Below are 72,089 nucleotides of genomic sequence, written 5' to 3' on the forward strand. Positions count from 1 at the left end.
CTATTCCACTCCGTAATTGAAAACGGAAACCACGTGTGTACGTGTACCTCACCCCTCATGGTAATGTACATGTGCGTCAGTGAAAAAGACCAATAAAAAGGTGTTAGCATGTGAATGTAATGTGCTGTTCCAGTCTCTTCTGTACCTAAGGTCCATCACCGTTCCCTTTGGATCCCTACGTAATTCGGTGCTCTCCGATACACACGATCGAACAGCGGAGGAGTGGCACTCATGCGTCAACTTTAGGTTACAATATCTCCGGATGTAATTAACATTTTACAATGCAACAAACGGCACTGATTACGTATTTGTTTATATGTTCAGATGTGCTAACAAAACTAACGGGGTTCCATTTAAAAAAACGTAGGTTTGTGTTAAAAAACATACTTCCGTGCATTTTTTATGGTTTGTCTTAACCAATTACACTAGCCCCTCTCCTCACGTTCGGTCTGTGGAATCGATTCGTCAGTATTTGATGTGGTTTACGAAATACATCCAGCGGTAATGTTAGGTGATTCACCCTGTATACCTTTGTACTAGATGTCAATGGCGATTTATATTCGTGTCTGTACTGGATGCCACGTTGTTAAGGTAAAAAAATACATTATTTGGTTTGCAACAAAATCTTTCCTTTGCTAACCACATGCCTATTAGTAGTTAGTGGCTGCAGTAGTTAGAATCTTTTATTTAGCTGGCAGTAATGGTGCTCGCTGTATTGCAGTAGTTCGCGTAATGAAGATTTTTCTGAGGTAAGTGCTTAATGAATTGTATAGGTTATTGTTAAGATTTCTTTTTAGTCAGGGCCATTCTTTTGAATTAATTATTTGAAGCCAGGTTGTAATTTTTGTGGGTAGTCAGATAACGTTGCGCTAGAATATTGTGGGTCAGTGTTGACATGATACGAAAAAGTAAAGAGAAAGTGGGCTCAGTACGTTCAGTTTTAGAATCAAATAACGTAGAAGTTTCATCTTCTCAGTCATTCTGCAATTTAAGTACAGACACACCCATTTAAAAATTTTCAGAATTTTCTCTACACAACAAACGTGTATGGGGCAGAGAATGCACATGCAAGTGTCGAACACTTCTCGGATCCCGATAAAGTTAACTTGCTCTGTTGTGTGTCCAACAGTGCACTGTATCATTCTCCTTCGCCGAGAAAACTCTAATTGGCATCACCTATCTCTACATGCTGCTACTGAGGCTCATGCCACAGCCTGAAACTTCCAGTAGGGATTCAACTTTCAACAAAATGGCTCCCCTTCACATTTATAAATTGTGCACTACTTTACCTGATTGAGACGTTCCCACCTGGCGCTACTCGAATTGTCACCACGCTCGACGAAATCGACTCCTCACGATTTTTTTATTGTGTGGTCTCAACAACGACGGCGCGTGTGTTCCATCTCCCGCAGAACCTCGATGGCTTGCAACCCCCCCATCGCAGATGCTGTTCTTAGCGTGACTCGTAACAGGCCACGTCGGGCTTGGCCAGAATTGGACTACTGGTTAGATGTGTGCCGTGTGATGAATGGACACGTGCAATGGTAAAAATCAGTGTAAAGGCAGGGTTCCACGAAAGCAATATCGCAACGCATGAAGAATATATGCCTCGAATTTACCATGAAAGGAGTAGATGCATGTAAGACATAAACAATCAGAATTACATACTTTCTTTCGTAACGCGAGCAACAAAATGAGGCATTGGCATTTCTTGGATGGAAACTGAAATGAGGCACTCACTGTCCTATAGTGCTACTGCATTGTTGGTACTTCGTCCACCCTCCGTTCTTCCTATTCACATCAAAAATTCTCTTCTGCATTGACTTTGATAGGATTTGTAGTTGTTGCAGTGAAACGGTCGCCCACTCTTATCGTATCGCCCTTTTCACCTCAGATACGGCCTCAAATTGCCTTTCAGGTATTCCTCAAAGGTTTTTCACGGGGTTCAAACCTGGACTACATGCACGTCAGTGCAAGACATCATTATCTTTACCTTCAAATCACTTTTTGGCTGTAGCAGTAACATACACAGGTGCATTATCTTGTTGAAAGATTAGGCTTTGGTCCCTTAGGTCCTCATACATTCTAATCACTTCAGCGTCTATGATCTCAGTGTACACGTTAGTCCAGCCAAGCATATGTGTGACTTATCTCTAGCGCAGAAGGCAGCTCAAATCACAACATTTCCACCGTCAAAATTTCTGCTCATTCGTGCTTGCTGCTCTGTTCGCAGGTCATGGTAATAATATTAAATCCATCCTCCCCATCTTTACTTAACAGATTCTGAAGTCCATGACTTACGTTTTTCAGCAATCTCCAGTCTAGTCTGTTTATGTTTGGGTGTTAGAGTAGGTTTCTGCAGTCATGTGACAAAATTTCTTGTACACATTTAGCAGTTACTAGCGACTGAAAATCAACAACAGGTGAGATTAATAACAGTCTGTGACCCATGCTTTGTGCAAAAGTAATCCTTTCTATGCTTCAGAACATTTTCTGCGTTGCCCATATTTTCCGTTCTGTCCATGTCGTGTGCCCAGCCTTCCGAAATTATCATTCAACAGTTCAACTTCTTGGCAGTTTGCCGATTAGAGAGTCCATTTCCTCGTATGTACCGATTTTTGATTTTTCGTCTAATGATAACTGTGTTCCCCGTGGCATTGTCACAATCGTGATTTACGTACGCAGCACGCACTGTCACTATCTCTGTCTATTCCCTATAATGCAGTAAAGCAGGGCCGGCCGCGGCGCGCCAAACGTCACGTGTGGGCCACGGGCGAACAAGGCCCGGTCTGTCTCGGGTTTTCTCGGTCCTTCCCGGAAGTACTCGGTATAACGCGACGTTTCATTTTGTACTTCGGCTCGGCATTTTCCTGCCGGAACAAACTCTATTCAGTGCGGCAGAACCGTGGTGTCGGCGCTGATTACTCTTCGCTATTTGTTCGTGGTACGAAGGACATACAGGTCCAGTGGCTGTTTGAGCAAAAAGAAGCAGTCTAGTGAGCTATCGTCACAAACATTTAAAAAGGAATGAGAATGAACAAGGAGGCGGACGACAGTTCTCTCTATATATATACTGCAGTCACATAAAAGATGGGTACTCAGTATTTGCTATGAAACGACTTACAATAACGTACAAAAAGAATTTAAAGATGTAGCTGACAATGAAACAGCAAAAATTTACAGCGATCGGCAGACAGGATTCATTGTTCCGTACATCAAAAAACATTTTGTGCTAGATTTGCAGGGGTGTAGCACGTATAGAAATTGGTCGTACAAAAAGTAAAATTTCTGATGTTGCAAGCATTGTTCCACTGTCAATGCAACAGTTTTCTATGGAACTGAACGACGAGAATACAGGATGTTCGGTATTTCTCGTTTCACACTTCGACGATTTGAGGAGGGGATTGAGCATGGCTGTAACAGATCGAGCAGCCACGTCTCGATCCCTGAGTCAGCAGATGGGGACGTTTGCAAGATAACAACCATCTGCACTAACAGTTCGACGAAGTTTGCAGCAGCATGGACTATCAGCTCGGAGACCATGGCTGCGGTTACCCTTGACGGTGCATCACAGACAGGAGCGCCTGCTATGGTGTACTCGACGACGAACCTGGGTGCACGAATGGCAAAACGTAATTTTTTCGGATGAATCGAGGTTCTGTTTACACCATCATGATGGTCGCATCCGTGTTTGGCGACATCGCGGTGAACGCACATAAGAAGCGTGTATTCGTCATCGCCGTACTGGCGTATCACCCGGCGAGATGGTGTGGAGTGCCATTGGTTACACGTCTCGGTCACATCTTGTTCGCATTGACGGCACTTTGAACAGTGGACGTTCCATTTCAGATGTGTTACGACCCGTGGCTCTACCCTTCATTCGATCCCTGCGAAACCCTACATTTCAGCCGGATAATGCACGACCGCATATTCAGGTCCTGTACGGGCCTTTCTGGATACAGAAAATGTTGGACTGCTGCCCTGGCCAGCACATTCTCCAGATCTTTCACCAACTGAAAACGTCTGGTGAATGGAGGCCGAGCAACTGGCTCGTCACAATACGCCAGTCACTACTGTTGATGAACTGTGGTATCGTGTTGAAGCTGCATGGGCAGCTGTGCCTGTACACGCCATCCAAGCTCTGTTTGACTCAATGCCCAGGCGTATCAAGGCCGTTATTACGGCCAGAGGTGGTGGTTCTGGGTACTGATTTCTCAGGATCTACGCACCGAAATTGTGTGAAAATGTAATCACATGTCAGTTCTAGTATAATATATTTGTCCAATAAAGCCGGCCAGAGTGGCCGAGCGGTTGTAGGCGCTACAGTCTGGAACCGCGCGACCGCTACGGTCGCAGGTCGAATCCTGCCTCGGACATGGATGTGTGTGATGTCATTAGGTTAGTTAGGTTTAAGTAGTTCTCAGTTCTAGGGGACTGATGGCCTCAGAAGTTAAGTCCCATAGTACTCAGAGCCATTTGTCCAATATATACCCGTTTATCTTCTGCATTTCTTCTTGGTGTAGCAATTTTAATGGCCAGTAGTGTACTTCGAATAGAACCCATGTCCAGGAACGAACCATTTCCGTTCTACGACAGTTTCTTTTCAGATCATTAACAAATCCGCTTCTGCTTGAGGAATTGTATTAGGCGTGACGTAGTACAGTTATTAAGAATTCGAAAGGAAAAATAACGAAACATTAGTTTATCACTTAAGCACATTTGTTTTGATTAACATTATACATTTCTTGTTTACATTATTTCAGAACAAAAAAGAACGCAGCGTAATTTACGCACATAACAGTATTCATGGATTACAACAGCGACTCGATGTGGCAACCACCAATGTTGTTATAAAATTTATAGCCCTACCTACGGAGCTTATTCCGATCACACTCTCCATCCCACCTGGTGCCTCCTCAATTTCTAGTGCAGCGGCCAGAATTCGTGCCAGGAGGTCTTCTTCTATCTCCACAGGGCACTCATAAATTAAGCTTTACACACGACACCACATCAGATGACCGTCATACGTATTCTTTGTCTACCCTATTGCATACCATGACAAGGAACGCTGAAACTTTTCCGTTTCCCTAAACAGACGTGAATCTGAATTGAAACCGTCGTAGAACGGAAACGGTACGTTTCCCGAATTATTATGTACTCACACCGTCTACAAGTCCTAGAAGTTTATAGCTGGAATTTCTGAACACCCTGCAAATCCGTTGGTTAACTCAGGCGGCCTGAAACTGTGCCTGGAACGATTTTTCGATTTAAAACTCGATATTGTTGAATTTATAAAGGACAAAGGAGTATAGGAACGAAAATTAGAGCATCCGGAATTCATTACACACCTCGTATTTTAAGTAGCCTTGACTGCGCGCTGCCCACAGTAAGACAATGCAAGGTGGGAAACAACTTCTTTCTGGTTTTATGGGGATGCATTAAAAAAGTCGCGTTGTGGAAGGGAAACTTTCTGATAAACAAAGTCCAGTTCTATAATGTCAGTGGCGTTAAAGAAACCGCGAGATCTGAAGAATTCATTGTGGTCTTGTAAGAATTACAAGGATAGTTTCCTAAACGTTTTGAGGACACTGCGAATCTTACATCTGTTTTGGAGCTATTTTCGAGGTCGTTCGCCATTTCATTTGTAAGCATTTCTGTGCACGTGTAAAGGTAACCGACTGACCTGCAAGGTAAATCCGTTTTAAAGACAAATCCCTTTAACTTTAAAACTCTTCATGAAGTCTACATTGGTTTCCTCAGGTAATTTCCACGACGTTGCAAAAGTGCAACAATATTTCGACCAATATCTTAAGTGTGTGAAAGAAGTTTTTCGATTGTGGAACGATCTGTGAATCTGGGAAATTGTCTGCATGTATCTGTTTACTAACAACCTATACCTAGTAATAATTATATGTGTTCAGCACACCAAAAATAATTCACTAATACTGAAAATTGGTTTAATTTTTGATCTATGTTCTCGACAAATGTAATATATAAGACAAAGTCGTACTGAATGTGACTGCATTGCATTTAAATGCCTTACTTTCGCAGTATTCCCCTCCTCACACTTATTGTGGATTGTCGAAAGGGGGGGGGGGGGGAGAGACTTTCCCGTCAGGCTGTGCGCTATGGCACGCGTGCTATGTCACGGCTCACAGGCCGAATTCTTGGGCACCGCTGCAGTAAAGGCACATATGCACACACTAACACCGCACAGAATTTACTGCCTTTATACCGAGTTCCATCCTCTACCACCTGCATGGTTGATGCTTTGTTATATACTGTACTATTGACATCAAATTTGACTACATTTGTCGGCAGACTGGATTTCACAGTATTGGAGATACATTGCGCACAGCTATTCCAACAGATGATTTTCCTGCAAATATCCATGCCCTCATACTGATTTTCACTACTGTAGAACAATGATTAACACTGCAAAATAAATAAAAAAAAAATTGAGCGTTTATCTTTCAATACTGTAACATTCTTATGTCGTTCTCGGCCATTAATCGGTAACGATATTTTGAAATGTTTCATTTACTTTATAATTGTCTTGTATTTTTATGGCAGTTTTACAGTATTTTACCCCTGGCAGACTACATGTTTTAACGAAGTATTTAAAAGAAAAGTATTCTCAAAAAATATTTATTTCATTTGCAAATGTGGTTTTCATTCACATTTGGCAAGTGTGCGACATCCGTCGACAGTTGCCTTGCGGACTGTATGAACAACTTAGATTCTGCGAAATCATTAGTTATTTTATGATGCGACGTAGCACGTAAATTTTGCAGATGTGTTGGAGGAGTTGTTCTTGTAACCCATATATGAACTTTTTGTGCATTCGATTTTAGATTTGGTGTAACAGAACCGTTGTGTATTGTGGAGTGTATTTTGATAATTATTTTATTTTTATCTACAGACTTGAGGATGTACGAAACTATTTTTTTTTTAAATCAAGTAAAGCAGTCTGGACGGACAGCAGAAGCTATTCTATTGAGAGTGACTGCAGAATTTCACTGAAGACAGTATGTCACTTTTTGCAAGTACTCCACTTTAAGTACGAAATGGGAATCAGTTCACTCTTCCATTCGAAAGAGCGCGACATTAGAATTAGCACTCGGATTTGATATTCGTTCAGTTTATTTACCGCATCAGAGACTTCCGTTACTGGCATTTCTCAGGCGACAATCGAGGTCTAATTTGTTTCAGAATAATAGGTGACATAACTGAAAAACGAAGTGAACTCTTTCCGCGTTTCACTCAATCATTGCAAACCTAGACCGCTCGAGGTGGAATATACTGACTGCCGTCCTAGGGGTAAACTTTCTGCACTCTGCAGATTGTATTTTGCGTTCACAGCTTCAGATTGTATTATATATCGACAGGCTCAGACAGGAATATAAAACGAAGCGCAGAGATACGTGAAGACGACGAAATGCGTCGGTGCTAAAACAGAGTTTGCGAACTGAACGCGGAGCCGTCTACGGAGGGGAGCTTGAGCCAATCCAGGTAACGCCATCAGCGGAGTGCGATCCCGTGTCCGTGGTAACGCTATTACCAGCCCCGCGTCGCTCTTGCCACGTGCGCTGACGTCACGCTACTGTCCCAAACGGCCACCGGTCATTGTGACTAATTACAGCTGCTGTTCGCTTCAATACGCCCACCATCCAATGATTCCATCACAAAATATCCAGTTAAGGAGACGTATGGAATAATACTGAAGGCCGTAGTGCACGCAGAAGTCTGGAACAGATCAATACCCAAAAGCTGTCGTCAGATAGTTTATGATAATGTTGATGAAGATGATGCAACGATGCGGTGAAGAGAAATTCAGCTGAACGAAACACATTGTCCGTAACGAATAGGCTCGAATTTATCAGTTAAGGGATCTTGGAGTGACGTAACTGTGTGAATCAAACTGTGGTGGGACAAAACGTAAACGCTTACACACATGGCACGCATGTACGAGACCGCCTGATATGCGTACAGAAGTCCCTGTGGGCAGAAGTTTTCGGCGACTGCGGGTGGTGTTCATCAGCCACACAGTATTCCAGCCATAGCGTAGTAAAATGATGTAGGAGTTACAGTTAGAAGACACTGTTAAGTGGCCGAATCATTGTTAGGTTACAGGTGGGCTACAACCCGCGATAGGTGAATCGAGAGTTGAGTGTATTTCGTAGCACCATTTCACTGCTGTGGATTCTAGGAGGCAGCCGTTATCCAACGTCAGTACGAATAAGGCGGACGTCTCAGAAGCGAAAGTATCGGTATTAGTTTTTAGTGCCCAAAGACGTCCGGCCGGCACATCAGGTCTTCAGTTTAGGTGGCACGCAATAGCTACTGGATTTCACATCACCTGTCAGACCGTGGTCCATAGATTCAAAAGGTTTCTCAATACGATCGTCGACCAGGCGGATGCATTTCCACTCATCAAAAGCAACCGCGTAGCTCGTCGAATGTGGTATCTTGCCCATCGCCGGTGGACCCTCAAATATTAGTGTAGTACGCTTTTCACGGGTTACCTGTGTAGAGTGATAACTCCCCATCCATTGATCTTGTGTGCCTTGGAAATGCTACACCCTGCTAATACGTGGAAACTGTCGGATAAGGCGTTCCCATTATCCTGTCTAGGACGGATTCATACACTGAAGCGCCAAAGAAACTGGTATACACAAGCGTATTCAAATACAGAGATACACTATGTGATGAAAAGTATCCGGACACCCCCAAAATCATACGTGTTTCATATTAGATGCATTGTGCTGCCACCTACTGCCAGGTACCCAATCTCAGCAACCTCAGTAGTCATTAGACATGATGAGAGAACAGAATGGGACGCTCCGCGGAACTCACGGATTTCGAACGTGGTCAGGTGATTAGGTGTCATTTGTGTCATACGTCTGTACGCGTCATTTCCACACTCGTAAACATCCATAGGTCCACTGTTTCCGATGAGATAGTGAAGTTGAAACGTGAAGGGACACGTACAGCACAAAAACGTACAGGCCAACTTCGTCTGTTGACTGACAGAGACCGCCGACAGTTGAAGAGGATCGTAATGTGTAATAGGCAGACATCTATCTCGACCATCACACAGGAATTCCAAACTGCGTCGGGATCCACTGCAAGTACTATGACAGCTAGGCGGGAGGTGAGAAAACTTGGATTTCGTGGTCGAGCGGCTGCTCATAAGACACGCTCGTAAATGCCAAACGACACCTCGCTTGGTGTAACGAGCGTAAACATTGGACGATTCAACAATGGAAAAACGTTGTGTTGAGTGACAAATTACGGTACACAATGTGGCGATTCAAAGGCAGGGTGTGGGTATGCCGAATACCCGGTGAACGTCATCTGCCAGCGTGTGTAGTGCCAACAGTAAAATTCTGAGGCGGTGGTGTTATGGTATGGTCGTGTTTTTCATGGAGGGGGCTTGCACTCCTTGTTGTTTCGCGTGGTACTATCACAGCACAGGCCTGCATTGATGTTTTAAGCACCTTCTTGCTTCCCACTATTGAAGAGTAATTCGGGGACGGCGATTGCATCTTTCAGCACGATCGAGCACCTGTTCATAATGCACGGCCTGTGGCGGAGTGGTTACACGACAATAACATCCTTGTAACGGACTGGCCTTCTCAGAGTCATGACCTGAATCCAATAAAACACCTTTCGGATGTTTTGGAACACCGACGTCTTGCGAGGCCTCACCGATCGACATCGATACCTCTCCTCAGTGCAGCACTCCGTGAAGAATAGACTGTCATTTCCCAAGAAACCTTCCAGCACCTGACTGAACTTACGTCTTCGAGAGTGAAAGCTGTCATCAAGGCTAAGGGTGTGCCAACAGCAATTGAATTCCAGCATTACCGATGGAGGGCGCCACGAACTTGTAAGTCATTTTCAGCCAGGTGCCCGGATATTTTTGATCACATAGTGTATGTAAATAATCAGTATACCACGCTGCGGTCGACAACCTCTTTGTAAGCTAACAAGTGTGTGGCGCGGTTGTTAGATCGGTTACTGCTGCTACAATGACACGTTATCAAGATTTAAGTGAGTTTGAACGTGGTGTTATTCAGGGTGTTACAAAAAGGTACGGCCAAACTTTCAGGAAACATTCCTCACACACAAAGAAAGAAAATACACTCCTGGAAATGGAATAAAGAACACATTGACACCGGTGTGTCAGACCCACCATACTTGCTCCGGACACTGCGAGAGGGCTGTACAAGCAATGATCACACGCACGGCACAGCGGACACACCAGGAACCGCGGTGTTGGCCGTCGAATGGCGCTAGCTGCGCAGCATTTGTGCACCGCCGCCGTCAGTGTCAGCCAGTTTGCCGTGGCATACGGAGCTCCATCGCAGTCTTTAACACTGGTAGCATGCCGCGACAGCGTGGACGTGAACCGTATGTGCAGTTGACGGACTTTGAGCGAGGGCGTATAGTGGGCATGCGGGAGGCCGGGTGGACGTACCGCCGAATTGCTCAACACGTGGGGCGTGAGGTCCCCACAGTACATCGATGTTGTCGCCAGTGGTCGGCGGAAGGTGCACGTGCCCGTCGACCTGGGACCGGACCGCAGCGACGCACGGATGCACGCCAAGACCGTAGGATCCTACGCAGTGCCGTAGGGGACCGCACCGCCACTTCCCAGCAAATTAGGGACATTGTTGCTCCTGGGGTATCGGCGAGGACCATTCGCAACCGTCTCCATGAAGCTGGGCTACGGTCCCGCACACCGTTAGGCCGTCTTCCGCTCACGCCCCAACATCGTGCAGCCCGCCTCCAGTGGTGTCGCGACAGGCGTGAATGGAGGGACGAATGGAGACGTGTCGTCTTCAGCGATGAGAGTCGCTTCTGCCTTGGTGCCCATGATGGTCGTATGCGTGTTTGGCGCCGTGCAGGTGAGCGCCACAATCAGGACTGCATACGACCGAGGCACACAGGGCCAACACCCGGCATCATGGTGTGGGGAGCGATCTCCTACACTGGCCGTACACCACTGGTGATCGTCGAGGGGACACTGAATAGTGCACGGTACATCCAAACCGTCATCGAACCCATCGTTCTACCATTCCTAGACCGGCAAGGGAACTTGCTGTTCCAACAGGACAATGCACGTCCGCATGTATCCCGTGCCACCCAACGTGCTCTAGAAGGTGTAAGTCGACTACCCTGGCCAGCAAGATCTCCGGATCTGTCCCCCATTGAGCATGTTTGGGACTGGATGAAGCGTCGTCTCACGCGGTCTGCACGTACAGCACGAACGCTGGTCCAACTGAGGCGCCAGGTGGAAATGGCATGGCAAGCCGTTCCACAGGACTACATCCAGCATCTCTACGATCGTCTCCATGGGAGAATAGCAGCCTGCATTGCTGCGAAAGGAGGATATACACTGTACTAGTGCCGACATTGTGCATGCTCTGTTGCCTGTGTCTATGTGCCTGTGGTTCTGTCAGTGTGATCATGTGATGTATCTGACCCCAGGAATGTGTCAATAAAGTTTCCCCTTCCTGGGACAATGAATTCACGGTGTTCTTATTTCAATTTCCAGGAGTGTATGTTATGTGGACATGTGTCCGGAAACGCTTATTTTCCATGTTAGAGCTGATTTTATTACTTCTCTTCAAATCACATTAATCATGGAATGGAAACACACAGCAACAGAACGTACCAGCGTGACATCAAACACTTTGTTACAGGAAATGTTCAAATTGTCCTCCGTTAGCGAGGATGCATGCATCCACCCTCCGTTACATGGAATCCCTGATGCGCTGATGCAGCCCTGGAGAATGGCGTATTGTATCACAGCCGTCCACAATACGAGCACGAAGAGTCTCAACATTTGGTACCGGGGTTGCGTAGACAAGAGCTTTCAAATGGCTCCATAAATGAAAGTCAAGAGGGTTGAGGTCAGGAGAGCGTGGAAGCCATGGAATTGGTCCGCCTCTACCTATCCATCGGTCACCGAATCTGTTGTTGAGAAGCGTACGAAAACTTCGTCTGAAATGTGCAGGAGCTCCATCGTGCATGAACCACATGTTGTGTCGTACTTGTAAAGGCACATGTTCTAGCAGCACAGGTAGAGTATCCCGCATGAAATCATGATAACGTGCTCCATTGAGCGTACGTACTGACGAAACTAAAATAAGCTCTAACATGGAAATTAAGCGTTTCCGGACACATGTCCACATAACATCTTTTCTTTATCTGTATGTGAGGAATGTTTCGTGAAAGTTTGGCCGTACCTTTTTGTAACACCCTGTATATGGCGCAAGAGCGATGAGACACAGCATCTCCGAGGTAGGGATTTGACTATACAACCATTTCACGTGTGTACTGTGAATATCAGGAATCCTGTACAACATCAAATCTCCGACGTCGCTGCGGCCGGGAAAAGATCCTGCAAGTACGGGACCAACGACGACTGAAGAAAATAGTTCAACGTGACAGAAGTGCAGCCATTCCGAAAATTGGTGCAGATTTCAATCCTGGACAATCAACAAGTGACAGCATCCGAACTCTTCAATGAAACATCATCGATATGGGCTTTCGGAGCCGAGGGCCGTCTTTTCTACTCCTGACGACTACACGACACAAAGCTTTACGCCTCGCCTGGGCCCATCAACACCGACATTGGACTGTTGATGACTGGAAGCATGTTGCCTGCTCGGACGAGTGTCGTTTCAAATTGTATCAAGCGGATCGACGTGTACGTGGATGAAGTCAACCTCATGAACCCACTGATCCTATATGTTAGCAGAGGACTGTTTAAGGTGATGGAGGCTCTGTAATTGTGTGACGCACGTGCAGCTGGAGTGATATGGGACCTCTTATACGTCTAGATACGACTCTGAAAGGTGACACGCCTGCATCCATTCATGTCCATTGTGCATTTCGACGGCCTTCGGAAATTCCAGCAGGACAATGCGACACCCTACACGTCCAGGATTGCCACAGAGTGGCTCCAGCGACACTCTTCTGCGTTTTAACACTTCCGCAGGCCACCAGACTTCCCAGATATGAACATTATTGAGCATATCTGGGATGCCTTGCAACGTGCTGTTCAGAAGAGATCATATTTCCAATTTCATTGGGTCGATGGGTGTCTCTGGATACGCTGTCGTCAAGTCGAAAAAAGGAAAGAAATACATCATCCGAAAAGGCCTTGATGGCCCAACGGTTCCGACCGGCCGCCGTGTCATCCTCAGCCCTTAGGCGTCACCGGATGCGGATACGGAGGAACAAGTGGTCAGCAGACCGCTCTCCCGCCCGTTTACAGTTTTCGTGACCGATGTCGCTACTTCTCAGTCAAGTAGCTCCTCAATTGACCTCACAAAGGCTGAGAGCACACCGCTGGCCAACGGCACTCAGCAGCCCGGACAGCGACTCGTCCAGGTACGAGCCAAGCCCGACAGCGTGTAATTTTGATGATCTGACGGAAACTGGTGTTAGCACTGGGGCATGGCCGTTGGCTGTCCAGGAGAAAAGCTGTTTGAAACATGCGCTGCGCGCCACGGATGCACGCCAGTGAAAGCGGCTATGCGCGACATTCACATGGGCTTCCATGGTACCTGTGATTGTAACTGCAGGTATCATGGCAGTGGAGGCCTACGTGTATATTATTGCGGGCCGTCTGCGTCCATTAACGACTGTTGTCTTCACCGATGCGATCTCGTCTTCCAGCAGGATAACAGTCAAAAGGCCAGAATCAAGCTACAATGGTTTGAGCAGCATTGTCAGGAACTAATGTTGATTTGTTCGCCAATATATTCTCCTGATATGAATTTGATGAAACACATTTGGGACGCTTTCGGGCGCCAGCTGCGCGCAAAATCCACCGATGTGTAATTTACTAGAATTTTGTGACCCGTGCGTAGACATCTCGTGTCATTTTCACCATGTGATCAAAAATATCCGGGCACGTGGCTGTAAATGACTTGCAAATTCGTGGCGCCCTCCATCGGTAATGCAGGAATTCAATATGGTGTAGGCCAACCCTTAGCCTTGATGACATCTTCCACTCTCGCAGGGATACGTTCAATCAGTTGCTGGAAGGTTTCTTGGGGAATGGCAGCCCCTTTCTTCACGAAGAGCTGCACTGAGGAGATGTATCGATGTCGGTCGGTGAGGTCTGGCACGAAATCGGCGTTCCAAAACATCCCAAAGGTGTTCTTTAGGATTCAGGTCAGGACTCTGTGCAGGCCAGTCCTTTACCGGGATGTTTTTGTCGAATAACCACTCCGCCATAGACCGTGCATTATGAAAAGGTGCTCGATCGTGTTGAAAGATGCAATCGCCGTCCCCGAATTACCCTTCAACAGTGGAAAACAAGAAGGTACTTAAAACATCAATGTAGGCCTGTGCTGTGATAGTACGACGCAAAACAACAATGGATGCAAGTCCCGTCCATGAAAAACACGCCCACACCACAACATCACCGCTTCCGAATGAAACTGTTTGCACTACACATGCTGGCATTGACGTTCACCGGGCATTCACCATACCGACACCCTGCCATCGGATTGCCACATGGTCTTTTACCGGCGTGATGCGTGGCGTATGAGCAGCCGCTCGACCATGAAATCCAAGTTTTCTCACCTCGCGCCTAGCTGTCATAGTACTTGTAGTGGATCCTGACGTAGTTTGGAATTCCTGTGCGATGGTATGGATAGACGTATGCCTATTACACATTACGACCCTCTTCAACTGTCGGCGGTCTCTGTCAGTCAACAGACGAGGTCGGCTTTAACACTTTTGTGCTGTACGTGTCCCTTTCAACTTCACTATCTCATCGGAAACAGTAGACCTAGGGATGTTTAGGAGTGTGGAGATCTCTAGTACAGACGTATGACACAAGTGACACCCAATCACCTGACCGCGTTCGAAGTCCGTGAGTTACGCGGAACGCCCCATTCTGCTGTGTCACGATGTCTAATGACTACTGAGGTCGCTGATAGGGAGTACCTGGCAGTAGGCGGCAGCATAATGCATCTAATATGTAAAACGTATGTTTTTCGGGGTGTCCGGTTACTTTTGATCACATAGTGTACTTCCATAAACGTACGAAGGATTTGCTGAATCCATACCACGCAGAATTACGTTGGAAGGTGTTCCAACGCGTTATCAAGCAGATGGACAGAATATTTCGGCTCATCAGTGTATTTTAGCGATAGATTAATACACTATAAAATGGCAGCACCAAAAATAATTAATGTAGACTAATGAAACTTCGGGAATACATTTGTGTAGCTGACATATTTACGGAATAAACATTGCAAGATGACAGGTTACTGTGAGATAAGCCACTGCAAATGAGAAATGCAGGTACATTAATAATGGATACAACCGTCACAATTTTAAATGCAAGCATGCAAACATGCAAGCATTGTGTTGTACAGGTGCCAGATATCTGTTTGTGGATGGAGTTCCATGCCTGCTGCACTTGGTCGATCAATGCAGGGACTGCTAATGCTGTTTGTGGACATTGAAGTTTATCGTCCGATGATGTCCCATCCATGCTCCACTGGAGATAGATCTTCTGGTCGAGTAGTGAGGAGTTAATAATGGCGTCTTTGTAGCCTTAATGGCATTCCTGACTAACATCAGCTCACTGCTTTCGGTCTCAAAGGTAACTGATGCTCGCGACCGTTAGAGCGTGTATTTAAAGCAAATCTGATGTGCATGGTTATAGTGGTGCTTCTAGCGCCTCTCTTATGCGACTGGCGCGAAATTGGAATAACCATCATCTTTCATATGTTGAAACACGCCTACCAACTTTCGTTTATGTCACACAACTTCTTCCTGATGTTGCGATTTTTTTCCCGTCAGTGTATGTAGTGAATTTGCTGTAAAAATACTTGTAGCCTAATATGTTTGCTGAAGAGCTTTAAATAAATGTCATAGTTCTGCATATACTGCAGCTAAAGTTGCTTTAAATCATCTTCAGTGACGTTGGGCTATTAGTGAACCTCAATCGCGTGCTGTCAGACATATCTTCCCGTAAGATAGCTATCCTTGGCATCGAAGAACTGTTTGCCCAAACTTTGACACTAGAAGCTGTGAATTCGGTTCACAACATTCGGGAGAAAACTTAGAACTATCAAACCAGTCGTTACGTATTCAAGCTGAGTTGGTAAACTAAAAGTGTTTATCGAGATAGTTACTTATTTACCAGCTGCTGTTAACTGGGATTTAGACCTCAGTCCTCCATGTTACGAGATTGTAGTAATGATGAAATTGTTTCACAGTCCGCGACTATTGCATCTTTAACGTCTGTACAAAAACACTGAGAGACTACTTTGGCTAAAATTTCAAAACTTTAAATGTTTCTGTAATAACGGATGCAACGTTTTCATGAAGTTCGTGCGCACGCAGGCGCACACGCACACGCACACGCACACGCACACGCACACGCACACGCACACGCACACGCACACGCACACGCACACGCACACGCACACGCACACGCACACGCACACGCACACGCACACGCACACGCACACGCACACGCACACGCACACGCACACACGCATAGAGAGAGAGTGGGCGGGGGGAGGGATACATATATATATATATAGAATAAAAAACTTGTCTGATGTGTACTCATAAAACATTAGGTAGCACCTAATTAAAAAATGGAACGTAGAACGTTAATGTCCTGACTGATGACGAGACAGGAGTGTTTCATTAGAAGAAGTCGACAATCTACGGAATCAATGTTTTCACTCTTGTTAACTGAATCTTCCGTCGCTCCTTGGTAGATGTACTAGTCTAATAACAATCTTGTGGAATTGAATGACTTGAGTCTGGCCTCTCAGTCATGCTTAGCATAAAACTATTCCATTTCCAAGGGTTTCGGTATAAATAATTACATGCCTTAGCTATGGGTTCCCCTCTTAGTCCACTTCTGGCTGAAATATTTATGGACCATTTTGAATAACATTTTCTGAAAACAGAAATTTTTTAGTGTAAATATTAAATACTGATTTAGATATGTAAATGATGTACTGTGTATGTGGACTGGCACCACAAGACAGCTCAACACATTTTTGTAAAACCTAAACAGTCAACATAAAAATATTCAGTTCGCAATGGGGACTGGCAACAAATTCATAAACTTCCTAGATCTCGCCACTGACATCAATACGCGGACACATTGTTTCATAATTTACAGAAAAATGTAACTACAGACACAGTAATATCATCCTACTCACAGCACCCCATAGCTGACAAACATGCAGCTTTCCAGTCATTGGTACACCGTCTCATATCTGTCTCCATGCCCAAAGATGAAAAGAGAGTTAGATACAATAAAATTTATTGCTTCAACCAATGGCTACAACCCAGTACTGACTGACCACATCTTGCATAACAAACAAAAACTGAAAATATTACCCCCTCCTCTCTGCCCCATCTGTTGCCCCTTCCACTTCCTGCAAGAAGTGGTGTACATTACCGTGGTGTACCGAGAAATATCACAGATTGTAGCAAAAACGCTGAAATAGTGCAATTATAGGATATTCTACTATGTTAATAACACCCCAGTGCAGTCCAATTACAATAGCAAAGTTAAGACTCAGTTATTAGCCAATAATGGTATATACAAAATTACCTGTTCAGATTGTGGCAAGTTTTATATTGGTCAGCCAGGCAGAGACATAGCTGCTGAACATTAACGCAGCTGGAGGTTGCAGAATTCTGACTCCACATTTGCTGAGCATGTACTGAGTGAGGGCCACAACTACCAGCCAGACTCTCATGTCCTTCACTTAGCAAGCAAAGGCCAAAAAGTCAATGTGCTGGAAGCCCTGGAAATTAACAAACATCTAGCCCACAGTCCAGATCTAATCATAAACGACTAGACACAGCTTAATACTTCCCCTCTTCTAATGTTCACATAATCCTCTCAGTTTTTCATTATCTCCCACAATGTTTGTTCCTTCATATTTCCTCACTTTCCTGTATTAATTGAGTTCTTTCATTTTATTGAAATTGGCTGTGTAATCCATATAGTCTGTAGATACAGTTGTTAAACCTTTCTTGTAATTGATACTTGTATTACTTTCCATGTTTAATACTTCATGAAGTTGTCTAGTCAAGAACGGTTTTTATTTATTTGTTTCATTTATTTAAGCAACCTGTTATATAGGCACAGTTTTTGAGTATGGTGTTAATGTTTTTTCCTGTTTGCTCCCTTTATGTTTGTATATTTTTCACTTTTTGCTTTTTAAATGCAGTACTATCACACTCTCAAAGATACCATTTACTGTGTGTTCCCTCACATTTCTGCAATTTCCCGCATTTATTCATTTCTGTTTATCTTGTAGATACTGCTTAAGTTCTTCACCTATTCTGTATTTACAACTGATAATTCTTTGTTTTTTAGCAGTTTGCGTGTCACTCTCCACGTTTTATATCTCTTGAAGTAAACCTTGTCAAATACTAATTTTAATTTATTTTATTGCTTTTGTTTATTAATGTGACCTGTCATATGGCATACCTTTCCTCTTTTGTGTTAAAGTTTTTTTCCTGTTCACTCTTTTATTATTATTATTATTATTATTATTATTATTATTATTTATTGTTAAACTTTGTACTTTTTACGTTGCATTACTCACCACACTGTCAAAGATATCATTTACTGTGCGCTTGTGCTCCAATCTAGATGTCTAATTTCTTTCCCGATGTAACTTCTCTGGCGACAATAGTCAGTAAATGTCTGATGATGGCCTTGTAAGCCGAAAAACGGTTAATACAATAAATTATATAGAACAAAAGCAAACTAGCGCATTCATTCTTGCTGCTGCGGATCAAATCCTGACGCATTGTGGCAATTAGGGAACTTCCGTAAATTTTGTTTCGCTGTCAAAAGAGTGCAATAGTTATTAAAATTTTGGAACGTAATTCAGCTATCAGTGCCAACAACTACTGCGATATTCTACACCAGTTACCTATCGTATTTCAAAACAAGCGGTGTGGCGTGTTCAGATGTAATGTTACTTTCCTTAACGACGCCGGTCATCCTCACACATCGGTTGGAAATGAACGACACATTACTTACGATGAATCTTCCTATTTTCATACATATCTGTAAGTGACATGTTCTATTGCTTTCAAGAGATTTCGTGGCAATGATGGTGTCAGATCCTTTGATTTGGAGATTAAAGGCAGTATCACGGCGATACAAATATAATGTCATCACAGATGAGATTTGTGCCAATATGTAATTTGAGTCTTTTACTTCCTTTGACAATATAGTGTTTCGCTCCACTAGATTTTGGGCTATTTTCATTAAACAGCGGTATTTACTTCCTTTAGATTTACAAGTCTTCTGGAATTTAATTTTCTGTGCTATGCATTGTCGAACGATTCTCCCTTTGTTTTCTAATTCTTTTTATCCGTCTCTTCGTTCCCCTCTTCCTTTCCTTCTCCTCCTCCTTTTTCTATGAGTCTAATCTTGAAGTATCATTAAATCCTCAAAACAAAGAATATTTGTCTGTGAGCGTCGCATCCCTCTCGGTAGTATCGAAAACTAAAGAGATGTGCACAAAAATTTAATCTGAAACTGTTGACACAGCGTTAGAAATGAATAGTTTGTGTATATTTAACGCCGTAGGGAAGTAAACGTGGGATGTAACACGCATGTGGAAATGCAGCGACACTCAAGCTAACACAGCAGTACTGTGATAAGCGAATGGCAGTCCTAGTTCGAGGAGAGACGGATGAATAACGCTCCTCTAGTAGGAATCTCTCCCCAGGCAGCATTGTTTATGGTCTCGCAGCCTTTGCCGCCCGCAGGGCTTTTTCACGGGACGCGCCAGTGCATTAGGAGATGAGCTTCCAAGACTTGCGAGCAGGGCTGGATATCATGGTCGAGCGTTGCGAACAGCACGTCGGTTCGTTATTTCTAGCACGGGTTCGTCTTTGAGTACACCATCGCAGGCGCTCCTGTCTGTGATGCAGCGTCAAGGGTAACCGCAGCCATGGTCTCCGAGCTGACAGTCCATTCAGCTGCAAACGTCGTCGAACAGTTCGTGCAGATGGTTGTTGTCTTGCAAACGTCCCCATCTGTTGACTCAGGGATCTACACGTGGCTGCACGATCCGTTACAGCCATGCGGATATGATGCCTCTCATCTCGGCTGCTGGTGATACGAGGCCGTTTTGGATCCAACACGGCGTTCCGTATTACCCTCCTGAACCCACCGATTCCATATTCTGCTAACAGTCATTGTATCTAGACCAACACGAGCAGCAATGTCGCGATACGATAAACCACAATCGCGATAGGCTACAATCCGACCTTTATCAAAGTGGGAAACGTGGTGGTACGCATTTCTCCTCCTTACACGAGGCATCACAACAACGTCCACCAGGCAACGCCGGTCAACTGCTGTTTGTGTATGAGAAATCGGTTGGAAACTTTCCTCATGTCAGCACGTCGTAGGTGTCGCCACTGGCGCCGACCTTGTGTGAATGCTCTGAAAAGCTAATAATTTGCATATCACAGCATCTTCTTCCTATCGGTTAAATCTCGCGTCTGTAGCACGTCATCTTTGTGGTGTAGCAATTTTAATGGCCAGTAGTGCACTTTACTGTAGCGAATCTGATCCAGTTTTCACTAGTAGGCAGACTGATTCAAGAGAAAGGTTTATGTGCATAATTTACTGCCGCTAGAGCAGAGAACTCTTCCGACCATGGATACTTAGTGCTACCAGTGCAGAGTCATGGACAGGGTGCTTTTTGAGTACCAAATATCGCTCCCTGTATACCCCCAAATCACCCACAAATTTAATCGTGTAGTCTTCTGTTTGTTTTCCTCCCAGGTTTGTAGTTTTAATCGTCAGCAGTTTATTAGTACGAGGGGCGTCCAGTAATGCAACACATTTTTTTCTGAAAACAGGTTGGTTTTATTCCGAATCCCAGTACACCATACTATTCCCACTCTTATGTCTACATAGCCCTATTTTTCAGCATAATCTCGCTCCTACATCTATCTACATATACATTTATACTGCGCAAGCCACCAAACGGTGTGTGGCGGAGGGCACTTTACGTGCCACTGTTATTACATCCCTTTCCTGTTCCAGTCGCGTATGGTTCGCGGGAAGAACGACTGCCGGAAAGCATCCGTGCGCGCTCGAATCTCTCTAATTTTACATTCGTGATCTCCTCGGGAGGTATAGGTAGGGGGAAGCAATATATTCGATACCTCATCCAGAAATGCACCCTCTCGAAACCTGGACAGCAAGCTACACCGCGATGCAGTGCGCCTCTCTTGCAGAGTCTGCCACTTGAGTTTGCTAAACAACTCCGTAACGTTATCACGCTTACCAAATAACTCTGTGACGAAATGCGCCGCTCTTCTTTGGATCTTCTCTATCTCCTTTGTCAACCCGACCTGGTACTGATCCCACACTGATGAGCAGTACTCAAGTATAGGTCGAACGACTGTTTTGTAAGCCACCTCCTTTGTTGATGGACTACACTTTCTAAGTACTCCCCCATTCAATCTCAACCTGGCACCTGCCTTACCAACAATTAATTTTATATGATCATTCCACTTCAAATCGTTCCGTACGCATACTCCCAGATATTTTACAGAAGTAACTGCTACCAGTGTTTGTTCCGCTATCATATAATCATACAATAAAGGATCCTTCTTTCTATGTATTCGCAAAACATTACATTTGTCTATGTTAAGGGTCAGTTGCCACTCCCTGCACCAAGTGCCTATCCGCTGCAGATGTTCCTGCATTTCGCTGCAATTTTCTAATGCTGCAACTTCTCTGTATACTGCAGCATCATCCGCGAAAAGCCGCATGCAACATCTGACACTATCTACTAGGTCATTTATATATATTGTGAAAAGCAATGGTCCCATAACACTCCCCTGTGGCACGCCGAGGTTACTTTAATGTCTGTAGACGTCTCTCCATTGAGAACAACATGCTGTGCTCTGTTTGCTAAAAACGCTTCAATCCAGCCACACAGCTGGTCTGATATTCCGTAGGCTCTTACTTTGTTTATCAGGCGACAGTGCGGAACTGTATCGAACGCCTTCCGGAAGTCAAGGAAAATGGCATCTACCTGGGAGCCTGTATCAAATATTTTCTGGGTCTCATGAACAAATAAAGCGAGTTGGGTCTCACACGATAGCCGTTTCCGGAATCCATGTTTATTCCTATAGAGTAGATTCTGGGTTTCCAGAAATGACATGATACGCGACCAAAAAACATGTTCTAAAATTCTACAACAGATCGATGTCAGAGACATAGGCCTATAGTTTTGCGCATCTGCTCGACGACCCTTCTTGAAAACTGGAACTACCTGTGCTCTTTTCCTATCATTTGGAGCCTTCCATTCCTCTAGAGACATGCGGTACACAGCTGTTAGAAGGGCGGTTCAATGCGGCGGCTTACGCCAGATTACTGGAAGGGCTTTTATGTCCGCATGGTACCACTCTATTGGTAGGAGCGAGGTGGCGCAGTGGTTAGCACACTGGACTCGCATTCGGGAGGACGACGGTTCAATCCCGCGTCCGGCCATCCTGATTTAGGTTTTCCGTGATTTCCCTAAATCGCCCCAGGCAAATGCCGGGATGGTTCCTTTGAAAGGCCACGGCCGACTTCCTTCCCTAATCCAATGAGACCGATGACCTCGCTGTTTCGTCTCTTCTCCCAAACAACCCAACAACAACCCAGTCTATTGGTAGACGTCGGAGCCAACGTCTTGGCTTGATCGATAACCTCCCAACAGCGACTTCCTGCTTCCCGCGGAGTGCATCCTTCAATCGACCAAAGATATGGGAGTCAGAAGATGCGAAATCTGGGCTGTAGGGCGGATGAGGAAGAGCAGTACAATTAAGTTTTGTGAGCTCCCCTAGGGTGCGCAGGCTTGTGTGAGGCGTTGCGTTGTCATGTAGAAAGAATAGTTTGTTTGCATTTTTGTGTTGAACTCTAATGAGAGTGTCCGCACGCTCCAGCGTTGTAGGAGTCACAGTTGTGTGCCGCCGACCGGCACGCGGGAGATCAGAATCGTCTACACGACCTTGTTGCGACAATGACAGACGCCTCACCCGAGGATTCACCGTGCTTTTGTTCACTGACAGGTCTCCATATACATTCTTCAAGCGCCTATGAATATGTGAGATGATCTGGTTTTCCGCCAAATCAAACTCAGCTCTTTGTTTGGCATGCACCTCTGTTACAGACGCCATTTTGAAGGCTACGTATAGCGCTGCCAAGTATCCAAACTTCACGAAACTACAGGTGCTAAAGCGGAAATATTCCACAATCTCCCACAACAAATTTCACATTTTTTCAACGAAAATTATTGAACGTATCTCGTAAAACTATACGATTCTACACTACGGGCCATTAAAATTGCTACACCACGAAGATGACGTGCTACAGACGTGACATTTAATCGACAGGAAGTAGATGGTTCAAATGGCTCTGAGCACTATGGGACTTAACATCTATGGTCATCAGTCCCCTAGAACTTAGAACTACTTAAACCTAACTAACCTAAGGACATCACACACAACACCCAGCCATCACGAGGCAGAGAAAATCCCTGACCCCGCCGGGAATCGAACCCGGGAACCCGGGCGTGGGAAGCGAGAACGCTACCGCACGACCACGAGATGCGGGCAGGAAGTAGATGCTGTGATATGCAAATGATTAGCTTTTCAGAGCATTCACACAAGGTTGGCGCCGGTGGCGACGCGAACAACGTGCTACCATGAGGAATGTTTCCAACCGATTTCTCATACATAAACAGCAGTTGACCGGCGTTGCCTGGTGAAACGTTGTTGTGATGCCTCGTGTAAGGAGAAGAAATGCGTACGATCACGTTTCCGACTTCGATAAAGGTCGGATTGTAGCCTATCGCGATTGTGGTTTATCGTATCGCGACATTGCTGCTCGCGTTGGTCGAGATCCAATGACTGTTAGCGGAGTATGGAATCGGTGGGTTCAGGAGGGTAATACGGAACGCCGTGCTGGATCCCAACGGCCTCGTATCACTAGCATTCGAGATGATAGGCATCTTATCCGCATGGCTGTAACGGATCGTGCAGCAACGTCTCGATCCCTGAGTCAACAGATGGGGACGTTTGCAAGACAACAACCATTTGCACGAACAGTTAGACGACGTTTGCAGCAGCATCGACCATCAGCTCGGAGACCATGGCTGCGGTTACCCTTGACGCTGCATCACAGACAGGAGCGCCTGCGATGGTGTACTCAAAGACGAACCTGGGTGCACGAATGGCTAAACGTTCTACTGCTGCCCTGGCCAGCACATTCTCCAGATCTCTCACCAATTGAAAACGTCTGGTCAATGGTGGCCGAGCAACTGGCTCGTTACAATACGCCAGTCACTGCTCTTGATGAACCGTGGTATCGTGTTGAAGCTGCATAGGCAGCTGTACCTGTACACGTCTTCCAAGCTCTGTTTGACTCAATGCCCAGGCGTATCAAGGCCGTTATTGCGGCCAGAGGTGGTTGTTCTGGGTACTGATTTCTCAGGATCTATGCACCCAAATTGCGTGAAATTGTAATCACATGTCAGTTCTAGTATAATGCATTTGTCCAATGAATACCCGTTTATCATCTGCATTTCTTCTTGGTGAAGCAATTTTAGTGGCCAGTAGTATAGTTCCTGAGAAGCTACCACCTCTGGCAGCAACAGTGGCTCTAACCCAGTTGGACATCGAGTTGAAATTTGACATGTTGAATAATCGGGTCTTCTGCTGGTTGTTCGTGTCGCTCTCACTCGAGATTTCGACAGCGTGACTTGCTGTCTTCCTCAGCTTCTCCATGAGACTGGTCCTTAGGTGGATCGGATGCAATATTTACGCCTGGATGGTGCGTTTACCGCTGAGAGGCACGTAGTACCAGTAATCGCCAGGATCAAGCATTGGTACCATCTAAGCACATGAGGACGACACGCCGTCGAAATATCGTGCGAACTACTTACAGAAGACCCGATTTTTCAACATGTCAGCGTATCGCCGGGAAAGCATGAAGAATTACATCGAAGTCCCTTAACATAGACAATTGTAATGTATTGCGAATACATAGAAAGAAGGATCCTTTATTGTATGATTATATGATAGTGGAACAAACACTGGTAGCAGTTACTTCTGTAAAATATCTGGGTGTATGCGTGCGGAACGATTTGAAGTGGAATGATCATATAAAATTAATTGTTGGTAAGGCGGGTGCCAGGTTGAGATTCATTGGGAGAGTGCTTAGAAAATGTAGTCCATCAACAAAGGAGGTGGCTTACAAAACAGTCGTTCGACCTATACTTGAGTACTGCTCATCAGTGTGGGATCCGTACCAGATCGGGTTGACGGAGGAGATAGAGAAGATCCAAAGAAGAGCGGCGCGTTTCGTCACAGGGTTATTTGGTAACCGTGATAGCGTTACGGAGATGTTTAATAAACTCAAGTGGCAGACTCTGCAAGAGACGCGCTCTGCATCGCGGTGTAGCTTGCTGTCCAGGTTTCGAGAGGGTGCGTTTCTGGATGAGGTATCGAATATATTGCTTCCCCCTACTTATACCTCCCGAGGAGATCACGAATGTAAAATTAGAGAGATTAGAGCGCGCACGGAGGCTTTCAGACAGTCGGTCTTCCCCCGAACCATACGCGACTGGAAGAGGAAAGGGAGGTAATGACAGTGGCACGTAAAGTGCCCTCCGCCACACACCGTTGGGTGGCTTGCGGAGTGTAAATGTAGATGTAGATGTAGAGTTTGGATGACAGATACGAATACGTCTTTCCACGATGCTTCAATTCAGTGCCAGAGTTCATCACCTGTCGTGGCTGGCGGCCTATTTGGAGCGGCCTCTTTCGCAGTCTCACGGCAACCATTGACCAGATATCAAGGATGGGCGAGAGATATCGATAACGTGCTGGCCAGAGCAACAGTCGACAACGCTCTGTATCGAGGTATTGAGTGTCCACTGATAGAGTTCCAGATTTCAAAATTAAATGCCTCGAAAGTTAAGATCGACAGACGAATCAAACAGGAGATATGTACATTATGAAAGCTGTAATATTTTTATACAGAAGTTATAGAGAAGTTTCGAAATATTTCGAAAAGCTGCTAGCAGAAGCCGCTGCATGCTGTGCAGCTTGTACAGTATCGGCGTGCATAATTAAACTCGTTCTCTGCAAGCAGTCTGGGGTAATCACATCACAATTTTTCGAGATGTCCAACATTCGCAGTATGGAGGTGGCGCAAACAAACAATGAAATTTGTGATCACTTAGTGTAATATCTCAACGTAAATGGATTCAGATCGCACACAGATCGCCATTTCAAGCTCATCCAGCTGGATTGGACTGTTCTGGTAGACCGTGTCTTTCAATGTTCCCAACAAAAAGTAATCACAAGGAGTCACATCAGGCGAATATGGAGCCCAGTCCATCACTACACTAGAAAATTTGCAATAATCCAACGCAGTGCATTTGTTCCCTAAGTATTCATCAAAGAAGTGAAATACCCATTATGTGTGATGCTATCTGACTGCACCTTGCATGGACCACTCGCTCACTGGTCGATCCCCCAACGCTAGCAGTGTGGGGACAGATTGTTCCAAAATTGCAACGTAACGTTCATCAGTGATGGCGTCTGGCATGAAAATAGCTCCAGTAATGTCTCTGCTGCATACCGCAGCCCAAACAGTAAGTTTGGTATGCAAAATCTGCCCTCTATCGCACATCTTGCACGGATATGGTCTGGTGGCTTTGGATTTTGAAAGGAAACGTGTGTAGCTGTCTCAGCATTTTCTGCCAGCTTCAGCGCTTCAGACCAGTCTCTACTGAAGCTCTTCGGACAAATTTGCTTGGATTTTGCTGAATATTTCTAGACACTATGGCGACATTTTCAGGAGTAGCTACATTCTGCCTAGGGGCCAACATTTCCCGCTAGATCATCAGCCACGCTGCCCGTTCGTTGGAATTTGGCGAAGAGCTTGCGAATGGTTTTGGAATCGGGTACTTTTCGAACATTTAATCGTGTTTGAAAACTGCGTCGTGTTGCGGTAGGACAGTGTTCTAACATGTGATATTCCAGCACCATACAAACACTTTCTTCAATGGAAAACATGATTTCAGCCTCCTAACCCGCTTTCACATTTCAGCGATGGTGGAACTGATCTCTCTGAGCTGCCGTCCATTATTTATAGGCACTATGCTTTGCGACCATAGTGCCATCTGTTAGTAGTTTTTCTATTTCGAAACTTCTGTATAATTGTCGTATAAAATTCTTACGGCTTTCACAATAAACATTCCGTTTTATTGGCGTGGCGCCTGTTCTTTCAGACACCACACATATAAATAGATGCTCCTTGACGGCAGTTAAAGATCGTCCAGTGCAGATGCACTCTTCGTCTGACATCTTGTGAGAATCACCGTAAGGCTGCTAGCAGTGACGATAATGGACAGGGAACGCTACGTATGTAGTGTGCGAGAAGTTGGGAACAGTGCTCGGACAGCTGAAACTGTTAAGACGACCGCTCGCGTGAAACGGGAAGTTCGGAATCGAGTCCCGGTCGTGCACAATGTTCTACTTGTCGCCACTGAATTTATTTCATTTCCCGATTGCGGCTAATGTCGGAATTTATATTTCCTCAAATATACCGTTTGTTCCACCCGCCTGTCGATCGTAGTTTTCGATATATTCAGTTCTGAAATCAGGGACTCCTTCACTGGGCACTATACAGGGTGGTCTGTTGACCGTGACGGGGCCAAATATATAACGAAATAAGCGTCAAACGAAAAAACTACAAAGTCCGAAACTTGTCTAGCTTAAAGGGGTAAACCAGATGGCGCTATGGTTGACCAGCTAGATGGTGCTGCCATAGGTCAAACGGATATCAACTGAGTTTTTTTTTAATAGGAACCCTCTTTTTTATTACATATTCGTGTAGTACGTAAAGAAATATGAATTTTTTAGTTGGACCACTATTTTCGCTTTGTGATAGATGGCGCTGTAATAGTCACAAACATATGGCTCACAATTTTAGACGAACAGTTGGTAACAGTTAGGTTTTTTAAATGAAAATACAGAACGTAGGTAAGTTTGAACATTTTATTTCGGTTGTTCCAATGTGATACATGTCCCTTTGTGAACTTATCATTCCTGAGAACGCATGCTGTTACAGCGTGATTACCTGTAAATACCACATTAATGCAATAAATGCTCAAAATGATGTCCGTCAACCTTAATGCATTTGGCAATACGTGTCACAACATTCCTCTCAACAGCGAGTAGTTCGCCTTCAATAATGTTCGCACATGCATTGACAAAGCGCTGACGCATGTCGTCAGGCATTTTCGGTGGATCACACTAGCAAATATCCTTCAACTTTCCCCACAGAAAGAAATCCGGGGACGCTAGATCCGGTGAACGTGCGGGCCATGATATGGTGCTTCGACGACCAATCCACCTGTCATGAAATATGCTATTCAATACCGCTTCAACCGCACGCGAGCTATGTGCTGGACATCCATCATGTTGGAAGTACATCGCCATTCTGTCATGCAGTGAAATATGTTGTAGTAATATCTGTAGAACATTACGTAGGAAATCAGCATACATTGCACCATTTAGATTGCCGTCGATAAAATGGGGGACAATTATCCTTCCTCCCATAATGCCGCACCATACATTAACACGCCAAGGTCGCTGATGTTCCACTTGTAGCCATCGTGGATTTTCCGTTGCCCAATAGTGCATTTATGCCGGTTTACGTTACCGCTGTTGGTGAATGACGCTTCGTTGTGGTCTTCAGTCCTGAGACTCGTTTGATGCAGCTCTCCATGCTACTCTATCCTGTGCAAGCTTCTTCATCTCCCAGTACCTACTGCAACCTACATCCTTCTGAATCTGCTTAGTGTATTCATCTCTTGGTCTCCCTCTACGATTTTTACCCTCCACGCTGCCCTCCAATACTAAATTGGTGATCCCTTGATGCCTCAACACATGTCCTACCAACCGATACCTTCTTCTAGTCAAGTTGTGCCACAAACTTCTCTTCTCCCCAATCCTATTCAATACTTCCTCATTCGTTATGTGATCTACCCATCTAATCTTCAGCATTCTTCTGTAGCACCACATTTCGAAAGCTTCTATTCCCTTCTTGTCCAAACTGTTTATCGTCCATGTTTCACTTCCATACATGGCTACACTCCATACAAATACTTTCAGAAATGACTTCCTGACACTTAAATCTATACTCGATGTTAACAAATTTCTCTTCTTCAGAAACGCTTTCCTTGCCATTGCCAGTCTACATTTTATATCCTCTCGACTTCGACCATCATCAGTTATTTTGCTCCCCAAATAGCAAAATTCCTTTACTACTTTAAGTGTTTCATTTCCTAATCTAATTCCCTCAGCATCACCCGATTTAATTCGACTACATTCCATTATCCTCGTTTTGCTTTTGTTGATGTTCATCTTATAGCCTCCTTGCAAGACACTATCCATTCCATTCAACTGCTCTTCCAAGTCCTTTGCTGTCTCTGACAGAATTACAATGTCATCGGCGAACCTCAAAGTTTTTATTACTTCTCCATGGATTTTAATACCTACCCCGAATTTTTCTTTTATTTCCTTCACTGCTTGCTCAATATACAAATTGAATAATATCGGGGAGAGACTACAACCCTGTCTCACTCCCTTCCCAATCACTGCTTCCCTTTCGTGTCCCTCGACTCTTATAACTGCCATCTGGTTTCTGTACAAATTGTAAATAGCCATTCGCTCCCTGTACTTTACCCCTGCCACCTTCAGAATTTGAAAGAGCGTATTCCAGTCAACATTGTCAAAAGCTTTCTCTAAGTCTACAAATGCTAGAAACGTAGGTTTGCCTTTCCTTAATCTATTTTCTAAGATAAGTCGTAGGGTCAGTATTGCCTCACGTGTCCCAACATTTCTACGGAATCCAAACAGATCTTCCCCGAGGTCGGCTTCTACTAGCTTTTCCATTCGTCTGTAAAGAATCCGTGTTAGTATTTTGCATCCGTGACTTATTAAACTGATAGTTCGGTAATTTTCACATTTGTCAACACCTGCTTTCTTTGGGATTGGAATTATTATATTCTTCTTGAAGTCTGAGGGTATTTCGCCTGTTTCATACATCTTGCTCACCAGATGGTAGAGGTTTGTCAGGACTGGCTCTCTCAAGGCCGTCAGTAGTTCTAATGGAATGTTGTCTACTCCCTGGGACTTGTTTCGACTCAGGTATTTCAGTGCTCTGTCAAACTCTTCACGCAGTATCGTATCTCCTATTTCATTTTCATCTACATCCTCTTCCATTTCCATACTATTGTCCTCAAGTACATCGCCCTTGTATAGACCCTCTATATACTCCTTCCACCTTTCTGCTTTCCCTTCTTTGCTTAGAACTGTGTTTCCATCTGAGCTCTTGATATTCATACAAGTGGTTCTCTTCTCTCCAAATGTCTCTTTAATTTTCCTGTAGGCAGTATCTATCTTACCCCTAATGAGATAAGCCTCTACAGCCTTACATTTGTCCTGTAGCCATCCCTGCTTAGCCATTTTGCACTTCCTGTCGACCTCATTTTTGAGACGTTTGTATTCCCTTTTGCCTGCTTCATTTACTGCATTTTTATATTTTCTCCTTTCATCAATTAAATTCAATATATCTTCTGTCACCCAAGGATTTCTACTAGCCCTTGTCTTTTTACCTACTTGATCCTCGGCTGCCTTCACTACTTCATCCCTCAAAGCTACCCATTCTTCTTCTACTGTATTTCTTTCCCCCATTCCTGTCAATTGTTCCCTTAAGCTCTCCCTGAAACTCTGTACAACCTCTGCTTTAGTCAGTTTATCCAGGTCCCATCTCCTTAAATTCCCGCCTTTTTGCAGTTTCTTCAGTTTTAACCTACAGGCCATAACCAATAGATTGTGGTCAGAGTCCACATCTGCCCCTGGAAATGTCTTACAATTTAAAACCTGGTTCCTAAATCTCTGTCTTACCATTATATAATCTATCTGAAACCTGTCAGTATCTCCAGGCTTCTTCCATGTATACAACCTTCTTTCATGATTCTTGAACCAAGTGTTAGCTATGATTAAGTTGTGCTCTGTGCAAAATTCTACCACGCGGCTTCCTCTTTCGTTCCTTACCCCCAATCCATATTCACCTACTACGTTTCCTTCTCTCCCTTTTCCTACTACCGAATTCCAGTCACCCATGACTATTAAATTTTCGTCTCCCTTCACTACCCGAATAATTTCTTTTATTTCATCATACATTTCTTCAATTTCTTCGTCATCTGCAGAGCTAGTTGGCATATAAACTTATACTACTGTAGTAGGCGTGGGCTTCGTATCTATCTTTGCCACAATAATGCGTTCACTATGCTGTTCGTAGTAGCTTACCCGCATTCCTATTTTCCTATTCATTATTAAACCTACTCCTGCATTACCCCTATTTGATTTTGTGTTTATAACTCTGTAGTCACCTGACCAGAAGTCTTGTTCCTCCTTCCACCGAACTTCACTAATTCCCACTATATCTAACTTTAACCTATCCATTTCCCTTTTTAAATTTTCTAACCTACCTGCCCGATTAAGGGATCTGACATTCCACGCTCCGATCCGTAGAACGCGTTTTCTTTCTCCTGATAACGACATCCTCCTGTGTAGTCCCCGCCCGGAGATCCGAATGGGGGACTATTTTACCTCCGGAATATTTTACCCAGGAGGACGCCATCATCATTTAACCATACAGTAAAGCTGCATGCCCACACGTTTGTCTGGCCTCTCAACAGATACCCCTCCGTTGTTGTTGCACCTACGGTACGGCTATCTGTATCGCTGAGGCACGCAAGCCTCCCCACCAACGGCAAGGTCCATGGTTCATGGAAGAGGTCATCGTTAAATAGAACGCGTGAAAAAAATCTGTCATCGTACCGTCATTTCTCTTGTGCCCCTTGGCAGAACTGTACACGACGTTCAAAGTCGTCGGCATGCAATTCCTGGTGCATAGAAATGTGGTAGGGGTGCAATCGATGTTGATGTAGCATTCTCAACACCGACGTTTTTGAGATTCCCGATTCTCGCGCAATTTGTCTGCTACTGATGTGCGGATTAGGCGCGACAGCAGCTAAAACACCTACTTGTGCATCATCATTTGTTGCAGGTGGTGATTGACGTTTCACATATGGCTGAACACTTCCTGTTTCCTTAAAGAACGTAACTATCCGGCGAACGGTCCGGACACTTGGACGATGTCGTCCAAGTACCGAGCAGCATACATAGCACACGCCCGCTGGGCATTTTGATGACAATAGCCATACATCAACACGATATCGACCTTTTCCGCAATTGGTAAACGGTCCATTTTAACACGGGTATTGTATCGCGAAGCAAATACCGTTACCACTGGCGGAATGTTACGTCATACCACGTACTTACACGTTTGTGACTATTACAGCGCCATCTATCACAAAGTGAAAAAAGTGGTCCAACTGAAACATTCAGATTTCTTTACGTAGTACACGAATATATAATAAAAAATAGGGTCTCCTATTTAAAAAAAAACAGTTGATATCCATTTGACCTATGGCAGAGCCATCTAGCGGGCCAACCATAGCGCCATCTGGTTTCCCCCTTCAAGCTAGACGAGTTTCATTCTTTGTATTTTCCATTGACGCTTATTTCGTGAGATATTTGGTCCGGTCACTATCTATGGACCACCCTGTATAGCTCAGGTCTCCACGGCCAACAAGTAGTCCTAGAGTATTTCGTTTAAAATAATGTCTTTGCGACCTCGGAAATAGGGCACTTTTTTGTATACGGTTGAGCCCCACCACGCGCACACCGGCATGATGGCCAACACAAAAGGTATACTGCCATCTCTACATATTGGTTAGTTTTAAATAAGTGAGGTGTCGCAGAATGTGGGTACTGCAATGTTTGCGTACGTCTTGTTATGATTAACCATTAATACGCGCTCATCTGGAGACAGACTGGTTCGAAATTGACCGAAGGGTAGCGGTTTGAAGGGCAGAGGAAAAAAAAGTGCCAGGGCCAGAGACAAAAAAAAAAAAAAAAAAAAAGGCTGCCATATACGCTTTCTTAGTAATGCGTATTATGCAGGCGGATATCTTGACGTTGCGGTGCGGTGTTACTCGGTGGCTGGAGCTGGGTACCGGTATTGGCTTATTGGTCAGCATCAACGTACCTGTAGCAGTTGGATCCATCATCGTTTAGTGTCCGAAAGGTCATATATCGAATTCACACGATAGGTCATGTATCGGATTTACAGTGTAGGTTAGTTCTGGTGGTTTGTTTGTGCGAGCTTGTCGGTGTCCCTGCTGTGGCCTGTTGGTCGGCTTTGATGGCAGCAAGCTTATTCAGTCAATGTTGCTGATTTGCAGGGGCTTGCCGATGTTGTCGCTTGTGAGTGTATGTTAGCTCGCCATAGGTGGTTATATCCTAGCTAGCAGTGTCTTCTACATCTACATCTACATCTACATCTACATGACTACTCTGCAATTCACATTTAAGTGCTTGGCAGAGGGTTCGTCGAACCACAATCATACTATCTCTCTACCATTCCACTCCCGAACAGCGCGCGGGAAAAACGAACACCTAAACCTTTCTGTTCGAGCTCTGATTTCTCTTATTTTATTTTGATGATCATTCCTACCTAAGTAGGTTGGGCTCAACAAAATATTTTCGCATTCGGAAGAGAAAGTTGGTGACTGAAATTTCGTAAATAGATCTCGCCGCGACGAAAAACGTCTTTGCTGTAATGACTTCCATCCCAATTCGCGTATCATATCTGCCACACTCTCTCCCCTACTACGTGATAATACAAAACGAGCTGCCCTTTTTTGCACCCTTTCGATGTCCTCCGTCAATCCCACCTGGTAAGGATCCCACAGAGGACGAACGAGTGTAGTGTAAGCTGTCTCTTTAGTGGACTTGTTGCATCTTCTAAGTGTCCTGCCAATGAAACGCAACCTTTGGCTCGCCTTCCCCACAATATTATCTATGTGGTCTTTCCAACTGAAGTTGTTCGTAATTTTAACACCCAGGTACTTAGTTGAATTGACAGCCTTGAGAATTGTACTATTTATCGAGTAATCGAATTCCAACAGATTTCTTTTGGAACTCATGTGGATCACCTCACACTTTTCGTTATTTAGCGTCAACTGCCACCTGCCACACCATACAGCAATCTTTTCTAAACCGCTTTGCAACTGATACTGGTCTTCGGATGACCTTACTAGACGGTAAATTACAGCATCATCTGCGAACAACCTAAGAGAACTGCTCAGATTGTCACCCAGGTCATTTATATAGATCAGGAACAGCAGAGGTCCCAGGACGCTCCCCTGGCGAACACCTGATATCACTTCAGTTTTACTCTATGATTTGCCGTCTATTACTACGAACTGCGACCTTCCTGACAGGAAATCACGAATCCAGTCGCACAACTGAGACGATACCCCATAGGCCTGCAGCTTGATTAGAAGTCGCTTGTGAGGAACGGTGTCAAAAGCTTTCCGGAAATCTAGAAATACGGAATCAACTTGAGATCCCCTGTCGATAGCGGCCATTACTTCGTGCGAATAAAGAGCTAGCTGCGTTGCACAAGAACGAAGTTTTGTGAAAGCGTGCTGATTACGTATCAATAGATCGTTCCCTTCGAGGTGATTCATAATGTTTGAATACAGTATATGCTCCAAAACCCTATTGCAAACTGACGTCAATGATATAGGTCTGTAGTTCGATGGATTACTCCTACTACCTTTCTTAAACACTGGTGCGACCTGCACAATTTTCCAATCTGTAGGTACAGATCTATCGGTGAGCGAGCGGTTGTATATGAGTGCTAAGTAGGGAGCTATTGTATCAGCGTAATCTGAAAGGAACCTAATCGGTATACAATCTGGACCTGAAGACTTGCCCGTATCAAGCGATTTGAGTTGCTTCGCAACCCCTAAGGTATCTACTTCTAAGAAACTCATGCTAGCAGCTGTTCGTGTTTCAAATTCTGTAATATTCCATTCATCTTCCCTGGTGAAGGAATTTCGGAAAACAGTGTTCAATAACTCCACTTTAGCGGCGCAGTCATCGGTAACAGTACCATCGGCACTGCGCAGCGAAGGTATTGACTGCGTCTTGCCGCTTGTGTACTTTACATACGACCAGAATTTCTTCGGATTTTCTACCAAATTCCGAGACAATGTTTCGTTGTGGAACCTATTAAAGGCATCTCGCATTGAAGACCGTGCCAAATTTCGCACGTCTGTAAATTTTAGCTAATCTTTGGGATTTCGTGTTCTTCTGAACTTCGCATGCTTTTTCCGTTGCCTCTGCAACAGAGTTCGGACCTGTTCTGTGTACCACGGGGGATCAGTTCCATCTTTTACCAATTTATGAGGTATGAATCTCTCAATTGCTGTTGCTACTATACCTTTGAATTTGAGCCACATCTCGTCTACATTTGCATAGTCAGTTCGGAAGGAATGGAGATTGTCTCTTTGGCCGCTTATTCTTCCATCTGTGGTTGTGATCATAGTTTCCCAGAGTAAGGATGAAAAGATTGTTCCAGTGTCTCGAGTTCCTATATAGTCGTGTGGCGAGTGTTTTGAATACTTCTTTAGACCCACGGTGAGGGTGTAGCGTGGAGCGTTGCCAGTGGTGCGTAGCACTTATTTCTGTATGATCTGCAGGCGGCGCAGGCGTGTAGGAGCTGCGTATCCCAGACGGGAGCTCCGAACATCAGAGGTCTACTCAATTTCATGTACATAGACCTCGAAGATAGGGCACAGCCACCGGCCTTAAGATATCGGAAATGTATCGGCTGGTGTCAAAATTACCGACTACGCGAACCACAGGTGATCCTCCTATATGCCCAATGGTACCCCACATCATCACACCAGGTGCTGGACCATATGACAGTGACGAATGTAATCTAGCAACGTCTCTTTGGGCCTCCACAAAAAGATACGACCATCGTGATGTTTTGCACTGAACTGGAACTCGACTGAAAAGACGAGATAGTGCCACTCTTGTGTCCAGTTTTGCAACTGAGCGGACCACAATCGGCGGCCCCTCTGTCTACCACCACGTCTAAGGAGACAGCAACACACGTCGACTGTCTATCGATCCGTGCTGATCGTGACGTCGTAGCACTGTGCCTGTGTATACACTATGTGATCAAAAGTATCCGGTCACCTGACTGAAAATGACTTACAAGTTCGTGGCGCCCTCCGTCGGTAATGCTGGAATTCAATATGGTCTTGACCCACCCTTAGCCTTGATGACAGCTTCCACTCCCGCAGGCATTCGTTCAATCAGGTGCTGGAAGGTTTCTTGGGGAATGGCAGCCCTTTCTTCACGGAGAGCTGCACTGAGGAGAGGTATCGATGTCGGTCGGTGAGGCATGGCACGAAGTCGGCTTTTCAAGACATTCCAAAGGTGTTCTATAGGATTCAGCTCATGACTCCATGCCGGCCAGTCCATTACAAGGATGTTATTGTCGTGTAACCACTCCGTCACAGGCCGTGAATTATGAACAGGTGCTCGATGGTGCTGAAAGATGCAATCGACATCCCCGCATTGCTCTTCAACTGTGGGAAGCAAGAAGGTGCTTAAAACATCAATGTAGGCCTGTGCTGTGATAGTGCCACGCAAAACAACAAGGGGTGCAAGTCCCCTCCATGAAAAGCACGACCACACCATAATACCACCGCCTCCGAATTTTACTGTTGGCACTACACACTCAGGTAGATGACGTTCACCGGGCATTCTCCATACCCACACCCTGACAACTTTTTTCCACTGTTCAATCGTCCAATGTTTACTCTCCTTACACCAAGCGCGGCGTCGTTTGGCATTTAACGGCATGATGCATGGCTTATGAGCAGCCGCTCGACCATGAAATCCAAGTTTTCTCACCTCCCGCTTAACTGTCATAGTACTTGTAGTGGATCCTGATGCAGTTTGGAATTCCTATGTGATGGTCTGGATAGATGTCTGCCTAATACACATTACGACCCTCTTCAACTATCGGCGGTCTCTGTCAGTCAACAGACGAGGTCGGCCTGTACGCTTTAGTGCTGTACGTGTCCCTTCACGTTTTCACTTCACTGTCACATCGGAAACAGTGGACCTAGGGATGTTTACGAGTGTGGAAATATCGCGTACAGACGTATGACACAAGTGACACCCAATCACCTGACCACGTTCGAATTCCGTGAATTCAGCGGAGCCCCCTATTCTGCTCTCTCATCATTTATAATGACTGCTTACATAGTTGATACGGAGTACCTGGCAGTAGGTGGCAGCAGAATGCACCTAATATGTAAAACGTATGTTTTTGGGGGTGGCCGGATACTTTTCATTACATAATGTATTTGCACTGCTGCAAAAAACGTCCATTTTATGACCCATTGTACTTGACGCGCCTGCACGATCCTACACGGCCAAACAAACAATACACTGAAGTGAGAAAAAAAAAGGTCATGGGATAGCGATGTGCACATAATTATACAGATGGCGTCAGTATCGCGTACACAAGGTTTAAAACAAAAGGGCAGTGCGTTGGTGGAGCTATCATTGGTACACAAGTGGTTCATCGATGGGAAGTAACTGACTTTGAAAGGGGACAGGTAGTTGGAGCTAGACGCATGGTGCATTCCATCTCGGAAATAGTTAAGGAATTCAATATACCGAGATTCACAGTGTCAAGAGTTCCGAGAATAGCCAAATTTCAGGCACTATCTCTCATCACAACGCAGTGGCCGGCAGCCTTCACTTAACGACCGAGAGCAGCGGCGTTTGCGTAGAATTGTCAGTGCTAACAGATAAGCAACAATGCCCGAAATAACCACAGCAATCATTATGGGACGTATGACGAACGTATTGACTATGATAGTGCGACGAAATTTAGCGAGTGCCTTTGCTGATAGCACGACATCGCCTGCACACATTTCCTGGGTTCGTGTCCATATCTGTTGGACCCTCGACGACTGGATAACTGTGGCCTGCTCAGATGAGTCCTGTTTTCAGTAAGTAACAGCTCATGGTGAGGTTCGAGTGTGAAGCAGAAAAATGCTCAGAATTCTGCACAGGCAACACTTTCGCAATTATGGACGGCTTTAGAGGCAGTATGGCTACATTTCTGCAGGGCACGTCCAAACTACTTGAGTCCGCGACAAGTCGAATTGCTGCACAGCGCCAGGTAAAAGGCAGTCCGGGACGATATTAGGAAGTATCCCATGGCGTTCTTCACCTCAGTGTATGTTTGCTCCTCAAACGCTAGTTACCTGGGACCATTGAGGTCTACACGATCCTCCCAATTCCGTCGGTTCTATATTCGCCTGACAGTCTTCGAATCCTGACCAGTGCCAGCAGCAAGATCGCGGAACGATAAAACGCAGTCTCGACAGGCACGGTCCTCCCGCTGTAAAGCAGATGCCAGACTGAGATTCATTGGAAGAATCCTAAGGAAATGCAATCCGAAAACAAAGGAAGTAGGTTACAGTACACTTGTTCGCCCATTGCTTGAATATTGCTCACCAGTGTGGGATCCGTAACAGATAGGGTTGATAGAAGAGATAGAGAAGATCCAACGGAGAACAGCGTGCTTCGTTACAGTATCATTTAGTAATCTCGAAAGCGTTACGGAGATGATAGATAAACTCCAGTGGAGGACTTTGCAGGAGAGACGCTCAGTAGCTCGGTACGGGCTTTTGTTGAAGTTTCGCGAATATACCTTCACCGAGGAGTCAAACAGTATATTGCTCCCTCCTACGGGCGAAGAGACCACGGGGATAAAATCAGAGAGATTTGAGCCCACACAGAAGCATACCGACAGTCTTTCTTTCCACGAACAATACGAGACTGGAACAGAAGGGAGAACCGATAGCGGTACTCAAAGTACCCTCCGCCACACACCGTCTGGTGGCTTGCGGAGTATGGATGTAGATGTAGATGTAGAATTCTGACACGCGCTGGTAGATATTTCTTCTTCTTACACCAGGCGTCACACGATCTTGTCACAGGCGCACATCTTGTTTACGAATGCAGGTGGCGTTGGGCCTAGTTAATTCGTACGCTTGCGTTTAGGTGGGTAGTACTCTTTATCCATATATTGTAAATTGAAGGAGGAGAGGGGGGGGGGGGAGGAAAGGGAAGGAACTAATGATATCAGCTACATCCGGACTTTATGCGGAGTCAGTGGCGATGAGTGAAAATATGTGCTGAGATCTCCTTCTTAGTAGGTAGTTGCGTTAACCACTGCACCACCTGCACATAGTGTCAATCGCACATGCTCAGCACACTCCTCAGCGGGCACACATTCCCACCTAGCGCCCATACTAGAACTGACATGTGATTACAATTTCACGCAGTTTGGATGCATAGATCCTGAGAAATCAGCACCCAGAACAACCGCCTCTGGCCGTAATAACGGCCTTGATACGCCTAGGCATTCAGTCAAACAGAGCTTGAATGGCGTGTACAGGTACAGCTGCCCATGCAGCTTCAACACGATACCACAGTTCATCAAGAGTAGTGACTGGCGTATTGTGACGAGCTAGTTGCTCGGCCTCCATTCACCAGACGTTTTCAGTTGGTGAAAGATCTGGAGAATGTGCTGGCCAGGGCAGCAGTCGAACAGTTTCTGTATCCAGAAAGGCCCGTACAGGACCTGAATATGCGGTCGTGCATTATCCTGCTGAAATGTAGGGTTTCGCAGGGATCAAATGAAGGGATGAGCCACTGGTCGTAACACATCTGAAATGTAACGTCCACTGTTCAAACTGCCGTCAATGCGAACAAGAGGTGACCGAGACGTGTAACCAATGGCACCCCATACCATCAAGCCAGGTGATACGCCAGTAAGGCGATGACGAATACACGCTTCCAATGTGCGTTCACCGCGATGTCGCCAAACACGGACGCGACCATCATGATGCTGTAAACAGAACCTGTATTCATCCGAAAAAATGACGTTTTGCCATTCGTGCACCCAGGTTCGTCGTTGAGTACACCATCGCAGACGCTCCTGTCTGTGATGCACCGTCAAGGGTAACCGCAGCCATGGTCTCCGAGCTGATAGTCTACGCTTCTGCAAACGTCGTCGAACTGTTCGTGCAGATGGTTGTTGTCTTGCAAACGTCCCCATCTGTTGACTCAGGGATCGAGACGTGGCTGCACGATCCGTTACAGCCATGCGGATTAGATGCCTGTCATCTTGACTGCTAGTGATACGAGGACGTTGGGATCCAGCATGGCGTTCCGTATTACCCTCCTGAACCCACCGATTCCGTATTCTGCCAACAGTCATTGGATCTCGGCCAACGCGAGCAGCAATGTCGCGATACGATAAACCGCAATCGCGTTAGGCTACAATCCGACCTTTATCAAAGTCGGAAATGTGATGGTACGCATTTCTCCTCCGTACACGAGGCATTACAACAACGTTTCACCAGGCAACGGCGGTCAACTGCTGTTTGTGTATGATAAATCTGTGGGAAACTTTCCTCGTGTCAGCACGTTGTAGGTGCCGCCACCGGCGCCAACCTTGTGTGAATGCTCTGAAAAGCTAATCATTTGCATATCACAGCATCTTCTTCCTGTCGGTTAAATTTCGCGTCTGTAGCACGTCGTCTTCGTGGTGTAGCAATTTTAATGGCCAGTAGTGTATGTACGACAGCTGCGGATTGTGTCTGTTGTTTGGAAAATGTTCGAAAGATCCTACACCATGCATTTATATAACAGTTCATCCAGTTTGACGTACGTTGCATGTCGTCTTCAAGGTGTTTCAGTTTAATGGCTAGCAGTGTAAGTGGCGTATGTAATCACTTTACATTCACATATTGCTATTAAAGAATCAAAATATTTTACGAACACGATTTGCTGGTGTACTAAAAACTCCTGGAACATCATCCATCAGTAAGCCACTTTGAACGAACTGAAGAATGAGTTTTCTTACTGGTCTCGGTACGTTCAGACACTAACGCTGGATAAAATTCTCAAACAATGATTTATTTAGTATCCTCAGCCGATTCGGACACCGGGAACGATATGGACGCACCAGTGTGGTTTGATTTCACACCCTCACTTCGGGCGTCATGGACTTAAGCTAGGTGGAGTGTGCGCGCGCTTTACCCGTGGAGTAGTGTTGACGTTTCTGACGGTTACCGGTAGCCGACGTTATTTTCGCACGAAGTTATTGCTTCTTCTTGCTGTATCTCTCGGTTTCCTATTGTGGATTTATTTGAACGCTGTTGACGATTCTTGGCTTTCACATTTTGGATTTCTCTAGATTTTTCCATTCCGGTTTTGTGTACTTTTCGTGATAGACCACTATGGCCACTCGCCATTTCTCTGAAACAGACTTTTGATGTGATGAAACAATTATGCCACTCGTTGTGCCTTCATAACCTGAAGACAAGTCCCTTACACCCGCAGGAGAATGAAAGCATGGAGATGTTCATAAAACGAAAATGCTTGCTGTACATGGTCGTGGCTTATAATTCTAAAATCCATGAAAGTACAGGCTGTCGCCATACGAGGCATTGCATAGTTGCAAAATGCTGACGCTATTTAAGGTACTCAAACCTAAGATGGAAAAAATGATGAACCAGTGCGGAATTTTGTGAAGATATTGATAGACTTGTGGGGGTGGATGCAAAAAGCCAATACTGACGCCTTCCAACATTAGGAAAGTACGTGGCAGCACAGTGCTAACTGTCGGAGTATTGTGTGGGTCAATGGGTAATCACGACAAAGAGGAAAACGAAGAAATTCATTACCCTGTGTCATTACGGAAATGACCTCTGTGGTGAACATTAAACTGCAGCTTCTGACACATACAGTGGTTGTTCCTGTCGGACATATACGTCCATTTTGCGGTGTTCTAGTTTCACTGCCGCCATACTGACGAAGAAGGGGTTTAGTAAGAAGAAGGAGAAACATGTTGCATCTGCACAAGCTACACATACGCTGCTATACGAGGTGCGGCTAGAAAAAAACCGGACTGATGCCGAAAAAAACATTTATTTACAATTATTTACAATTTCATGTTATCTCCTTCAATGTACTCTCCTCCTCGGTCTCTACACCGCTCCATACGAATTTTCCACTGTTCATAGCAATGCTGCAGATCATTTTCGGTAAGTCCATACATTACTTCTGTCACTTTTTCTTTTACTGCTTCAACAGTCTCAAATCTAGTTCCTTTCAAAGCTGACTTGACTTTAGGGAAAAGAAAAAAGTCGCAGGGGGCAAATCAGGTGAGTAGGGTGGATGATATGGGAATGTTGTGTTTTGCCAAAAACGACTTCACTGACAACGCACTGTGAGCTGGGGCATTGTCTTGGTGAAGGATCCATGACTTTTTTCTCCACAAATCGTTCCGTTTTCTCCGTACTCGCTCACGTAGGGTAGCCAGGACGCTAATGTAGTAATGCTGATTCACTGTTTGTCCCTCTGGTACCCAATCAATGTGCACAATCCCTTTGATGTCAAAAAAAACAATCATCATTGCCTTGAATTTCGATTTTGACATTCGTGTTTTTTTTTGTCGTGGAGAACCAGGAGTTTTCCAATGCATAGATTGGCGTTTAGTTTCGGGATCGTAAGTAAAAAACCACGATTCATCGCAAGTAATAACATTTTGTAAGAAGGTGGGATCACTTTCAATGTTTTCCAGGATGTCAGAACAAATCATTCTTCGGCGTTCCTTCTGTTCAATTGTGAGACACTTTGGAACCATTTTTGAACACACTTTGTTCATGTTGAAACTTTCATGAAGAATCTGCCTAACACTTTCCTTGTCAACTCCTGTTAACTCAGACACTGCTCTGATTGTTAAACGGCGATCTTGTCGAACAAGTTTACCGATTTTTTCAATGTTTGCATCAGTTTTTGCTGACAATGGTCTGCCAGTGCGAGTGTCATCACTGGTGTCTTCGCGGCCATCTTTAAATCGTTTAAACCACTCAAACACTTGTGTTCGCGATAAACAATCATCGCCGTACACTTGTTGTAACATTACAAACGTTTCACTTGCAGATTTTCCTAGTTTTAAACAAAATTTGATGTTAATACGCTGTTCTTTCTGTACACTCAACATTTTCCGACGCACAGACAAAACGTCAACTACTTAAAACAGACGCCACGGGCAGACTGAGTGCAGGAAGCAGATGAAACTCGAGCAGTAGGCGGAGCGAGAGTCACGTGACAGGCCACGCGACTTTCAGCCTTATTGCATTCGTTTTATTGTTTCACCAGTACTAGTCCGGTTTTTTTCTAGCCACACCTCGTATGCATTAAAGTCATGAAGGTAATAGTATATTAAGCTTTTGCTGCTTTATTTGCTGTACTTGTTGTATCATGTACCACAGTAACAAAAGTAGTTGAATTTTGTAGAACCTATGAACCAAATTGTCAAGGTATTTTGAAATATTACTTGCAGATGCTAATGTATGGGTAGATTTCTTTCTTATAATAGTTTAATGATGCTCTTGGGGAATATAGTGTGTATAGTTAACTGGAGGTGATTTGTCAAGTTGTAATTCAGGAGTTTGTTGGGCTTTGAAGGGAGCATCGGACAACAAGTTTGTAGTTTTTATTGTGTGGGAAATGTAGGTGTGGATATTGTCTTTGGATGATTGACATAGACCAAGGAGGGGAGAGTGATTACCGCTTCCTTTTTCCAGGTGACACCACCAGCAAGGATAACTGTGGGGTGCATCATATTACTGGCAGTGATGCACTTCGGCAACTGCAGGTGAGAACTCAACAGAGACGACCACTGAAGGGAAAGGTACTTTTCACCAGGCATCATGACATCTTGATCAGCTACGAGTGTATGTTGAGATTGACTTATAACGGATGGGAACAGGAAATGAGATGCCAAGGCTGGATGAAGCTTTCTCAGAATTACACCTGGAAGCCGGGAAGAAGGGGATTTTAAGTGAGTTACGAGGGTAGTACCGGGTACTGCGGCTCTGGTAGAAGTGTCTCCAGCATCAATGGCTGCTAGCCGTGAATACTGGGCTGTGCACATTAAAGCACTGGAAGCAATGGCGAATAGCTGCAGGAGTCAGACCGTTGAAAACGGTATTGAGAGCCGCAGATACCAATGGCATATGGGACCTCAACGACACGTTAGTACACTAAATAATGGTTCAAATGGCTCTGAGCACTATGGGACTCAACTGCTGAGGTCATCAGTCCCCTAGAACTTAGAACTAGTTAAACCTAACTAACCTAAGGACATCACAAACATCCATGCTCGAGGCAGGATTCGAACCTGCGACCGTAGCGGTCTCGCGGTTCCAGACTGCAGCGCCTTTAACCGCACGGCCACTTCGGCCGGCGCTAAATAATGCCAACGGACTTGCTGCAGTGGTATCATTGGCTCCCGTCGGATCACCGAAGGGTTCGGCTAGCATTTGAATGGGTGACCTTCTGGATATACGTAGCGCTTTGGGCAAGCAGGATGCACTCAGCCCTTGTGTGGCCAATTGAGGCTCTACTTGACTGAAAAGTCATGAAAATTAACAACGGCAGGAAGAGCGGTGAGCTGGTCACATGTCCCTCCATACCCTCATCCAAAGATGCCTATTGGGCCTTCTGGCGCCTGTTCGAAGGGAGTATACTTAGTATTGAATAATATCGGAATGGTGCGGGTTTAAAAGTACAAACTGGGATTTGAATGTAATATGGGTCAACTTGGTTCTGTTGGATTGTGTGTTTGATGCGAAGAGGCTCTTATACAGGGTGAGTCACCTAACGTTACCGCTGGATATATTTCGTAAACCACATCAAATACTGACGAATTCGTTCCACAGACCGAACGTGAGAGGGGCTAGTGTAATTGGTTAATACAAACCATAAAAAAATGCACGAAAGTATGTTTTTTAACACAAACCTACGTTTTTTTAAATGTAACCCCGTTAGTTTTGTTAGCACATCTGAACATATAAACAAATACGTAATCAGTGCCGTTTGTTGCATTGTAAAATGTTAATTACATCCGGAGATATTGTAACCTAAGGTTGACGCTTGAGTACCACTCCTCCGCTGTTCGATCGTGTGTATCGAAAAAAATGGTTCAAATGGCTCTGAGCACTATGGGACTCAACATCTCAGGTCATAAGTCCCCTAGAACTTAGAACTACTTAAACCTAACTAACCTAAGGACACCACACACACCCATGCCCGAGGCAGGATTCGAACCTGCGACCGTAGCAGTCCCGCGGTTTCCGGACTGCAGCGCCAGAACCGCTAGACCACCGCGGCCGGCCGTGTGTATCGGAGAGCACCGAATTACGTAGGGATCCAAAGGGAACGGTGATGGACCTTAGGTACAGAAGAGACGGGAACAGCACATTACGTCCACATGCTAACACCTTTTATTGGTCTTTTTCACTGACGCACATGTACATTACCATGAGGGGTGACGTACACGTACACACGTGGTTTCCGTTTTCAATTAGGTGTTAGCATGTGGACGTAATGTGCTGTTCCAGTCTCTTCTGTACCTAAGGTCCATCACCGTTCCCTTTGGATCCCTACGTAATTCGGTGCTCTCCGATACACACGGTCGAACAGCGCAGGAGTGGTACTCATGCGTCAAGTTTAGGTTACAATATCTCCGGATGTAATTAACATTTTACAATGAAACAAACGGCACTGATTACGTATTTGTTTATATGTTCAGATGTGCTAACAAAAATAACGGGGTTCCATTTAAAGGAACGTAGGTTTGTGTTAAAAAACATACTTCCGTGCATTTTTTTATGGTTTGTATTAACCAATTGCACTAGCCCCTCTCCTCACGTTCGGTCTGTGGAATCGATTCGTCAGTATTTGATGTGGTTTACGAACTATATCCAGCGGTAATGTTAAGTGACTCACCCTGTATATACTTCACGATAGTGTAGGAGAAGCCCGTGTTGACATAGCAGAGTTGCAGGAAGCGATATACTACGTGCTCCATGGACAATTAACTCATACCCTGTTACCATTGAAGTAACGGCTGGCTGGATTATGTCAGGAATGGGAAGATCTGCCAGCTACGTCAGAGATCATTGTTCCTCCAGAAGAGAAAATCCTGTCACTGTCTTACCACGTTGCATCAATGAAGCTCAGCACCGACTATGCCCGCCTGTACATACTAATTCATTTTTCAGTATCAGGTGCCAATGCCTGGTGCAAATGCTATACGATTCACCCATAGCCTGTGATATGGGTGGTTTTGGAAAAGATTGTGTAAATAAGGAAAAAAGAAATAGCAGTGGCTATGCCTGGAGCGAAGAAGGAGGTCCACATGGGATATAGTCTGTATTTGAATCTGTGGTAATTATCGCGATTTTCTACGACCTGCGACCACCTAGTGCGCAGAATGGTTGTAGCTGTAAGATAGTGATATAGTGACAATCGGCACAACTTGGTACAATCTGGGACCAACTTTTCGGCTCTCAGCAACCACAAGAGGGATGACGATACTGAACTTGATTTACTCGCTAGTGTACTTGATTGTACTGAACTTGCCCAAGACCTGACCTTTCTGAACAATGTCTTTGATCCTAACCCATTTAGCACTCAGGAGAAGTAGGAGAGCGAGTGGACAGCAGCATAGAAGTTTGCTATGGTAGAGCAAATGCTTCCTCATGTGTGACACTACCACAATAATAACCACTGCAAAATCATGGTCACAGGTGGCTCAACTTGAAGTACCATCTTAATCCTGGTTCCTATTTGTGCAGCCTGTATCCATGGATGTTCTTAGAGAACAAGTAGTTCTAAAACATACTAGCACTTGACACTGTAAAGTGGACTGGGTTGGTGTAAGAGTAGTTTGAATGGGTAGTACATATAAATTTTAAAAAGGATTATGTAATTTGTAGTGTTTAATAGATTTGCAGAGATAATACTAATCTGAGATCGGGCGTGCACGATATTCTAAAGACGGCCACAATCTTCCTAAGTCAGCTCCATCACAGGTGGCCAGGGGAGCCTGCAGGCTGCCTACCAAATTCCACTGTCAGAGCAAAAAAAGGTGCCTCCACAGCGGTACTGAACCGAACATGTTTACCACATACCGCATCCTGATGCTTGCTGCCAGGGGCACACGTGATGATAAATGGTGCTTTTCATAACAATAGTGGGATGGCTCAAATGGCTCTGAGCACTATGGGACTTAACTTCTGAGGTCATCAGTCCCCTAGAACTTAGAACTACTTAAACCTAACCAATCTAACGACATCACACAGATCCATGCCCGAGGCAGGATTCGAACCTGCAACAGTAGCGGTCGCGCGGTTCCAGACCGTAGCGCCTAGAACCACTCGGCCTCGCGGGCCGGCCAATGCTGGGATGAGCCCATGTCAATAATGGCTGCTCCAGTCATGCAGTGTGTCGTCGACTGCTGCCTGTTTGAAGAACGCCTCTACGTTATCCGTTGACCAAATGTGGCCCATCCAGTCTCACCTGCAACTAGCTGCTGCCTCTGCTAACTTCTGACCTAAGGGCCGAACTTATTGCTGGGAGGTGATCTGGTGTGTCTGATCAAGGGCCTGCTCCTGACTGACATCAGCTGACTCCAGAGTGCCTCCCGAGGATCCTCCTGTGCGCAAACACGCTGCTTCCACAGACTCGTATCTGTGGGTTGTTGATGCTGCGTTCTTCTCCAAGGTCCTAGGTTCAGGGTGCAACACGTCTTGTCTCTGAGCTGCCGCCTGGCCACATGGGCCATCTCTGTCAGCACATGATTCTGTCAGTAGCGTGATCAGTGTTGGCCTGGCTATCCTGCATCAGAATTTGATGCAGCATCGCTGGAATATGGTGACCACATAAGGCTACCGCACTAAGGATGTTGCCAGATGCCGCCTTGTTTTGCCATGGCCTATGCTGCTGCCCAGGATGCTGTCTACATCGGCTTTAGGAATTGTGTTAAATAAGTCATGTTGTTGTTACCGCTGCATTTATGATTCTACAACAGTCGAGGAACTGTTTCTCCATACGTGCTGCCGCACCTACCGTCCTTCACATTACCGTGACCTAACCAAGGATCAGCAACGTCCAGACCGCACTGACACTGTACAAGTTCCTTAATTTTCAAGTTTAGTTTTTATTTGATGTGAAATTAACATGCACGTATTTTAAGGTCCAGATGTAGGGACCGAACTTGAAAGCTGCCTGCTATCAGTGTCAGCTTCCAAGTTATCAAGTTTTTCGCGTCTGTTACTCGCGAGCAGTCTTTTAGTTGATATCTGCATCGTCACTCCTGGCTCAGATACGCTGGTTTGTTTTAATTACAGTCTTTTGGTTGAAAGCTGACCCAGCCAATGAGAAATGGAAGCGGGTGAGGAGACTGCATGGCCCGTTGTTCTGAAGACAACGAAAGATACCTATTGTGTTCTGGCTTCCGCTCTGGTGAGTTCTTGTGTGTGCTACGATGACTGCTCTAATTTATATTGAGAAGGAATGTGAGTATTGCATGACTCCAGCGTGTTTTTAGAGCATTTTTATGTGGACGAGCGCTGAGTAAACAAGGTAACATTTACTGCAAATGCGTGCTCGGCGAACCATATTGAGGCAAGGGCTTCTACTCGATTCTGAGTCGTTTTTAGTTACAAGTTTGTTAGTTTCAAGAATAATTTGATAAGGAAATCTTTGTCTTAAAATCACATTTAGCGATTTCAGTCCCCTCGTGTGTGTGTATAACAGAGCGGTTTCGAACCAATTGATTCATCACCGGCTGTTCAAGTTTCAAATTGTATTTAGTTTACGCTGTACATAGAATGATGGCTGTTTTTCGTTGCTGCCGAAGTCCCGTGGAATGGTGGTTCTGCACTGCAAAAAACTATTAAGATGGTTACGTTACTGTGGCTGGACCTTACAGTGAACTAAAACATCAAGACCTTTCTAAAATAATAACTGAATTAGTTTATTTTTACTTGCCTAGGTTGACATTACAAATTTAATGCAAGCAGCCACACCTTTCGGAAGTTCAAATCATCTTCATCAGGTGGGTTTATGTCAATTAATAAGGTATTTATGTGTTGTGTATACGACTTTTGAGTAATCTGTGGCACTAGAAATTTTCATAGATTTGCCTTCAATAATGCTGTCATAATGAAATATTGCCGTTAAACTTTCATCCACTATTTCACCATCTTAGGGGATGATTTCTCCAAAAACAGTGAAATACCTATTTTTCTAAATTTCTAACCGAGAAGTCAAATACTAATTTTCATATATGTAGTTTTTAAAATACGCTAACTGTTGAAACTTTCCCTCTTACCTGTCTCCTAGCTGTTCTGTAATAATTTTTTTAAAAAAACCTTCACCCATTATTTCACAAGCATAGGGGATAAGTTTCCAAAAATGTTAAAACACATTTTTCCTTTTTTCTGACCGAGAAACGAAATACCTATTTTCGTAGCTCTAGCTTCAAAATTGACTGAATAGTGACATATTCTCAGAAAACGTTTCATCCCCTATTTCAACCGCTGAAGTGTGGAATTTTGAGAAATCTCTTCTTAAACGATGCCTATAGTGTAAGATCAACGCTCTCACCAAATATCAAGTTTCTATCTTTAGCGGTTTGGGCTGGGCGATAGAGATTCAGTAGGAACATTTGCATTTATATATGTAGATCGTGGTTGTGTGAGTGTTGATATTGTAACGCATAGAGTGGAAAAAACTTATTGGTTACAATAAAATTGTGGTTTCACGTGGTATTCACCACAATCACGGTGAAGCCTACCACAAAACGCTCGCATTTAGAGTTACTTACATCGAAATTCCTGCGGTAGTTTATGATATTGTTGGCCATTTTTGAAGAAGTTCATATTTCGTTCGTTAGTAAGCAAGGTTAAACACTTATCTTAATTTCAGTACTGTATCTTCAAAGTTCCAAAAGCGTTGAATTTTCATTACACGATGAGATCCGTAATCGAGGGAAACAGTTTGCAATCTCGCTTCTGTAATTGGACTTTAAACATCTGTAACTTGTCTAAATCACTCAGAAAAATACAGAAAAGATTGCTGAATAAGTGATTTCCAGTGTCAACGCCGCATTTATGTCCGTTATACCTACATCTATATTCCACAAGGCACCTTACAGAGTGTGGCAGAGGGTAGTTTGTATATCTGTCTCCTCCCTTTCCTGTTACAACTGCGAATGATACGCGGAAAGAAGGTCTGTTGGTAAACCTCTGTTTGAGCTTGTATCTCTCTAATCTTACCTCATGGTCTTTTTGCGAGTAATACGTAGAATGAAGCAAAATATTTGCTGACTTTTTCAGGAATGTACGCTCTGAATTTTAACAGAAAGCTTTCCCGTGATGTTGCAACGCCTCTAATCTACTACTAAACCTGGACAAATATTTCTTTGATGCTTTCACTCTTACTAAATGAACCCGTGACGAATCGCGATGTTTTTTGTGGATCTTCCCTATATCAATCGAATCTGGTAAGGGTCACAGACTTAGGAGCATTTCTCCACCGTTGTTGCACATGTGTGTTGTAAGCTACCTCCAGCGTGGATGGACCAGTCTTCCTCAGGATCTTCCCAATGAATCCGTCCTGTATCTGTCTTTCCTCCGATTACTTTCGCACGATCGTCCCATGTAAATTTCTGGGTTCGCATATTCCCTAGTATTGAATGGATGAGACCGTCCTGGATGACTGTTCGTCAGCTGTGTAACCGAATAATAACGGTTCTCTCTCCACCTATTTGTGTGCACATGCGTAGCTACTTTTGTGTCTGCAGATTTTTCGCTGTAAGTATAATATGGTGCTTCTATATGCAGAGAATCCTTAAATGCAATCAAAAAGCCGGTCTGATATTCCGTACACACATATTTTGTTCACTAGGCGACAGTACGGAATTGCATGGAACGACTTACTCGAGTCAAGAACATGGCTTCAATCTAGGTATCTGTATCTACTTGCGTTCTGAGTTTTGAGGGCGAAGAGAGCGAGATGGATTTCGCACACTCTTCATAAAAAGCGTTCCAGAATTCTACAACAGTTCGTCATCAGCGACATACACCTATAGTTATGTGCGTATGTTCGACAACCCTTCATGAAAATGCGAGTGACCTGAACATTTCTTGCAATTACCTGAGCTCTTTGTTCCTCTAGCTATCTACGATAGACTGTTCCTAGAATAGGAGCCGCTCGCATAATCCATGCAAGATCGTTTAGGTATCTCATCAGCTCCAGTCGCCTTTGCTGTGTTGAAACATTTTAGTTGATTTAGCTGAGTATGGGGGAGCGTTTGTGAAAAGATTGAAAGGATGAGCAACATACGATTTTCCTTCTGTGAAGCAGTTTCGGAAAACTAAATCTAGGGCTGATGGCTGTTGATAGTTTACTGCCATGACGTAACACCAATAGACAGAATATTCCTTTCGAATTCGTTGAACGCTTCACGCATGACTATCATTGCGCTCATTTTGGCATTGTTGCTTTTTGTTGGTCTGTAGGGCTTTGGCTACCTATAAGTCTGTTGTGTAGCTCTCTTGGGTTTCCCCACTAGAATATATCTTTCTGTCAGTTGTAATCATTACTGCTACATCTGTGCCGTTCTTCATTTTATTATCACAGTTCGCATAATAACGACACCAATCTTTTCCCCTTTTGCGTACTACAGTTACCAGTATTTTAACAGAAAAAGGGTAGATCGTTACCCGAAAATTCGAGACCTGTCAGTCAGTTTTGATTATTAAAGTGAAACGTTGTTACACTAAAAATAAATGCGTCTTCATTAGCAATGTCTCATTTTTGATGAAGTCGAGGCTGCAACCAGCGAAACACTCAATTATCATCTAGCCGGCCGGAGTGGCCGTGCGGTTCTAGGCGCTACAGTCTGGAACCGAGCGACCGCTACGGTCGGAGGTTCGAATCCTGCCTCGGGCATGGATGTGTGTGATGTCCTTAGGTTAGTTAGGTTTAATTAGTTCTAAGTTCTAGGCGACTGATGACCTCAGAAGTTAAGTCGCATAGTGCTCAGAGCCATTTATTATCATCTAGCTCCTGTTCTGTGATAGATAGTTGCCCAGAAAGTAATGCACCGCATTTTTTTTCAACAAATCTTTATTGAACACAATGTGAATTACACACACGAAAGAATGATGTTTTATCTACACACTAAATTTTTCCAGGTAACCTCCATCCCGTTCTATGGCCTTACTCCCTATCGCTACCAATCCTTGTCCTGTTGGCGGAGCCAATGCTTTACTGTGTGAACTTCCATTGCTGATTGACAGATGCAGCGCCAACTGCCGAGTCGCCATGCGTCTGTCCTCGCGAATGACAACATCAGTAGCTCGCTGCAACATGTCAGGTGTGACAGCCGTGGATGGTCTCCCCCGATCGCTGCAAATCGCGGAGCTCCGCCTAACCGCCTTCTGATGACCACACCCTCCGTGTCCAGCGAGTAACTGTACTTCTGCCGACAGCAGATGCTCCAATTTACACAAGCGTTTGTGAATGTCCCCCATAGTTTCTTTCTCTGCAGTGGGAAATTCGATGACGGCATGTTGCTTGTAACGTACATCAGCTAGGCCTACAGACGCCATTTGGAAACTGGCCTGCATCTACGCTATCTGTCGGAAGTGACGGAAACTTGGTGCGCTCACTCAGGAGACTTCAAATATTACACAAGTAACTGTGGTGTCACCGCCAGACACCACACTTGCTAGGTGGTAGCTTTAAATCGGCCGCGGTCCATTAGTACATGTCGGACCCGCGTGTCGCCACTGTGTGATCGTAGACCGAGCGCCACCACACGGCAGGTCTAGAGAGACTGACTAGCACTCGCCCCAGTTGTACGACGACGTTGCTAGCGACTACACTGACGAAGCCTTTCTCTCATTTGCCGAGAGACAGAATAGCCTTCAGCTAAGTTAATGGCTACGACCTAGCAAGGCGCCATTTGTACCATTGCATGTATCTCAAGATAGTCTCACTTGTATCATCAAGAATGCTGTATACCAAAGGACGATATAAAAGTTAAGTGTTCTAGTAGCTACGTTCTTTTCTTTATCACATTCATTACGAATCCTGTTCCAGACTTCGCGCCAGTCGGCGTGTGTGTTGACGCGTGCCCTTTCGGCTACTTCACTGTGGACTGGCTGCCTTGTCAGTCCACTACAGTAACGTTTCGAATTCGTTGCATTGTTTTCAGCTGAGAAAAAGAACGTGGTGCATTACTTTCTGAGCAACCTTCGTAAACTCCAGATGTCGTACATCTAACTGTTCGCAGTTTGACTGCAGCTTGTTTGAGATACCACTACAGACGATCCCGGCTATTTTGCTTACATCTATGAAACACAAGGAGGAAATTCTGTGTCTACGCAACATCAGTGTATATGAGGAGAAAACGTATTGTTTTTAAAAAACATTGTCTATTGTACAACTATATTTTTGAATAGTTATTTGTCCAGAAGAAGTGCAGTATTGAACGGAATACTTGGTTTTACAAATGTTTGTCAAGATTACGAATTGGATTTAATGGGGTTTTTATTATCATGCTGCATTTATCAACTGCTCAGCGCTACAGGAAATCACCGTGATGCATATCATCACGCTACCGCACTAAAGAACTACATAATAGCAATTTCTAGAGGACTGCAATTTGCCATTTAGATATCACAGCACTGATTTAGACGACATTTCTGTTGGCTGACACCACAAAACAGAAGAAAACAATGAAATGGTATTATACACCACTAGTAACTAAGCGGCATGTGGTACCAAAGAAATAATGAAAAAAATGGTTTCAATGCCATACGCAGCATGGCAGTACTAACAAATTGTAGAATAAAAATGTGTCAGTTGTTTTTTATGTTCAAAAAATATAAGGTCTGCTTTAGAAAATAACTATTAGAAGAAAAGCATCACACACACACACACACACACACACACACACATACCCACAAAAGAGAACTGGACTGTAAATAGCTTTCAGCGATAGCATGTTATCTTTGCACCAGGACGTGGAAAGAAAAGTGTGAAAGGAAGAACGTTGCGGGCGAGTCCAAGATCCTGTTGTAGTTGTTTTATAGAAAGAACATTTGATCAATATTGTTAAATGCAGATACTATTTCAAAAGCGATGAGGAGAAGAAGACTGTGTCTGATATCATATACACGCTAATCACCATCTCATTTCACTCTGGCGGTGGCGTTTTCGCCCTAATCGGGCTACTAATACTGTAGCGTTCTTTTAATTTATGTTATTTGTGTTTGATATAATTATGTCTCTTAATGGATATGCAATGCGTAATGTTTATCGTACGGAAATTTACTGCGTAATGTGTTGTTGAGCGTATGGTGTGCTTCATTAGTTTTACTGTAGTCTAAAGAAAAATTAAACAACTTAATCTGGAAAACCAGTCTGCAATGCCTATAATGAAATCAGTCCCTCTGAAATTTACTCAGTCTCGAGAGCACCGAGTTCTATGGCCCTGTGCAATAAACTGATAAAATTCCCTATCCAAATAAAGAATGAAATACATTTTCCTTAGCTCTTGAGTCGCAACGGATGTAATCTTGGTATTCTGTTCTCTGCACAGTAGACATACAAAATATTCAATCGTGGCTCAGCGAAGTGCAATACCGGCCGTAAAATAGCTTCATACAAATAATGTCAGTACATTAGTTGATAAATGAATATCCTTGCAAATGATCAGTGATATTTTTGGATATTGGCTTAGCTCTGTGCAATGCTGCCCGCATTAAAGCTGTTACAAACATTAACACTTTTCTGATTCTGGCACATTAAATTTTTTTTACTCTGAAGAATCATTTCTTTTAAAAAATATTCATTGTATTTAAACAAACACGACACGTTAGAGGATGAGGTACAGATAACAGGATATGCTAAGACCGAATTTTTTAGTTCGAAAATTGTATTCAAAATAGTTTATCCTTCACAAAATCTAATGTGAAACATTTTACATTAATTTCAAAATCAGTGAACTTATCAATTGTTGTTCAATTTTCACTTACAGACGTAGTTAACAATACTTAGATTGTTACGTGACAAAAGGTCTGACATCGTTTGACGAAATAGATTTCAAAATTTAACTTCCTTGTATCATATTTACAAAATACACAAAATATTACAAATCGGCAATACCTAATCAACCTATACATTAAATCTGATGGAAGATACGTAGTTCCTACATTCAAGGGTCGGTACTGTTAGCAAAATCCGTTTTGCGTTGCTCAAATGGTTCAAATGGCTCTGAGCACTATGGGACTCAACTGCTGAGGTCAAAAGTCCCCTAGAACTCAGAACTACTTAAACCTAACTAACCTAAGGACAACACACACATCCATGCCCGAGGCAGGATTCGAACCTGCGACCGTAGCGGTCGCGCGGTTCCAGACTGTAGCGCCTAGAACCGCTCTGCCACCAGCGGCCGGCTTTTGCGTTGCTGCATACTTAAAACTAAATATGCAAAGTTTCATTACCTTACAAAACTGTATTATGCTGCGTCCATAGGCCAACAGCTAAATTCTCACAGCTAGCCACTAGCTTTAACAGAGTGCAACGGCAACTGTTAACTGCGCTCCGCGCGCCTCTACTTACAATGCATTCTGCCCGTCAGGCAACATCTTTGGTTCTGTGGTGTCAAAGATACAATATCTTCCACATGTGATAACCATTACATGTCATTTTTCACGAAATGTATTAAAAAATCGGGCTCCACGTACAAATGGACCTCTCACAATACGTTTGGACGTACAACTTCGGATAAGAAATATCTCAAACGTCTGATTCCAATGATATCGTCACGATCTAATTATATGGTGTCTCGTGGTTGCCCACCTTGTGCGAGACTGCCCCTCTCCCCAGTAGAGAGGATCCTACTACACGACAGTCATTTCTTTCATCAGGCTGTTTCGAGCGCCGAGGCCACAGTGAGTTCTCTTTATGACATGAGAATTGTACCCAATTTAGTTGATTATCTGTAAGATAAATAACTAAAAGTCAAGTAGTACACTAGCTGGCGTAATTCTGTCTATTTGAGGCCACTTTGTAGGTTTGGGAAACACTGTCGCTGCTTCCTTGGTTTTTTCTCATTTAGTCACACAGGTCTTCCATCTGTTCGGTGTCAGAAACACACGAGATAGATTTAGGCAAAGTCAAAACATACAACTAAGAAAAATACTCCCACAGTTTAAAAGAATACATTTCTTTGTGCAAATCGCATAGTTGAGGCAGATACACTGAACGAAAAAAATCACAACACCAAGAAGAGTTGTGCGACACAAATGGGTGTTGGTAGACGTGTTTATATATCTGGAAGAGGATGTCTATTCAAATTTTGCGCCAGTCGCATTATAGTGGCGCTAGTAGCTCCACGATGAGGATGCAAATCAGTTTTACTTTAAATACACGCTGTAATGGTTGTGGCTGTTAGTTACCATGAAGACATTTCTTCGTTACTCTTACATCTGACAAACTTTTGAAAGTTTCTTTCAAGACCTCCACTATGCCAAAAGGTATAGCTGGTTTCTGAGTAAAATTCTCACCATTTCGTAGTGCTTCGTTGTACTTGCACCGTGTATCACTTCCTGGAAGGCATAGGCCATGATTGACTTTATCCTCTGTTGAAGAGAGGTGATGCAAACCCGCCCATACAGATGTTCTCATATCTTTTTACTAACATTTTGCCCGATGGTAATGCCATAATAATTTTTTAATTTTATCCACGATAGATTCTGTGAATCTCTTCTTACCATCTAATCCCTTGCCATCTTCAAATTTACTTCTATATAAATTTTCAGTCCACAACTCGTAAATAATTGACGAATGTTACCTTCTTCACCTGTTCAATTTCTTGGAAAATGTACACGCTCACACAGTATTTTCTTTAAATGAATGAATAAACCATAAATAAGGCAACGATATATATATAAATTATATGTAATTGGAAAGGGGAAATTCCGTAGATTAAAGATCAATGAAAAAACAAAAACTGAAAATTTCAGCTGGTACAGATCCCCTTAAATCTTGCTAAATGTTAGGTAAATCATATAGCAAAGACAAAGAAACAGATATACTATCTGTATGAGGATTTGCCTAGAGCAACTGCCTACTTCAAATTTTAATCCTCACAAGTAAGTGGAGGAGAGTTTGACGAATTATCACTGCTGAGTGTACAAGCTTGCTACTGGGGAGAGGAATTTTATTTTTACTAATGGCTGGGATAATAATGTTGCAGAAGTTTTTAATTTGTACGAGCCACACTGTGTTACGTGGAGCTGATGGGAAAAAAAAGTAGGTTTCACCCAACAGCATGCGTCGGGACAGCGAAGCTACAATCTACTGGCAGCCAAGGAGCCCCCAACTACCTCTGCTAAAGAAAAATAATGCATTTTTCTAAAATGTGAATGTTTAGTTCTGGTTTCCATTGTATATCGAAGAGATGCGTGTGCCACGTCCAGCCTCAAGCGTAATTATTGATTTGGTTTGAAGACTCAACGCTAGTTAGGGATTGTTACGGCTCATTGATTGTATGTTTTTGGAGAACATAGAGATTCTTGACTTCTGATCTGTAGCGTGGTGATGGGTGAAAGTGAAAAGATATATTTTTCTTACTGATTTTGAATTTTAGAGGCTGAGCTTATTGTCTTGAAGCGGGAAGGTTTAGGTAAGTCATATACACATATTTTTAAAGGCATCGTATTCGCCGTTGACTGTAGAAGCTATTTAATTCTCAACTGCAGTTTCGGCCTTTGGGCCATTTTCAACTGGTACTGCAAAAGAATTTGCTTCAGCAGTTGAGACTTCAAAATACTCTCACTTGTATACATTTTGACGTTGTGATGTATACATGTCAAAGGGTTTTGAGGTTAGACGTGTGCCGAAGCAAAATCTTTTCTAACACCACTTGAAAATGGCCGAAACGCCGAAATGGCAATTGTGAAATAAGTAACTTCTCCAGTCAACGGCGAATAAGATGTCCTTTAAAAAATTCTACATGGCTGTGAGCCCCGACGATGATAGATTCGTCAGTGTTAAATCCCGACGGTTGTGGGCGGTTACGAACTTGAAGTCAGCCAGTTGTACGAACATTTTTATCACGGTTGCACTAACTAAGCGTATTAAACATTGCGCATTCACAGGGGATTGATCTAGGTCCCTTTAGCTGGCTCTGTACCTGGGTCGGGTCTTAGAATCTCTGCGCGAACACTGACTATATCATCCTCCTCTCAAAAGCCAAACCGCCAACCTTGATTACAAGATTATTGGTCAACAACTTGATCACATCACATCGTATAAGAATTTAAGCGCAATATTACGAAGTGATATAAAAGGGTACGATCACTTGAAATCGGTATTAGTGAAGGCCATGTACGGCAAATTTGTCGGAAAGGTTCTATGAAACGCATCTTTCAAGGCAGCCACATACAAGATTCTAGTGGGACCAGTTCTTGAGCATTGTTCCCATGTTTGGAGTCCTTATCAATTAAACAGTTACTGAATGAATTCAGACGCGCAGAGGCGTGAGGTCGTAAAAGGTCGTTAAAGACCATACTGAAGTGTAACAGTTGTTCGGCGAACTTAAATGGGAATCCTTGGAAGAAAGGATGAAGTTCTCGTGGAACCATATTGGGGAGATTTAAAGAACCTGTATTAAAAGAATAATGTGCGACCATTGTACTGCCATCATGGTATATCGCGCTTAGATACCATGGGATTATGATAAAAGCAATTAGGGAATGAACCGTGGCCTGCAGACATTCATCTTTCCATCGCTTACTATCCGAATGGAATAGAATAGAAAAGAAAACTGATAACTTTGGCAGGATATACCTTCCGCCACTTATTGTACAATGGCTGAAAGGTGTCTGTTGATTCAGCCAGCCTTTCTTTGAATCATATATTTTTTGTATCAATTACGGGAGACCTCTTTGCCTTTATTTTCCGACAGCACGTTGATCGATTTCGATATTTGTTTCTTCTGCATGGGAAGTACTCAAGGTTTACTTGTAGTCTTTGGAGAGCTCGTCCTTTGAACAGCTACGGCGTAGTCATGCAACGTAAGCGCGTAGAATTTGAAAGGAAGAAGAGGATGCAGTAGTACGGGATCAGTCAGACTGTTGTAGTCGGACGGGGGCGTCGTAAGTGGTCTCGACGTGTAATGCATGGCGTGTTATTGTGAGTTAGTCGGCACTGAGCAGATTTTCGTATGAAGTGCTGGTTACCGTGAGTTTGTGCGAGAGGGCAGCGCTGAGCAGGAAACGGCCGTTTGAAAGTTGTTTGAGTCAGACAGGCTGTGGTCTGATAATTGTTTAAAAATGTTCAAATGTGTGTGAAATCTTATGGGACTTAACTGCTAAGGTCATCAGTCCCTAAGCTTACACACTACTTAACCGAAACTATCCTAAGGACAAACACACACACCCATGCCCGAGGGAGGACTCGAACCTCCTCCGGGACCTGCCGCACAGGCCATGACTGCAGCGCCCCAGACCGCTCGGCTAATTCCGCGCGGCGGTCTGATAATTCTGCAGCAACTCAGTTGAAGAGAAGGAGTGCATAATACTGGAAATGGTATTGAAAATGGCTGCACTATTATATCTTTAGAGAGAGAGAGAGCTGTATTTTTTTTTATTAGTTTACGACAAGTACAAGTGCTTCTCTTTTTTATTCTCCTTAAAGATACGAGGGAATATGTTATTGTTTTCCTCACAGCTTGGTGCATTATGTAGAAGCATCATGATTAATTGGGCTTTCCTACAAACCGCATGGTAGAGTGCCGATTAGAGCGAGATCAATATACGGCATCTTGATTACATTTGAAATTTCTATGAATCGTGTAGTCGAGGGGGATATTATCGGCTGTTCCTGCTCCAGCCATCCGCATGTCCTGGGAAAACTGCTGTATAATCTGTCCGACAGATCAGTGATTCATAGCCAACTTATACTGAGCAATAGTGTCAACTCCATCTGTCACGAAAAACACGTTTTTACTCACAATGTTCTTGATCATATTTGGTGGACTTAACAAGTTATCATTTTCGCCATTGTGAGTCATCGTTAGAACGAGTTCCCAGCGTGAGACCTGCGAACCTGTGAAGCTAAATCTTGACGCTGCTTTGGAGGAATTAGATAAATACTACTGTAAGAACCAGTTAAAACCAAATCCCAGAAAAAGCACAAGTGTGCGAATTCCATCTGAGAAACAGACAGGCTCTCAGGAAACTTCGAGTGGCTTGGAGAGGAGTGCAGCTGTAAAACATTTTCCAGCCCAAATATCTTAGAGCCACTCTTGATCGGACATTGACTTTCAACAGCACTATCTGAATATGAGACAAAAAGTATTCGCAAAAAACAAAATATTGCGCAGAATTACGGGAACTTCCTGCGGTGCAGCAGGAAAAACAGCTTCCTTGGGTTACGCGGAAGGTCAATATGCGGGGCCTATATGCTACAATTCTGCCCATGCTAAACAAGTGGATATTGCTCTTAATGAGTCGTGTAGACAAATTACTGCGTGTCTGAAAATTACACCGTGGGGTAAACTCTAACATTTAGCTGGAATTACCCCTCCAAACATCGGGCATGAGATAGTTGCATGCAGAGAAAGTTATAAGGTTTCTACATCCGGTAAACACCTATTGCATTTTCGCCATCCTCTCCCTTCACAAATGTGGTCCAGGAAAACTTCCTTGGGGTAACACATAACACTGCCAAACAAATGCGTTCTCGACTATGTGGAAGGTGATGTCTGAACATCAAGGGAAGGGACCATCGACAATGTAACTACTGCTTTCACTGAAGAATGGCCCATGTGGAAAACTCTGAACAGGCTCAGAACTGGGGTTGCAAGGTAAGAAGACAATCTGCAGAAACGGGGTTACCTCACATCCTATGTGAATGTGAAGTTTAACGAACTACAGACCACTTACAACAACGCAGAATATGTCCAGAAGGTGTAGCATTGATGGCCGCAATATGACTGCCAGATAGGGAGTTGAAGTTGCTTAGATTGTCATCCTTGTCTTTATTTATTTATTTTTTTAACATTCTTTTAAGGTATACGCATACCAATGTAGACCATGATCTGTGAGATGTAACATAATCTTAAATGTTTTTTGAATCAGCAATTATTTTGTAAATTTTATTATCTATGTATGTATATATATGTAGACGTGTATTACAAAAATAATACCTCAAATAGTCGTCTATAGTTGACACGGCATAAGAGGACACAGAGTAGCACTGTTGCTAACTTTCAATTACTTATTGCCATCGGTTGCAGGCGAAAACAGTAGTCATCCACGTATTTGCGATAACGCTGAGGTTTTGCCATGGTGTCGTTTACAAAATCGTATTACGTGATTGGTTGAGGTAAGGCGCGCGAAATTGCCATGTGGGCTGGGAACTTCTTACGCCGTCTCCCGTCGCGGTTACTTAAAATCAGCAAGCTTTCAAGTCGAACCGATGAACCGTAAAGTCCACCAAATGTGATCAAGACAACTGCGCATGATAAGAGGGTCATTCTAAAAGAAAAGACCATTTGTTTCACGAGAATTTTTTTCAAGGTAATTTTCACATTTTAGCTATTTTTCTCCGTAGTCACAGTTCAAATTCAAACATTTGTCCTAGCACTCAACACTCTTTCGTATACCTTCTGTATAGTAAGTTGCCGCCAAGCTGTTGAACCAGTCAGTAACATTCTCTTCCAATTCGTTGTTATTTTCGTAGTGTTACCCGCTCAAAAAGTCCTTCAATTTGGGGACAAGTTGACGATTACCAACACCCAGGACCAAATATGGGCTATAAGGTGGAGGTTCGAAAACTCCCCGCCTAAATCCTTCGTCAGGGCAACACAATATGGGAGATCGTTATAGCGAAGGAACACCATCCGCTGGATAACAATCCACGCCGTTTGTTTCGAAAGGCGCGACGTAATCGATGAAGAGTCTGACTGTCGGCTTCTGTCTCCTAGAAACATGAGCTTGATTGACTCCCGAAACACTGGTGGCATAACCTTTTTGGTGCTCAGATGATTTGATCTGTTATTATGTATAGGACACTATGAAATACGGTTATTTCACTGTTCTTCCTTTCTTTTCTTCCACATTTCTCTCATTTCGAGTCATTTCTCTCTTCTTTCTCACGTACGAGTGGCTCGAGTCTTGTTTTTGGATTTTTCATGGAAATCTATGTACTACTTTAATCTCTTTCTGAGAGGCGATCCTTCCTCAGTATCTTGTGGAGTAATTAGGAGCTCATCATGTCCCTTCTAACTTCTTTGCACCATGTGTTGCCCACTTTTACTTTAGGGAACTAAGTGAATAGTCTTTTTGTTGGTCTGTTTGGACTCATCCTCTGGATATGGCCGTAGAAGGCTGTTCTCCTTTTCCTAATCATGTCTGTAATTTTCTCAATATGCATGTAAAGTTCACTATTATCTTATGTACTGCGTTTGCTCTGTAACTGGTCGCAAATTTTTTAGCATTTTTCTTTCTGTCATTTCCAGTGCTTCCATCATTGCCTTTTTTCAGAGTTAAACATTCTGCTGCATAAAATGCTTATGAGCGAATTGCTTTATAGTAGTGTGTCAGTTTAGCGTTGATGGATATTCATTTCTTATTATACACGTCCTTAATGAGGTAGTGCGCTGTTTTCATCTCATTAACTCTTCTTTTAATGGATTTTTTCTCCGAAATGTTTTGTTCCATTGCTTCTCCTAGATATTTGAACTCGTTAGTTATCTCAACTTATACACATCTAGTTTTCATCGTGTTTGGAACTGCTGCGCGGTATTAGCCGAGCGGTCTGGGGGCTGGTCCCGGCGGAGGTTCGAGTCCTCCCTCGGGCATGGGTGTGTGTGTTTGTCCTTCGGATAATTTAGGTTAAGTAGTGTGTAAACTTAGGGACTGATGACCTTAGCAGTTAAGTCCCATAAGATTTCACACACATGTGAACATTTTTTTGTTTGGAGCTCCCTTAATGTTTGTCAGAGATTTGGTTTTCTCAAAGGAAATTTGTACGCCTGCTTTTTCAACTTGTTCTTTAAGAATTTCTGTTCGCATAGTTGTTGTTTCCATTAGGTCTGAAAAAAAAAAATCAAGGTCCTCTGCAAACGCTAACAGCCTATTTGTAGCTTGTCCGTTTTTGTAACCTGTTCTAGCTCCCTGAATGATTTGGCTTTCTCCTAATGACATTCTTCATTACCTTACGACTTTTTTCTAGAACTCAAAGAACAGCGGGGGAGGCAATCTCCAGTTTTGGTCTTAAAACTTCTAGAAATTTCACCTCTAAATTTCACGTTAGAATTGGTGTTAGTTAGTGATTGTTTAATTAGAGCCGTAGTTTTACTGTCGAAGCCCAGTTCATTGAGTGTTTCAAACAGCAACTTCTTATCAACTGAGTCAGACGCTTTCCTGACGACAACAAAAGTTATTAAGAAATTTGCAGATTTTATTTTTTCAGGACATTTTATTTATTTTTATTTTTTTGTTGGAGATGGTAATCGCTGCCGTTCCATTGACTGGCTCTTTGTTTACAGACTTTTAACCGAAACTCGAGACTTGTCAACAGTAACAATGTGATTCAGTTATTCCACGCCGTCCTTGTACCCAGTGAGAAAAGTACGTGCAGCTTCCATTCATCGTTTTTTGTATTCGTGTGCCAAAAGGCGAGGAACCCACCAGTCATACGCTTATGTATAGCGAAATCAGCACTAATAATTCATAAAGAATTGATCATGAAGTTTTAGAGACGCACGATAGTGAAACGCCTGTCCTGTTGAATTTCTTCTCAGTTCTCGATTGAGGGAATGAGTCACAACTGGAAATCGGCGTGATTGTTTTTCATCATGAGTATTCGTTCGTACACCAGTGAACATGAAGCACAATTTTCAAACTGAAGCTTCATTCATTGGTGATCCATCTATCTTCTTCTTCTTCTTCTTCTTCGCGGATGGATCACTTAGGACCACGCGCAATCAACATTTGCTGGCCTCCCTTTTTGCCCAGTATTCCTTCATACGCAACAAATGGGCTAGTATATTGGTTAGTTTTGTGATTTTTCTGACATGTAGATTTGGAGACCCTAATTCTCTCAGGTCTTTTTCCGTCTGTTTGTACCAGTTCAGTCTCGTAGTTTTGTTCTTTAAAAATGTATGGATTTTGTGCATTAACCTGTTTCAGTCCATTCTTTCTAAATGCCGCGTGAATTAGAGCCTTCTCATGCGCATTTTGTCTGTTATTTTGGAGATATTTTTACGTATTTCTCCATTGGGTTTTGGGTAATGCACACCATCTAAAGGAAACAAAAGAAAAATTCGGTGTAGGTATTAAAGTCCATGGAGAAGAAATAAAAACGTTGAGGTTCGCCGATGACATTGTAATTCTGTCAGAGACAGCAAAGGACTTGGAAGAGCAGTTGAACGGAATGGACAGTGTCTTGAAAGGAGGATATAAGATGAACATCAACAAAAGCAAAACGAGGATAATGGAATGTAGTTGAATTAAGTCGGGTGATGCTGAGGGAATTAGATTAGGAAATGAGACACTTAAAGTAGTAAAGGAGTTTTGCTATTTGGGGAGCAAAATAACTGATGATGGTCGAAGTAGAGAGGATATAAAATGTAGACTGGCAATGGCAAGGAAAGCGTTTCTGGAGAAGAGAAATTTGTTATCATCGAGTACAGATTTAAGTGTCAGGAAGTCGTTTCTGAAAGTATTTGTGTGGAGTGTAGCCATGTATGGAAGTGAAACTTGGACGATAACTAGTTTGGACAAGAAGAGAATAGAAGCTTTCGAAATGTGGTGCTACAGCAGAATGCTGAAGATTAGATAGGTAGATGACATAACTAATGAGGAGGTATTGAGTAGAACTGGGGAGAAGAGGAGTTTGTGGCACAACTTGACAAGAAGAAGGGACCGGTTGGTAGGACATGTTCTGAGGCATCAAGGGATCACAAATTTAGCTTTGGAGGGCAGCGTGGAGGGTAAAAATCGTAGAGGGAGACCAAAAGATGAATACACTAAGCAGATTCAGAAGGATGTAGGTTGCAGTAAGTACTGGGAGATGAAGCAGCTTGCACAGGATAGAGTAGCATGGAGAGCTGCATCAAACCAGTCTCAGGACTGAAGACAACAACAACAACAACAATAACAACAACATCTTTAGTTCTTGGTCCTAGGATTTTCCTCAGTATTTCACGTTCTTTCACTTCTAATTCCATTTTAGTGTTCTGTGTTGAAGATTTTGTGTCTCAGATGCGTAGAGAGCTTCGGGTTTAATTACTGTTGTGTAGTGTCGTATTTTGCAGTTCCACGAGAGACTGTTTTTGTTGTAAACGTTTTTTGTTAACTAAAACGCCGTCTCAATTTTCTGAACTCTTGAGCTGGCAGATTTCTTTTCATTACAATTTTCTGCAATCCATTCACCCAAACATTTAAATTCTTTTACTCGAGAGATGTAGTTATTACCAATTTTGAGATCAGAAGGTGCATCTTTGATGACAGTCATAAATTTTGTTTCATCAAATGAAATTTCTAATCCTACTTTTGCTGCCTGCTCTTGTAATAATTCTAGATGTTCCTGTGCGTCGGTAATGTCTTGGGCGATCAATGCCATGTCGTCAGCTAATGCTAAACAGTCTAATTCTATGCCCTTACGTTTTGTTCCCAGTCTGTGCGCTGGTGCACCTGATTTTCTCCATTCTCGAACAACTTTTTCAAGAGCACAATCCGTCTATCAGTTTAGACTGCGAGGACTTTTTTCACAGTCATAGGCCATATTACACTACAAACCGCGCACTGCGCGTTAATAATTGTAAAATGCCACCGGAAAAAATTGGTACACGCTTTTAGAGGTTTTCAGTTCACTCAAGATTTGTTGTTGTAACAGAGCGTTGAGCCGTGGTAAAAATTGCTGTTTTGAACAGCGCCCCGCAGCGGGTAGTGTGAAGCAGTCGCCCTCCGTTTCTGGCGGTGGCGCCGCTGTGGCAATCGCAGCTTTGGTGTCTCCCTCTGGTGGAAAAGGGGAAAGGTTGCCTGTTCACGTGCATTTAAGGGGCGCTATAAGCTCGCCAGTCGGTCGGTTGGTCAGTCGGAGTGAGTCTGGGTCAGTCTCTCGTCCCCAGCTTGTTAGTCTGTCTCTCGTCCGAATTTGTGGGGCAGTCAGTGTCTGTCTGTCGTCTGGAGTGCCAGTATGCCTGTCGTTCGGATCGACCCTTAAGGCCGGTTGGGTCGATCGGTTGGTCGGTCGCGCACCGAGACACAAGATGCCTTGTCCGTCTTGAGCGTCGGCGCATGTGAGGTCGCCACGTCAGTCCAGTGGGTCGCGCCGTATAGCGAGGGGGTAGTGGCTTTGCGGCCGACACGAGAGCAATAGGAGTCAACCCACGACGTCGGTCTGGCCGGTGCGAGCTGCGACGCCGTGAGACGGGAGATCGGCGCGCCTTCCTGCGTCCGTTGAAGCGGCTGGCAGCGGACGGTTCGGGAGAGCGATTTGGGGGTGCTGCGCCAGGTCTTCTCGAGAAATCGCAGTTTATTAGAAGTTAAGTGATTGGTGATATGTTGTTGGATTTACTCTTGTTACATTCTACTTGTTTTCTTGGTGAGGCCACCATCCGTTTTGCTTTGGGGTCGTCCCACCATTTTTTTCTGTTTGCCCACCCGCGGGAAGGTGGTTGTTTACAAATTTGGTGGTCCGTTTTTCCCTTGTGGAGTAGGGGCGGGTTAGAGCAACCTGCGGTTCGGGTTGTTCGGTAATCTTCCTATCAATCTACCGTACGCTAGTAGCTGCCTCTGTCATGTTTGTCGGATTTGGTGTGTTAACGAATTGCTTGGACTGTAACGGCCTAATACCTGAAATATGTTTTGATCTTTGGAAACTTTGATATTATTGCCTATGATCTTGAGAGGCGGTATCTGTGTACTGTAGAGCATCTTATCTATTGTTTGGCCAATCTTGTAGAATTTTATATAAGATTGCATTTCATGGGCTTTTATTTAAATGATCATTTTAGTACATAAAGTTGCCACCCTTCGACTGTAAGACTTTTCTTAGAAGTTAAAAATCAAGTTGCACCTTCGGTGGCAAGATTAATATTTTAATAGTTAGTGTTTTGTACCATTTCCATCCCTCCTACGGGGAGTGCATATTTTGTGTGCTCGTGTGAATTGTTAAAACTCTTAGTTTAAAGTTATCTGGTGTGTTGCAGATTTGCACTAGTGTAGTCTTTCAGAGGCTGTTGTGAGCGGTCGTAACTACGGCCGTGTCAAAAGGGAGCGGCAAGGTTCTCTGCTCGAAAGCTCATACAGTCAAAACTTGTTTCTTTCTGTCTCTGAATAAATTGTAACTTTGATATTTAGAGGGCGCTTTCTGATTATAATTTTAAATCTGTTTCTAAAATAAAGGCTTTTAGGAATAAAATTTCAATTTGTTGAAAGAAATTTGATTTGTTTTCATCAGTTACCCACTGGCAACTACTTCCACGTTCACATATTGTCATTAAATGTTTAATTGTTCTTGATGAATCGCTAGTAAATAAAATAAATTCTTAAGTATATTCTTTGAAAATAAATCACGGTTCAAGTATATTGAGTACACGAAATGACTACTTCTACAGACGAATAGCACAGGTGGTTCCTAGGTACCAGGTACCAGGTGTCGAATCATGCAGAAACACAAATGTTAGTACGTGGTGTAGCCTCGACGAGCAGCAACGCAGGCGCTGACTCTGGCGTTCAGTCAATCGTACATATACCGTCCTAGGATATGTTATGTCACGCCCTCTCGACCTGTTTACGCAGTTCTATAAGTCGGTTGACGAGTTACACGAGTCACTTCTCATCCATCATATTCTACACGTGCTCTATTGGAGCCAAGATCGTGCTGGCCAGGGAAGCTGTTGTACGTCTTGCAGGCCGCGTTGAGTTTCACGCGCAACGTGTGGTCGAGCGTTATCCTGTTGGAACAACACATCACTCTCCTGTTGCAAGAACGGTAACAGAACGAGTCTAACAACATTCTGCAAGTACTGCGCGTTGGTTAGCGTTCCCTTCAGAAGCACCAATGATGAACGAGAGTTGTATGTTATCACAAAAAAATGGCTCTGAGCACTATGGGACTTAACATCTGAGGTCATCAGTCCCCTAGAACTTAGAACTACTTAAACCTAACTAACCTAAGGACATCACACGCAACCATGCCCGAGGCAGGATTCGAACCTGCCACTATAGCAGCAGCGCGGTTCCGGACTGAAGCGCTTAGAACCGCTCGGCCACAACGGCCGGCTGTTATCACACCCCGGACCATAAGGTCTTGGTGGGGCCAGTGTGTTTTGGACGAATGCACTCTACGAGCTAGCGCTCAGTAGGTCTACATCGTACACGCTTTCATCGGTCAAGACCACGGCGCGCTATTCCACTTCCAGCTGATCGTCTGACGGCACCAGTGGAGCTGTGGATGTCGATGCTGTGGCGTGAGTGGGATACGGGCTAGAGGTGAGCGTGCCCGTAATCCCATTGCTAATAACTGGTTCACAACAGTTCGTGTAGACACGTCTGGACTTACAATTCCTCTTATCTGTGCTGCGGTAGCTGTACGATCTGCCGCTGCTGCCCTTACAATACGACATCCTGGCGGGCGCCTGAGCTGCGTAGGCGTCCAGAAACTCGCCTGCAGTTCTGAGAACGTACACTTGATCACTGATACCAGCATTGTTGCGCAACTGACAAAGTACGTCCAGAATGAGGTTTTCACTCTGCAGCGGAGTGTGCGCTGACATGAAACTTCCTGGCAGATTAAAACTGTGTGCCGGACCGAGACTCGAACTCGGGACCTTTGCCTTTCGCGGGCAAGTGCTCTACCAACTGAGCTACCCAAGCACGACTCACGCCCCATCCTCACAGCTTCACTTCTGCCAGTACCTCGTCTCCTACCTTCCAAACTTCACAGAAGCTCTTCTGCGAACCTTGCAGAACTAGCACTCCTGGAAGAAAGGATATTGCAGACACATGGCTTAGCCACAGCCTAGGGGGTGTTTCCAGTATGAGATTTTCACTCTGCAGCGGACTGTGCGCTGATATGAAACTTCCTGACAGATTAAAACTGTGTGCCAAGACGAGTTACTGGCAGAATTGAAGCAGTGACGACGGGTCGTGAGTCGTGCTTGGGTAGCTCAGTTGGTAGAGCACTTGCCCGAGAAAGGCAAAGGTCCCGGGTTCGAGTCTCGGTCCGGCACACAGTTTTAATCTGCCAGGAAGTTTCAAAGTACGTCCAGCTTGTGTGACAGTTCTCCGAAAGGACTATCCCGCCACTCAGAAGGTCACAATTTGACCCCTTTCAAGCTCGCTGAGGTGGCCGTAGGGAAGCACGGGTGCGTCTCCGTGGCATGACTGCCTGCTTGCTTCACGCGTTTAGACCACACTGAACCTTCGGAGAGCATTCCCTACTAAAGGGTCGGCCGCGGTGGTCTCGCGGTTCTAGGCGCTACAGTCTGGAGCCGCGCGACTGCTACGGTCGCAGGTTCGAATCCTGCCTCGGGCATGGATGTGTGTGATGTCCTTAGGTTAGTTAGGTTTAAGTAGTTCTAAGTTCTAAGGGACATGACCACAGATGTTAAGTTCCATAGTGCTCAGAGCCATTTGAACCTACTAAAAGGCAGACACAGAAGGCGCTCTGGTAGCTATGCCACTACGCTATGTGTTGGCGGACGGCGTTCAAACATTTATAAGTACATCTATTATCCCTCAAGTGGCATAAGGCATCATCGGATCAAAATCGATGTAATCTTTTCAGATGTTCTAACTTTTGGCCTGCAGAATAGTAATATCCGTCCTTAGACCACTGTTACATGGCTAGTGGAAATGTAACACACTTTAAAGTCGCACAAATAATCGGTAAATGGCTTTCCCTGCTCGTTGTTAGTCTTGTATTGGCTTCAAGGTTTAGGAAGGTCTACAACATGACGGAAGGAGTGGGGGAAGATCCACGCGGTTCATCACATGATAACGTTGTTTATTTCCAAAAATACCCTCATAAACTATATCTCAAAATACCGGGTGATCAAGAAGTCAGTATAAATTTGAAAACTTAATAAACCACGGAATAATGTAGATAGAGAGGTAAAAATTGACACACATGCTTGGAACGACATGGGGTTTTATTAGAACAAAAAAAACAACAAAGTTCATAAAATGTCCGACAGATGGCGCTGGAAAGCAAAACGTCAGTGACTGCGCATGACAATCGTGTATAAAAGGAGCTGTAATGAGAGAGAGAATCAGATGCGCCAGCAGTCGCAGCATGTTGACGTTACCTGAAAAGGCGTTTTTAGTGAAGCTGTATTATCAGAATGGGGAATGTGCTAGTTCAGCGTTACGATCCTATCGCAATAGGAAGGGGATTCAAACGGGTAAAGGTCCGTTGACAAATTCAGCTGTGGTGAGAATGATTTCGCAGTTCGAAGCCACGGGTTGTTTAGACGATAGACCCCGTAGTGGCCGACCGAGCACAAGGCGTAGTGCTGCTGAGACAGTTCACGAAGAAATGGAGACTGTAACGGGTTCGTCTATGCACGGGGAAGTCAGCGCTCGTGCAGTCGCACGTCGCACCGGCATTCCATACACTACTGTTTGATTGGCACTTAGGCGCACCCTCCGATGCTATCCGTACAAAATCCATCGGCATCATGAACTGTTACCTGGCGATTTAGTGAAGCGGATTGCATTTGCGGTGTGGGCGTTTCAAAAGATGGTGGAAAATAACGATTGGTTGAGTAACGTGTTGTGGACCGACGAAGCTCATTTCACGCTCAGAGGGTCTGTCAACGCTCACAATTTGGGCTACCGAAAATCCTAGAACTGTCGTGGCAACTCCATTGCACGACGAGAAAGTCAAGGTATGGGTTGGATTTACCACATCTACCGTTATCGGGCCTTTTTTCTTCGAGGAAATGCGTGATTCTGATTCTGTAACTGCTACCGTGACGGGTGAGAGGTACGTCGATATGTTACAGAATCACATCATCCCCAGCCTGGCTGATAAACACATTCCGGAACGTACATATTGCTAGACGCGTGAAAGATCTCTTGCGCACGTCGTTTGGTGGTGATCGTGTACTCAGCCGCCCATTTCGTCATGCTTGGCCTCCCAAGTCCCCAGATCTCAGTCAGTGCAATTATTGGCTTCGGGGTTACGTGAAGTCGCAAGTGTATCGTGATCGACCGGCTTATCTAGGGATACCGAAAGACAACATCCGACGCCAATGCCTCACCATAACTCCGGACATGCTGTACAGTGCTGTTCACAACATTATTCCTCGACTACAGCTATTGTTGAGGAATGATGGTGGACATATTGAGCATTTCCTGTAAAGAACATCATCTTTGCTTTGTCTTACTTTGTTATGCTAATTATTGCTATTCTGATCAGATGAAGCGCCATCTGTCGAACATTTTTTGAACTTTTGTATTTTTTTGGTTCTAATAAAACCCCATGTCATTCCAAGCATGTGTGTCAATTTGTACCTCTCTATCTACATTATTCCGTGATTTATTCAGTTTTCAAATTTATACTGACATTTTGATCACCCGGTAGATTACTTGCCCCAATTTGAAAATGTCTGATTAAATTGGCCATGATTCTAGCTCATAAAGACTGTATATCCTTGTCCTATTTACTTTTTGTACTACAAAGGGCACAGACATTCACTAGGAATGTGACTGAGATGAATCCGACAGCACAAAGACGTCTGCATGCAGTCTGTGGCCTGTGGTCCGTCCGAGAAGCGGAGCGCGGTGCGTTTACGTGTGGGTGAGGGGCGTTGTCCCCGAGCTCACGTAGTCGCGAGGTCGGCAGGAGGCAGGGCGGAGCGCAGCGGCGCAGTCAGCGATATCGACTCGGATAGTACCCCGTCGTGACGCAGCGGCTGTGACGTAGGAGCCGGGCCGCCTTGCGAGTTATTAAAAACGCGCCGCGCCGCGGCAGGAGGAGGCCGTGACGTCAGCACGCTCGCCAGGGTGCTTCCGCGGCGGCGGCGG

The sequence above is a fragment of the Schistocerca nitens genome, chromosome 4, assembly GCF_023898315.1.
Source record: "Schistocerca nitens isolate TAMUIC-IGC-003100 chromosome 4, iqSchNite1.1, whole genome shotgun sequence".
NCBI lineage: Eukaryota > Metazoa > Arthropoda > Insecta > Orthoptera > Acrididae > Schistocerca > Schistocerca nitens.